Source organism: Metopolophium dirhodum, chromosome 7, assembly GCF_019925205.1.
Source record: "Metopolophium dirhodum isolate CAU chromosome 7, ASM1992520v1, whole genome shotgun sequence".
NCBI classification, from domain to species: Eukaryota; Metazoa; Arthropoda; class Insecta; order Hemiptera; family Aphididae; genus Metopolophium; species Metopolophium dirhodum.
The window spans coordinates 3,532,987-3,597,669 of record NC_083566.1 but is presented as its reverse complement, the minus strand read 5'-3'; the positions used below and the strand labels follow the sequence as shown (position 1 = coordinate 3,597,669).

General features: G+C 29.2%; 3 protein-coding genes across 8 annotated transcripts; 1 reads left to right on the top strand and 2 right to left on the bottom strand.

Annotated features, from left to right (window-relative positions):
* Positions 1–19,616: 19,616 nt before the first annotated feature.
* Positions 19,617–30,743, bottom strand: LOC132948463 (putative transcription factor p65 homolog). 3 transcript variants are annotated; one of them, XM_061018919.1, is made up of 15 exons: positions 27,924–28,059; positions 27,571–27,791; positions 27,269–27,509; positions 27,033–27,173; positions 26,846–26,944; positions 26,650–26,783; positions 26,440–26,536; positions 25,812–25,892; positions 23,843–23,917; positions 23,643–23,780; positions 23,094–23,375; positions 21,240–21,311; positions 21,040–21,177; positions 20,460–20,772; positions 19,617–20,374 (listed from the first exon to the last, which is right to left on the bottom strand). In XM_061018919.1, the coding sequence occupies exons 1-14, from the start codon at positions 27,949–27,951 to the stop codon at positions 20,465–20,467; spliced, it is 2,055 nt and encodes a 684-aa protein (XP_060874902.1). In that variant the 5' UTR covers positions 27,952–28,059; the 3' UTR covers positions 19,617–20,374; positions 20,460–20,464. The 3 variants fall into 3 exon arrangements, with proteins under 3 accessions (XP_060874902.1, XP_060874901.1, XP_060874903.1); XM_061018918.1 differs by having other exon boundaries at positions 19,617–20,772; XM_061018920.1 differs by lacking the exon at positions 27,924–28,059 and adding an exon at positions 30,511–30,743 and having other exon boundaries at positions 19,621–20,772.
* A 6,832-nt stretch (positions 30,744–37,575) lies between these two features.
* Positions 37,576–51,325, bottom strand: LOC132948464 (embryonic polarity protein dorsal-like). Of its 4 annotated transcripts, XR_009665026.1 has the most exons (16): positions 51,025–51,325; positions 49,179–49,399; positions 48,877–49,117; positions 48,641–48,781; positions 48,456–48,512; positions 48,253–48,351; positions 48,057–48,190; positions 47,847–47,943; positions 47,216–47,296; positions 46,441–46,512; positions 46,238–46,378; positions 45,821–45,937; positions 38,552–38,623; positions 38,352–38,489; positions 37,771–38,083; positions 37,576–37,685 (listed from the first exon to the last, which is right to left on the bottom strand). XR_009665026.1 is itself a non-coding variant. In XM_061018921.1 (15 exons), exons 2-15 carry the CDS (start codon positions 49,353–49,355, stop codon positions 37,920–37,922), a joined length of 1,731 nt encoding a protein of 576 aa, XP_060874904.1. In that variant the 5' UTR covers positions 49,356–49,399; positions 51,025–51,325; the 3' UTR covers positions 37,576–37,919. The 4 variants fall into 4 exon arrangements, 3 of the variants coding, with proteins under 3 accessions (XP_060874904.1, XP_060874905.1, XP_060874906.1); XM_061018921.1 differs by having other exon boundaries at positions 37,576–38,083; XM_061018922.1 differs by lacking the exon at positions 45,821–45,937 and having other exon boundaries at positions 37,576–38,083; positions 51,025–51,322.
* Positions 51,326–58,164: 6,839 nt separating this feature from the next.
* Positions 58,165–59,252, top strand: LOC132949533 (uncharacterized). Its single transcript, XM_061020473.1, has 2 exons — positions 58,165–58,983; positions 59,063–59,252. Exons 1-2 carry the CDS (start codon positions 58,479–58,481, stop codon positions 59,077–59,079), a joined length of 522 nt encoding a protein of 173 aa, XP_060876456.1. The 5' UTR covers positions 58,165–58,478; the 3' UTR covers positions 59,080–59,252.
* Positions 59,253–64,683: the final 5,431 nt, after the last annotated feature.

The following is a 64,683-nucleotide window of genomic DNA, read 5'->3' as shown; positions in this document are numbered from 1 at the left end:
GAAGATAATAGATAAGGGTAATGATATATTAATTGATGTTTTTTTCAAAATAGTATTAGATAACAAACCTTCATTATAAGATAAAAAATCTTTACATTTCATAATCATACTACTTATTTCTATAGGGTCAATAGGGCTTAGAAAAATTGATTTTTCAATATGGCAGTTATAATATAATACAGGAATAGTAAACTGTCTTAAAGACTTAATCTGATTTTACTGGGATCGTACACAGTTGGTCGTTGGATGACATAAACACATAAAATAGTGAAATTAATTTCAAAAATCATATTCATTATAAATAGTTTTAATTAGGACATATTATTTATTATCCAGGTATCTAAAAACCACGATTGATATTAAATAGGAGTATTAATTAACGAGATTGCTAGTGATTTGGATCAACACATTTTTCTGACCGTATTTTTCGGTAATACGTCAAGATACTTATATTTCATTATCAGTTTCAAAAATTTTGGTTTTAAATAATATTGTCCCGAACTGCAATACACCAATTTCGTTAATTAATATTCCTATTTAATATTGGTCCTGGTTTTTAGATAAATACCCGAGTAATAATCTCTATTACTATTACTAACAAATAAGATTCCTGTAAATTATTTCGCTCTTTTATAATATCATCCTACTTTTTACGATTTCCAGTAAATATCAGTTCACGACAATATTATATTTCTTTATAATACCATTTCTAAATTATATCATTCTGTTGAAAGAATAAATATCCCGTACAAAAAACAATCCTAAAAAGGTGGGTAAGTGGATGTCGCTCTGCTGTACAGTAGGTTATAAGTGGGTCACTGTAATGGATGGTGTTAAATTTGAATTCAATAATATAATATCATTGTATAAGAAAAACGATTCTGAGCGAAAACGGTCAGTCAGCCTATGATATTACCAAGTATATTTGATGATTTTATTGTGAATAAAGTAATTTATATATAACCTATTTACGTGGAGCATTGTTTTAAATTTTCAATCCTTAGCCATAAAAGTTAAACATTTTATACATTTTTAACTACAAAATAATTAAGAAATTATAAATTTGATAAATGTAGTCAACATTTGAACTTTAAATGATTATAAAAAAAAATAGTGCATACGTATTTTTAATATTTTTTAACTGCTACCATTGTAACAATATATCAGGAGCCATTCAGTGGAATTTTCATTTATATACAGTTATTTGTTTTTGAATAAAAATAAGAAAATCCCTATATGAGAAATTGAGCGAAAATCCAATGTTGTAATAATTTGAACTTCAATCGCTCATAAAAATTGTATTTGACTTTCCGGTAGAAATTTTGTTTTTGATAAAATTAAATAAAGTTATGAAGAATTTTGTATTACATTTCCAAATCTTAGATTTAAAAAGAAATATTTTTATGAAATTCTAACTCAAAATAATTTGCAAAATGTCGTCATCTTGACGTATTTTGACAAAGTTTGAAGTTTAAATGCTTAAAAAAAAAATTGTGACGATGAATTTTTAATATTTTTCTTCTGCCTTTGAAACAATATATTAGGAGCCTTTTATTAAATTTTCAAGTTTTTTATCTATCAGGTAAAATTTTATTGATAAATATAGAAAAAAATATAAAAAAAACGGGAACTGAAAATGTCCGTAATCAGTTTAAAATAAGTCAAAATATTTTAAAACCGTTATGATATATAGAAAATTCAAAATACTAATATAAACATTCAATCAAAATGTCATTTAGTTTCAGTAATTTTTTTTAGAGTTACGCCAAAAACCAAAAATGAATTTGTCTAAAAACATTCGTAAAAAAATCCCGTTTTTCTTTAATTTAACTTTTGTTTTTCGCGGCACTTTAGAAAACTACTGGGAAATTTTTACTTCTGACCCCCCAAAGTGCTAACTAGATTTATTTTCCTATCTTAAAAAATACTGTTGGAGGAAATCGAAGAATTTTCACTGTCCTTAAACGTGGCGACAAAAACAAAACAACAAAAAAAAAGGTGGGTAAGTGGATGTCGCTCTGCTGTACAGTAAGTTACAAGTGGGTCACTGTAATGGATGGTGTTAAATTTGAATTCAATGATATAATATCATTGTATAAGAAAAACGATTCTGAGCGAAAACGGTCAGTCAGCCTATGATATTACCAAGTATATTTGATGATTTTATTGTGAATAAAGTAATTTATATATAACCTATTTACGTGGAGCATTGTTTTAAATTTTCAATCCTTAGCCATAAAAGTTAAACATTTTATACATTTTTAACTACAAAATAATTAATAAATTATAAATTTGATAAATGTTGTCAAAATTTGAACTTTAAATGCTTATAAAATAAAATTGTGCCTATGTATTTTTAATATTTTTCAACTACTATTAGAACGATATATCAGGAGCCTTATATTAAATTTTCACGCTTTTTTACCCAACAAATAAAATGTATTGATATTTAAAGAAAATTGTTACATGAGAAATCGAGTGAATATCAAATGTTGTAAAAATATAAATTTCAGACGCTCATAAAAATTTAATTTAAGTTTCTTGTAGACATTTTTTTTTTTTGATAAAGGTAGACAAACTTATGAGTAATCTTATATTACATTTTTAAATCTTAGATTTAAAATGAACATTTTTTATAAATTCTCAACTCAAAATAATATGCTAATTTTCGTGATTTTTCCGTATTTTGTCAAAATTTGAACTTTAAAGGCTTTTAAATAAAAACTGTGACTAAGGATTTTTAATTTTTTTCATCTGCCTTTGAAACAATAGCCTAGGAGCCATCTATTAAATTTTCAAGCTTTTTTACTCAACAGAAAAAATTTTATTGATATTTATAGAAAAAAAACCTAAAAAAAATGGAAATTGACAATGTTCGTAAACAGCTCAAAATAAATCAAAATATTTGGATAATGTTATGGTGTATAGAAAATGCTAGTATAAACATTCAGTCAAAATGTCATGTACCAACGTTAATTTGTTTTAGAATTACACCAAACACCAAAATTGATTTTCTCAAAAACAGATTTTGCGTAAAAATTCCCGTTTTTCCTTAATTTTTTTTTTGTTTTTCACGTCGCTTTTGAAAACTACTGGGAAATTTTTATTTTTGACCCCCCCCAAAATACCGACTAAATTCATTTTCCTATCAGAAAAGTTACTGTTGAAGAAAATCCAAGCACTTTTACTGTCCTAAAAGGTGATGACAGACACAAAAATAAAAAATTAAAAAATAAATGAAAAAAATAAAAAAAAAACACACATCATCGTAAAATCAATACATTCATCGCTTCGCGCAGAATCTAAAACAATTTGAAAATTCACAAATTAGCTATATTATAATACTTACCTCTAAAATAATTAGTTTTTTTAATAAGACCTAAATGAAACATTTTGTACTTGGCAGTTTATGCTCACTTTAAACGATCAACCAGAAAATAAGGCAAATAATGCAATTATAAACAAATCCAAACCCAGCAATAAAAATGAATTTTTGATTTTAATTACAATCATTATCAATAAAATAAAAACACAAAAATTTTTTACACAGATATTATAATCATATTTAGTTTAATAGGTACCTAATATTATTAAAATATGGCCATCTCATCTAACATCAGTAAACACACAACATGTCTACCAATTTGTTCAGCCTTTTTCACTTTGTTTTGATGAGCAACTAAAGCTTCATTCAGTGGCGTCATTTCAGTTTTTGTGAGGGGGTTTAAAAATGAATGACAACCCCATAATAAAACTGAAAACAAATAAGGTCGATAACAATTATATACCTACAATAACTCTACCTAAATAAACTAGGTTAATCTACCTAACCTAAGCTACTATATGAAGGCCCAAAAGTAGCCCATCCCCGGCCCAATAGTAGCCGGCTAAAGACAATTTGGGGGGGGGGGGAGAAATTCCTACCCTGACTCCCTCATTATGACTCCACTGGCTTCATTGCTAGTATCCAGGGGAACGACCAACACTTTCATACCATTTTTAAATTGTTCGCGGATAAGGATTAATATTTATTTAATGTTTTCCTAAGATGAATATAGGTACTTGCTTTTGCAGAGTAAAAATGTAATGTTAAAGAGAAGCTCTGGTTGGTCTTACTTCTGGTGGGTTATGAATTATGATTTTTAATTTTCTTGTAAAATCTGCTGAAATAATTGTTTGCAGTCGTACTTTTCGGTATCTTGACTGTCAGCATTCTAACTTGTCGATATTTCGATTGTCGGCATTTCATCCATAGAATATTTTGTTTTATATTTTAGATTCTGAGTGGAGCGAGGACAATGATGTTTATTTCTTTTTCTTTTTTATTCTGTAAACACTTTTTCTCCCTCTAAACTTGCTCAAAAGTATCAATTATAGCATCTTTTCTGAAAGGTAATGTTTTTGAGCTGGTACTTTAGAGAGGTCATTTTTCGATTTTCGAAACGCTACTCGAAATAAAAGGCTAATTTAAAAAGGGAAGTGTTCACAATCAAAATTGTTGTTTTTTAATGGTTGCTATGGGTTATATATATATAGATAAAAATAATTGTATGGACGTTGTTGATGTTTTTGGCCATGTCGCCAGGTGTGTATATAAGTAATAATACATAATTTAAATAAATTGTAGTACCAAAAATACAAATCAGAGACTTTATGTTTCAAGCTTATAATTGTGTATACATTTGTGAATTTGTATATATTATTATTATTAATACGGTATACAGTTAGGTTAAATTATTATTATTGGTTTATTATCATACAATTTATACATAATAATATAGGTACTTTAGAAGTTTCAACTGTTTCAAGTACCTACCAATAATATTTTTAAAATATAACACAAAACTAAAATTTTTCTTCTTCGTTTAAATATCTAATTCCGACCAAATTTGAACATAAAATAACTTAAAAAACTGTGGTTTTATATTTTTTAATTTTTTTGGTTACAGAATAATCTACTTACCTGGAAACTTATTTTACATTTTCAATCCTTAGCTATAATAATTGAATATTTTATAAATGTTTAACTACCTACTAAAACATTTTTAAATTTTAAATTTGATAAATTTTATCGAAATTCAAACTTAAAATATTTATAAAAAAATGTGTACGTATGTATATTTAATATTTTTCAATTGCATTGAAATATTAGGGGCCTTGTATTAAATGTTCAAGATTTTCGACCCAACATAACTAAAAAGTTGTTTTCTGTAGGCAAGCAAAAAGATACGACGAAGGGATATAATCTCAAACCTCCCCACACTACCTGAGCACGCCGCACCGTCCAATAGTAAGTAGGTAAATTATTACTAAAATAAAATAAAATTACGATTCTTACAATTACATTTTATATTACTTTATGGTAAATACTTTACTATACTAAAGCTTAGAGCAAAAAACGACATCACTAAAATAAACGAACTACTCAAAAATGTAGCTCAATATATTTGGGGGTTGGGGGGTTTGAAGGTTGTACAAAGTGTAAATTTGTTTGTACAAAATTGTACAAAGTAGTATAATACTTTACGTTTAATTTATGGATTACTAACGTTCGGTTCATTTATTTCCTGGTGAATAATGTGAGCCCAAAAAAACGTTGCTGATATAGCGACAAGTCACCGAATTAAGTGATCGATATACGCATGCGCAACGTGACTTCTCGCATATTTATCCACATATACCTATTGTACCTACTGATAATTATGCGAGTTGTATTGCGCTTACGCAAATCGATCACCTAATTCAGTGACTCGTCGATATAATATAGGCGACAAAATCATACGCTGTATCTACATTCTACATCCATAGTACCTATATGATCCAAGCATGCGGCGACGGTTGAGGTGGGCGATTATAATATTATATAATAGGTACGTTATCATGTACCTATAATTTTTTTTTTGGAATATCCAAAATACGCGATAATCGGACTCAACGGACGAAGATTACAGATTATTGATCATATATAATGTGTATGTTTGACGTCTGTACAACTGTAGTTGACAACAGTCTGTTGTATACCTTATTATACTTTTGTTTTTCGCGGCACTTTAGAAAACTACTGGGAAATTTTTACTTCTGACCCCCCAAAGTGCTAACTAGATTTATTTTCCTATCTTAAAAAATACTGTTGGAGGAAATCGAAGAATTTTCACTGTCCTTAAACGTGGCGACAAAAACAAAACAACAAAAAAAAAGGTGGGTAAGTGGATGTCGCTCTGCTGTACAGTAAGTTACAAGTGGGTCACTGTAATGGATGGTGTTAAATTTGAATTCAATGATATAATATCATTGTATAAGAAAAACGATTCTGAGCGAAAACGGTCAGTCAGCCTATGATATTACCAAGTATATTTGATGATTTTATTGTGAATAAAGTAATTTATATATAACCTATTTACGTGGAGCATTGTTTTAAATTTTCAATCCTTAGCCATAAAAGTTAAACATTTTATACATTTTTAACTACAAAATAATTAAGAAATTATAAATTTGATAAATGTAGTCAACATTTGAACTTTAAATGATTATAAAAAAAAATAGTGCATACGTATTTTTAATATTTTTTAACTGCTACCATTGTAACAATATATCAGGAGCCATTCAGTGGAATTTTCATTTATATACAGTTATTTGTTTTTGAATAAAAATAAGAAAATCCCTATATGAGAAATTGAGCGAAAATCCAATGTTGTAATAATTTGAACTTCAATCGCTCATAAAAATTGTATTTGACTTTCCGGTAGAAATTTTGTTTTTGATAAAATTAAATAAAGTTATGAAGAATTTTGTATTACATTTCCAAATCTTAGATTTAAAAAGAAATATTTTTATGAAATTCTAACTCAAAATAATTTGCAAAATGTCGTCATCTTGACGTATTTTGACAAAGTTTGAAGTTTAAATGCTTAAAAAAAAAATTGTGACGATGAATTTTTAATATTTTTCTTCTGCCTTTGAAACAATATATTAGGAGCCTTTTATTAAATTTTCAAGTTTTTTATCTATCAGGTAAAATTTTATTGATAAATATAGAAAAAAATATAAAAAAAACGGGAACTGAAAATGTCCGTAATCAGTTTAAAATAAGTCAAAATATTTTAAAACCGTTATGATATATAGAAAATTCAAAATACTAATATAAACATTCAATCAAAATGTCATTTAGTTTCAGTAATTTTTTTTAGAGTTACGCCAAAAACCAAAAATGAATTTGTCTAAAAACATTCGTAAAAAAATCCCGTTTTTCTTTAATTTAACTTTTGTTTTTCGCGGCACTTTAGAAAACTACTGGGAAATTTTTACTTCTGACCCCCCAAAGTGCTAACTAGATTTATTTTCCTATCTTAAAAAATACTGTTGGAGGAAATCGAAGAATTTTCACTGTCCTTAAACGTGGCGACAAAAACAAAACAACAAAAAAAAAGGTGGGTAAGTGGATGTCGCTCTGCTGTACAGTAAGTTACAAGTGGGTCACTGTAATGGATGGTGTTAAATTTGAATTCAATGATATAATATCATTGTATAAGAAAAACGATTCTGAGCGAAAACGGTCAGTCAGCCTATGATATTACCAAGTATATTTGATGATTTTATTGTGAATAAAGTAATTTATATATAACCTATTTACGTGGAGCATTGTTTTAAATTTTCAATCCTTAGCCATAAAAGTTAAACATTTTATACATTTTTAACTACAAAATAATTAATAAATTATAAATTTGATAAATGTTGTCAAAATTTGAACTTTAAATGCTTATAAAATAAAATTGTGCCTATGTATTTTTAATATTTTTCAACTACTATTAGAACGATATATCAGGAGCCTTATATTAAATTTTCACGCTTTTTTACCCAACAAATAAAATGTATTGATATTTAAAGAAAATTGTTACATGAGAAATCGAGTGAATATCAAATGTTGTAAAAATATAAATTTCAGACGCTCATAAAAATTTAATTTAAGTTTCTTGTAGACATTTTTTTTTTTTGATAAAGGTAGACAAACTTATGAGTAATCTTATATTACATTTTTAAATCTTAGATTTAAAATGAACATTTTTTATAAATTCTCAACTCAAAATAATATGCTAATTTTCGTGATTTTTCCGTATTTTGTCAAAATTTGAACTTTAAAGGCTTTTAAATAAAAACTGTGACTAAGGATTTTTAATTTTTTTCATCTGCCTTTGAAACAATAGCCTAGGAGCCATCTATTAAATTTTCAAGCTTTTTTACTCAACAGAAAAAATTTTATTGATATTTATAGAAAAAAAACCTAAAAAAAATGGAAATTGACAATGTTCGTAAACAGCTCAAAATAAATCAAAATATTTGGATAATGTTATGGTGTATAGAAAATGCTAGTATAAACATTCAGTCAAAATGTCATGTACCAACGTTAATTTGTTTTAGAATTACACCAAACACCAAAATTGATTTTCTCAAAAACAGATTTTGCGTAAAAATTCCCGTTTTTCCTTAATTTTTTTTTTGTTTTTCACGTCGCTTTTGAAAACTACTGGGAAATTTTTATTTTTGACCCCCCCCAAAATACCGACTAAATTCATTTTCCTATCAGAAAAGTTACTGTTGAAGAAAATCCAAGCACTTTTACTGTCCTAAAAGGTGATGACAGACACAAAAATAAAAAATTAAAAAATAAATGAAAAAAATAAAAAAAAAACACACATCATCGTAAAATCAATACATTCATCGCTTCGCGCAGAATCTAAAACAATTTGAAAATTCACAAATTAGCTATATTATAATACTTACCTCTAAAATAATTAGTTTTTTTAATAAGACCTAAATGAAACATTTTGTACTTGGCAGTTTATGCTCACTTTAAACGATCAACCAGAAAATAAGGCAAATAATGCAATTATAAACAAATCCAAACCCAGCAATAAAAATGAATTTTTGATTTTAATTACAATCATTATCAATAAAATAAAAACACAAAAATTTTTTACACAGATATTATAATCATATTTAGTTTAATAGGTACCTAATATTATTAAAATATGGCCATCTCATCTAACATCAGTAAACACACAACATGTCTACCAATTTGTTCAGCCTTTTTCACTTTGTTTTGATGAGCAACTAAAGCTTCATTCAGTGGCGTCATTTCAGTTTTTGTGAGGGGGTTTAAAAATGAATGACAACCCCATAATAAAACTGAAAACAAATAAGGTCGATAACAATTATATACCTACAATAACTCTACCTAAATAAACTAGGTTAATCTACCTAACCTAAGCTACTATATGAAGGCCCAAAAGTAGCCCATCCCCGGCCCAATAGTAGCCGGCTAAAGACAATTTGGGGGGGGGGAGAAATTCCTACCCTGACTCCCTCATTATGACTCCACTGGCTTCATTGCTAGTATCCAGGGGAACGACCAACACTTTCATACCATTTTTAAATTGTTCGCGGATAAGGATTAATATTTATTTAATGTTTTCCTAAGATGAATATAGGTACTTGCTTTTGCAGAGTAAAAATGTAATGTTAAAGAGAAGCTCTGGTTGGTCTTACTTCTGGTGGGTTATGAATTATGATTTTTAATTTTCTTGTAAAATCTGCTGAAATAATTGTTTGCAGTCGTACTTTTCGGTATCTTGACTGTCAGCATTCTAACTTGTCGATATTTCGATTGTCGGCATTTCATCCATAGAATATTTTGTTTTATATTTTAGATTCTGAGTGGAGCGAGGACAATGATGTTTATTTCTTTTTCTTTTTTATTCTGTAAACACTTTTTCTCCCTCTAAACTTGCTCAAAAGTATCAATTATAGCATCTTTTCTGAAAGGTAATGTTTTTGAGCTGGTACTTTAGAGAGGTCATTTTTCGATTTTCGAAACGCTACTCGAAATAAAAGGCTAATTTAAAAAGGGAAGTGTTCACAATCAAAATTGTTGTTTTTTAATGGTTGCTATGGGTTATATATATATAGATAAAAATAATTGTATGGACGTTGTTGATGTTTTTGGCCATGTCGCCAGGTGTGTATATAAGTAATAATACATAATTTAAATAAATTGTAGTACCAAAAATACAAATCAGAGACTTTATGTTTCAAGCTTATAATTGTGTATACATTTGTGAATTTGTATATATTATTATTATTAATACGGTATACAGTTAGGTTAAATTATTATTATTGGTTTATTATCATACAATTTATACATAATAATATAGGTACTTTAGAAGTTTCAACTGTTTCAAGTACCTACCAATAATATTTTTAAAATATAACACAAAACTAAAATTTTTCTTCTTCGTTTAAATATCTAATTCCGACCAAATTTGAACATAAAATAACTTAAAAAACTGTGGTTTTATATTTTTTAATTTTTTTGGTTACAGAATAATCTACTTACCTGGAAACTTATTTTACATTTTCAATCCTTAGCTATAATAATTGAATATTTTATAAATGTTTAACTACCTACTAAAACATTTTTAAATTTTAAATTTGATAAATTTTATCGAAATTCAAACTTAAAATATTTATAAAAAAATGTGTACGTATGTATATTTAATATTTTTCAATTGCATTGAAATATTAGGGGCCTTGTATTAAATGTTCAAGATTTTCGACCCAACATAACTAAAAAGTTGTTTTCTGTAGGCAAGCAAAAAGATACGACGAAGGGATATAATCTCAAACCTCCCCACACTACCTGAGCACGCCGCACCGTCCAATAGTAAGTAGGTAAATTATTACTAAAATAAAATAAAATTACGATTCTTACAATTACATTTTATATTACTTTATGGTAAATACTTTACTATACTAAAGCTTAGAGCAAAAAACGACATCACTAAAATAAACGAACTACTCAAAAATGTAGCTCAATATATTTGGGGGTTGGGGGGTTTGAAGGTTGTACAAAGTGTAAATTTGTTTGTACAAAATTGTACAAAGTAGTATAATACTTTACGTTTAATTTATGGATTACTAACGTTCGGTTCATTTATTTCCTGGTGAATAATGTGAGCCCAAAAAAACGTTGCTGATATAGCGACAAGTCACCGAATTAAGTGATCGATATACGCATGCGCAACGTGACTTCTCGCATATTTATCCACATATACCTATTGTACCTACTGATAATTATGCGAGTTGTATTGCGCTTACGCAAATCGATCACCTAATTCAGTGACTCGTCGATATAATATAGGCGACAAAATCATACGCTGTATCTACATTCTACATCCATAGTACCTATATGATCCAAGCATGCGGCGACGGTTGAGGTGGGCGATTATAATATTATATAATAGGTACGTTATCATGTACCTATAATTTTTTTTTTGGAATATCCAAAATACGCGATAATCGGACTCAACGGACGAAGATTACAGATTATTGATCATATATAATGTGTATGTTTGACGTCTGTACAACTGTAGTTGACAACAGTCTGTTGTATACCTTATTATACTTTTGTTTTTCGCGGCACTTTAGAAAACTACTGGGAAATTTTTACTTCTGACCCCCCAAAGTGCTAACTAGATTTATTTTCCTATCTTAAAAAATACTGTTGGAGGAAATCGAAGAATTTTCACTGTCCTTAAACGTGGCGACAAAAACAAAACAACAAAAAAAAAGGTGGGTAAGTGGATGTCGCTCTGCTGTACAGTAAGTTACAAGTGGGTCACTGTAATGGATGGTGTTAAATTTGAATTCAATGATATAATATCATTGTATAAGAAAAACGATTCTGAGCGAAAACGGTCAGTCAGCCTATGATATTACCAAGTATATTTGATGATTTTATTGTGAATAAAGTAATTTATATATAACCTATTTACGTGGAGCATTGTTTTAAATTTTCAATCCTTAGCCATAAAAGTTAAACATTTTATACATTTTTAACTACAAAATAATTAATAAATTATAAATTTGATAAATGTTGTCAAAATTTGAACTTTAAATGCTTATAAAATAAAATTGTGCCTATGTATTTTTAATATTTTTCAACTACTATTAGAACGATATATCAGGAGCCTTATATTAAATTTTCACGCTTTTTTACCCAACAAATAAAATGTATTGATATTTAAAGAAAATTGTTACATGAGAAATCGAGTGAATATCAAATGTTGTAAAAATATAAATTTCAGACGCTCATAAAAATTTAATTTAAGTTTCTTGTAGACATTTTTTTTTTTTGATAAAGGTAGACAAACTTATGAGTAATCTTATATTACATTTTTAAATCTTAGATTTAAAATGAACATTTTTTATAAATTCTCAACTCAAAATAATATGCTAATTTTCGTGATTTTTCCGTATTTTGTCAAAATTTGAACTTTAAAGGCTTTTAAATAAAAACTGTGACTAAGGATTTTTAATTTTTTTCATCTGCCTTTGAAACAATAGCCTAGGAGCCATCTATTAAATTTTCAAGCTTTTTTACTCAACAGAAAAAATTTTATTGATATTTATAGAAAAAAAACCTAAAAAAAATGGAAATTGACAATGTTCGTAAACAGCTCAAAATAAATCAAAATATTTGGATAATGTTATGGTGTATAGAAAATGCTAGTATAAACATTCAGTCAAAATGTCATGTACCAACGTTAATTTGTTTTAGAATTACACCAAACACCAAAATTGATTTTCTCAAAAACAGATTTTGCGTAAAAATTCCCGTTTTTCCTTAATTTTTTTTTTGTTTTTCACGTCGCTTTTGAAAACTACTGGGAAATTTTTATTTTTGACCCCCCCCAAAATACCGACTAAATTCATTTTCCTATCAGAAAAGTTACTGTTGAAGAAAATCCAAGCACTTTTACTGTCCTAAAAGGTGATGACAGACACAAAAATAAAAAATTAAAAAATAAATGAAAAAAATAAAAAAAAAACACACATCATCGTAAAATCAATACATTCATCGCTTCGCGCAGAATCTAAAACAATTTGAAAATTCACAAATTAGCTATATTATAATACTTACCTCTAAAATAATTAGTTTTTTTAATAAGACCTAAATGAAACATTTTGTACTTGGCAGTTTATGCTCACTTTAAACGATCAACCAGAAAATAAGGCAAATAATGCAATTATAAACAAATCCAAACCCAGCAATAAAAATGAATTTTTGATTTTAATTACAATCATTATCAATAAAATAAAAACACAAAAATTTTTTACACAGATATTATAATCATATTTAGTTTAATAGGTACCTAATATTATTAAAATATGGCCATCTCATCTAACATCAGTAAACACACAACATGTCTACCAATTTGTTCAGCCTTTTTCACTTTGTTTTGATGAGCAACTAAAGCTTCATTCAGTGGCGTCATTTCAGTTTTTGTGAGGGGGTTTAAAAATGAATGACAACCCCATAATAAAACTGAAAACAAATAAGGTCGATAACAATTATATACCTACAATAACTCTACCTAAATAAACTAGGTAAATCTACCTAACCTAAGCTACTATATGAAGGCCCAAAAGTAGCCCATCCCCGGCCCAATAGTAGCCTGCTAACGACAATTTGGGGGGGGGGGGGAATTCCTACACTGACTCCATCATTATGACTCCACTGGCTTCATTGCTAGTATCCAGGGGAACGACCAACACTTTCATACCATTTTTAAATTGTTCGTGGATAAGGATTAATATTTATTTAATGTTTTCCTAAGATGAATAAAGGTCCTTGCTTTTGCAGAGTAAAAATGTAATGTTAAAGAGAAGCTCTGGTTGGTCTTAGTTCTGGTGGGTTATGAATTATGATTTTTAATTTCCTTGTAAAATCTGCTGAAATAATTGTTTGCAGTCGTACTTTTCGGTATCTTGACTGTCAGCATTCTAACTTGTCGATATTTCATACTTTTCGATATTTCGATTGTCGGCATTTCATCCATAGAATATTTTGTTTTATATTTTAGATGCTGAGCGGAGCGAGGAATGTAATGGTATTACAATGATGTTTATTTCTTTTTCTTTTTTATTCGGTAAACACTTTTTCCCCCCTAAACTTGCTCAAAAGTATCAACTATAGCATCTTTTCTGAAAGGTAATGTTTTTGAGCTGGTACTTTAGAGAGGTCATTTTTCGATTTTCGAAACGCTACTCGAAATAAAAGGCTAATTTAAAAAGGGAAGTGTTCACAATCAAAATTGTTGTTTTTTAATGGTTTCTATGGGTTATATATATAGATAAAAATAATTGTATGGACGTTGTTGATGTTTTTGGCCATGTCGCCAGGTGTATATATAAGTAATAATACATAATTTAAATAAATTGTAGTACCAAAAATACAAATCAGAGACTTTATGTTTCAAGCTTATAATTGTGTATACATTTGTGAATTTGTATATATTATTATTATTAATACGGTATACAGTTAGGTTAAATTATTATTATTGGTTTATTATCATACAATTTATACATAATAATATAGCAATGGCGTATTTAGGGAGGGGCCCATAAGGGCCCGGGCCCTCCCTTTCTTGGCCCGTGTAGTACATATTATAATAGTATAACACAATACTACTCAGTAATCGACACTCGTATTATACTTTAATACTTTATAATGTATGATTAAATAATGATTTGATATGAAAACCAAAATAAAAATAGTAAATTGTTAATTCGCATTATTTTGCGATACCCAGTAAAATATAAATAGCAAAAGATAAAATCGATAATGGATTATCGTATCTAGATTCTAGACTAGACTGTTTCTCTGGAACCGTTCGATACCGCACACGCGTTGCTCAGTTTCAGTTGCTGTTTAATTGCCGATAAAACACAATATAGTGTGATCCTAGTCTAATCGTGTAGTTGTGAATAACGTATTCTTTTACTTGTCAATGCATTGTTTATAAGTTATAACTTAACTATCTACTTGTGTATATATTTTAATATTTGTATAAATTGACAACCGAATTTAAAAATAATATGCATCAAAATAAAAGAACATCGAAGATAACTAATTTTTTTAACTCAACACAAAAAAAAAAATAAAACAGAATCTAACGACGTCGTGGATGACGGACAACAGCACTCACAGTCTGACTCACAGAGACTAATTTCAACGGAAATCAAGAAGGTATTATATTATAAAATAAATAAGCAAGACTGAAGGTATATACGCTATACGTAATGTCGCAATGATACTATTGAGTAGTATTTGAGTAATATGACGTTTAGTTTTTCAAATATTAAAAATCTTAATGTCTCAGAGCTTGCGCTAAAGAAATATTAGAGCTGCACATACTTTTTGTTTTACAGAAGTAAAAAAATTTGATCATTATCATATTATAATCATAATATTAATTATGGAATAGGATGGACATAGCAGTTTTAACAAAAATAAAATAATACAAATTATTGTTTTTATTTTAAAAAGTTTAATAATATGACACCACACATGTATAGAATTATAATAATTATTAAAACACAGTTGTTTTCATCAAATATAAATTTTAAAACTTATAGAAAACCTTGTATTAAATTTTCAATTCTTAGCTATGAATACTAAAAATGTAGGTTTAATTAGTATTGTAATGTAATACGCTTTTGTTTTTATTATTTTAGAAATCAGGACATTTGTATGATATTGCCAATTTTGTGGTCAAACACACTTTACAGTCTTCTGAAATATTTAATTGTTTGAAATTGACTTGGATACCCGACCCAAAGTATGATTTTCCTATACGTGCAGAAGGCAAACATAATGGAAAATTTCAATATAAGTATTTAGAAATATTTCCATGGTTAGCTTATAGTGAGATTAATAAAGGAGCCTATTGCAAATGGTGTGTTGTATTTGCTTTTTCAGGCGGTGGATCAGGCAACCAGATATATTACACAGAAAAAAAAAACTATTTCCCTTGATTATTTATAAATATAATAATTTTATAATTATTTCTTGTAGTCGTTAAAGAATCTAGTAAGAGAGCCGATGACCAAGTATAAGAATGCAATGGCTGATTTAAATGAACATTCTAAAACCAATTATCATATGATCTCTAGTCAAAAGGCAAACGACTTCTTAAAAAACTATGAAAATGGAGACCAAACAGCGGTAAACGTACTTCTCAGCAATCAAAAAAAAGAAATAATTGAACACAATTGTTAGAGACTTATACCTATAATTAAAACTATACTTTTTTGCGCACGTAATAACTTGCCATTACGTGGTCATCGAGAGTCCGGTTTTTTTAAATTTGATAATGTACGTGAAGATTGTTTATCGGGTAATCAAGGAATTTTCCGAGCTTTATTGTCTTTTCGCATGGAATCTGGTGACAGAGACCTTAAGTCTCATTTTGATATTTCTGCTAAAAATTTGATGAAAATTGATCTGCAAGATTTGATGAAAGGTTAAAACAAGTATTGCCACTTCAAGTCTTAATTCCATGTAACTTGCATTTATATAATGATGATTTAATTTTATCAGCTGCATATACATATGAAAATTATCTTCCTCACGCAATATCCAGTTTAAGTGCTGAATTACACATGTGGAGAAATCAATGGAAGGACACAATAAACGTACCACAAACTGCAATTGAAGCAATACAGCACTGCGAAGATCTTTTTCCGAACATTAAAACACTTTTACAGTTGTTCTCCACACTACCGGTTACTTCTGCCACTCCAGAACGCACGTTTTCTACTCTTAAAAGAATAAAAACTTACCTGAGATCAACAATGTCGCAAGAAAGACTAAATGGCTTGGCTTTAACAAACATTAATAAGGAAGAAAATGTAACTGTGGAGGAAATAGCACAAGATTTCATAAAAATCTCCGCCAGGAGAATGCAACTACAAGACTGGTCAAAATAATAGACATTACTTAAATTGTACATGCTTTAATATAAGTACTTTAATTGTCTTAATCTTAATTAAATATAAAATATAATATACTAAAACGTAGGGTTTTGGTGTTATATCTGGTGGGCCCCTCCCTTGAGAGATTTCTGGCTACGCCACTGTAATATAGGTACTTTAGAAGTTTCAACTGTTTCAAGTACCTACGAATAATATTTTTTAAATATAACACAAAACTAAAATTTTTCTTCTTCGTTTAAATATCTAATTCCGAACAAATTTGAACATAAAATAACTTAAAAAACTGTGGTTTTATATTTTTTAATTTTTTTGGTTACAGAATAATCTACTTACCTGGAAACTTATTTTACATTTTCAATCCTTAGCTATAAAAGTTGAATGTTATATAAATGTTTAACTACCTACTAAAGCATTTTTAAATTTTAAATTTGATAAATTTTATCGAAATTCAAACTTAAAATATTTATAAAAAAAATGTGTACGTATGTATTTTTAATATTTTTCAATGGCATTGAAATATTAGAGGGGCCTTGTATTAAATGTTCAAGATTTTCGACCCAACGAATAAAATTAATAATTAATAAAAAGTAATGACTCTAAAACAGCTGTAATAAATAAAAAGTTGTTTTCTGTAGGCAAGCAAAAAGATACGACGAGGGGATATAATCTCAAACCTCCCCACACTACCTGAGCACGCCGCACCGTCCAATAGTAAGTAGGTAAATTATTACTATAATAAAATAAAATTACGATTCTTACAATTACATTTTATATTACTTTATAGTAAATACTTTACTATACTAAAGCTAAGAGCAAAAAACGACATCATTAAAATAAACGAATTACTCAAAAATGTAGCTCAATATATTTGGGGGTTGGGGGGTTTGAAGGTTGTAGAAAGTGTAAATTTGTTTGTACAAAATTGTATAAAGTGGTATAATACTTTACGTTTAATTTATGGATTACTAACGTTCGGTTCATTTATTTCCTGGTGAATAATGTGAGCCCAAAAAAACGTTGCCGATATAGCGACAAGTCACCGAATTAAGTGATCGATATACGCATGCGCAACGTGACTTCTCGCATATTTATCCACATATACCTATTGTACCTAATGATAATTATGCGAGTTGTATTGCGCTTACGCAAATCGATCACCTAATTCGGTGACTAGCCGCTATAATATAGGCGACAAAATCATATGCTGTATCTACATCCATAGTACCTATATGATCCAAGCATGCGGCGACGGTTGAGGTGGGCAATTATAATATTATATAATAGGTACGTTATAATGTACCTATAATTTTTTTTTGGAATATCCAAAATACGCGATAATCGGACTCAACGGACGAAGATTACAGATTATCCTGTATCGTATATAATGTGTATGTTTGACGTCTGTACAACTGTAGTTGACAACAGTCTGTTGTACACCTTGACTGAACTAAAATGATAGAATTGGTTATTTCAGTAAAGGATGCAAATGTTACTTATGTAAACATTGAACGTTGAAAATCACATAATTTAAACAAAGTAAAATAGTGTATAAAGATGATCATGATCTAAAATTACTTAAGAAATTATATTTTATATTTAATAAAATATAGAATTATTAAGAAATTCTATTAAGAGGATGTCAGTGCACTATTTGTTTTCTCTCTCTAGCCCACGCACAACATAGACAAAAAGCATTTGTGCAGAATCGTTTGATCTATGTTTTCAAGTAATCTTAGAGTAAAATCCCTCATTACAAAAAATATAGAGAATAATATTTTTGAGGGAATGACATATCGGTGTCTCTAAAAATTGTTTCAAAACAATTTAAACATAATTTAAATTTACAACATTTTTTTCTTTATTTTGAAAGTTGAATAAAAAGTCAAACAACAATAAAATAGAAAACTGATATGTCATTCCCTCTAAAATGTTATTCCCTATTTTTTGTAATGGGTGATTTTACTCTAAAACTACTTAAAAACATAGAAAAAATGATTCTGCGCAAATGCTTTTTGTGAAAACAAATAGTGCGCTAACATCCTCTTAAAATTTAAATTATACGCGATAACCGCGTATCAAAGAAACACTCAACGGACGAAGATTACAGATTATTGTGTATCGTATATAATGTGTATGTTTGACGTCTGTACAACTGTAGTTGAGGGGGGACGAGGTGGCCGAGCGGTCTAACGCGACGGATTCGGCACAGCCGGTCCGAGTTCGATCCTCGACCACTGGGCGGCATTTTTCTCCGTGCAAGTCACGGTGTCCGGAGAACAAGTGCCGCCATCCCCCCACCCCGGGGCACGGCAGAAACCTACGGGTGCCCCATTAGAAATTCTGCCAAACACAACACACACGTGTACCAACCTACCCAACCTACCAACCTACCCAATATAAAACCTACAGTGCCCTCCCCACACCCAATGGCCTATGTTGTCGCGGGTTACCCAATAAAAAAAAAAAAAAAAACTGTAGTTGACAACAGTAATAATATTATAATAACATTATACTATTATAATTCGTTACTATAATATTACAATAATATTATTAAACAAAAAATTGCTGTCTGGGCTGTTTATCTCAAGGCTTAAAATATCTTATATCTACATAATATGATTTATCACTTTTAGACTATACGAAATATAGATTTTATTTATATAGATTAAATATAGATACAAAATATATAGATTTTAAAAATATATTTTACATATTTCGTTACACTCAGAATCTAATATTTTTTATTAAATTGAATCACATTTTTGAATAATTAGATTAAAACCATTGGTGGCATAATTCTAGATAGCTCCCAAGAGATTTTTTGAAATTTTTTTTAAAAATGTGTGTTTTAGTATGCTTTTTTAATGGTACTTTAAAAAAAAAAGTTGTTCGGACATTTTTTCGATGGTATGGCCTTCTAAAGTTAGCGATTTCACGTTTATACCAATGCGCGGAACACTATACTTTGTAATGCCGCGAGGGGGACTCGACTCTCAGGTTTGGCCGAGGACCCAACGACGAGTGCTACAAAATGTGTAATCACTGCACGTACTCTACGACATAACTTACTCTGTGATCTACTTGAGGTGGTGTTACACAGCAAGTCGGGGGATATTTTCGATTTTCTGAGCGGAGCGACGGCGCCGAGGAGCGCAGCGACGAGTGCCACAAACTGTGTAATCACTGCCTTATTTGAAGTGTCATAACTTCGAAACTTGAAACTTGAAAATCGAGTATTTTGAAGTTTTTTGAACATAACTTCCTTTAGAAGATTAAGCGATTTTTTTTAAAGTACCATTACAAAAACCATACAAAAACACACATTTCACAAAAAAATAAATTCCAAAAAATCACTTGGGAGCTAAACTAGAATTGTTCCGTGAAGTATATTAGGAAACAGGTAAAATAAAAAATATATTAACTCCGGTAACTTTGGATTGGTCAAAATTTTATTTTATATAATATTTTCAACAGACGTCCATTCTTCAATTGCAAACATTTGATTGTTTATTTCCAAAAAAATATGTCAAATGGATAAAATCTGTATAGAAATATTGTAAAAAGAAAAACAGTGTATATTATATATAATATTTTACCTAATCATAAATTAGATATTTTTAACTAACAACAATTAATTACAGTTTGTGTAAAACTCATAGAATTCTTTAAGAGTGTTATCAGCAATTCGATCAAAACTGTCAGACACATTTATATTGTCTTGAGCTTCTATTTTTTGATTGGAATCTCCAAACAAGGTTCTTAAGTCATTATAATCTAAACATGAGGATGAAGTTTCCGTAAGATCAGACTCATTATTGCTTTCTGCTGGGTATGGTAAAGGTGTTTTAGTTGGTGGAGCATAATTATTTTGAGGTGTTGGATCATTATTATTAACTGTAGGACATACATTTGTAATAGTGTACGCACAATTTTGAATTCCTGGTAAATTCCAAAAAAAATAGCATTAGTAAACTGTTATTATTGATAAACTTAAAAAATCAATTATCATACTATGTTTTAAACCTTTTTTCTATTTTATCCTTTATCATAACCATATAAAGTTGTGTATACTTAGCAATACTGTATTAACATTTATTATTATAGGTTATAATGCTAGTTTAATATTAGCTAGTACATAATATTATGTAGTGTTTTTGTTTCATATTCTTAATATTCCAACATCAAATAGAATGAAAATTAGTTTACCTGTAAGTTGTCGATTATTGGTACTTAGTAATGTAGTCGGCCCATACAATGAGGTAGAATTTACGTTTGGGAATTGATTTTCATGTTGAAGAACACTCGAATTAGAATATAAACCACTATAGGGATTAGGACTAGTTTCTGTACAATAAAAATAAGAGTATTAATTGTTGAGTGCAAACATTCTAATATATAATTCGAACCTGGATATTCTGTAATTGGTTCAGAAATTGACAATTTGTCAACCATTCCAACAGTGCAATTAGATGACTGAACTAAAATGATAGATCAGGTTATTTCAGTAAAGCATGCAAATGTTACTTATATAAACATTTAACGTTGAAAATCACATAATTTAAACAAAGTAAAATAGTGTATAAAGATGATCATGATTTATAATTACTTAAGAAATTATATTTTATATTTAACAAAATATAGAATTATTAAGAAATTCTATTAAGAGGATGTCAGGGCACTATTTGTTTTCTCTCTCTAGCCCACGCACAACATAGACAAAAAGCATTTGTGCAGAATCGTTTGATCTATGTTTTCAAGTAATCTTAGAGTAAAATCACTCATTACAAAAAATATAGAGAATAAAATTTTTGAGGAAATGACATATCGATTTCTCTAAAAAATTTTTCAAAACGATTTGAACATAATTTAAAATTTACAACATTTTTTTCTTTATTTTGAAAGTTGAATACAAAGTCAAACAACAATAAAATAGAAAAGCGATATGTCATTCCCTCTAAAATGTTATTCCCTATTTTTTGTAATGGGTGATTTTACTCTAAAACTACTTAAAAACATAGAAAAAATGATTCTGCGCAAATGCTTTTTGTGAAAACAAATATTGCGCTAACATCCTCTTAAAATTTAAATTATACGCGATAATTGCGTATCGAAGAAACACTCAACGGACGAAGATTACAGATTATTGTGTATCGTATATAATGTGTATGTTTGACGTCTGTACAACTGTAGTTGACAACAGTAATAATATTATAATAACATTATACTAATATAATTCGTTACTATAATATTACAATAATATTATTAAACAAAAAATTGCTGTCTGGGCCGTTTATCTCAATGCTTAAAATATCTTATATCTACATAATATGATTTATCACTTTTAGACTATACGAAATATAGATTTTATTTATATAGATTAAATATAGATACAAAATATATAGATTTTAAAAATATATTTTACATATTTCGTTACACTCAGAATCTAATATTTTTTATTAAATTGAATCACATTTTTGAATAATTAGATTAAAACCATTGGTGGCATAATTCTAGATAGCTCCCAAAAGATTTTTTAAATTTTTTTTTTTAAAAATGTGTATTTTAGTATACTTTTTTAATGGTATTTTAAAAAAAAAAGTCGTTCGGACATTTTTTCGATGGTATGGCCTTCTAAAGTTAGCGATTTTACGTTTATACCAATGCGCGGAACACTATACTTTGTAATGCCGCGAGGAATACTCGACTCTCAGGTTTGGCCGAGGACCCAACGACGAGTGCTGCAAAATGTGTAATCACTGCACGTACTCTACGACATAACTTACTCTGTGATCTACTTGAGGTGGTGTTACACAGCAAGTCGGGGGATATTTTCGATTTGCGGAGCGCAGCGACGGCGCCGAGGAGCGCAGCGACGAGTGCCACAAACTATGTAATCACTGCCTTATTTGAAGTGTCATAACTTCGAAACTTGAAACTTGAAAATCGAGTATTTTGAAGTTTTTTGAACATAACTTCCTTTAGAAGATTAAGCGATTTTTTTTAAAGTACCATTACAAAAACTATACAAAAACACACATTTCACAAAAAAATAAATTTCAAAAAATCACTTGGGAGCTAAACTAGAATTGTTCCGTGAAGTATATTAGGAAACAGGTGAAATAAAAAATATATTAACTCCGGTATTTGTATAGAAATATTGTAAAAAGAAAACCAGTGTATATTATATATAATATTTTATCTAATCATAAATTAGATATTTTTAACTAACAACAATTAATTACGGTTTGTGTAAAACTCACAGAATTCTTTAAGAGAGTTATCAGCAATTCGATCAAAACTGTCAGACACATTTATATTGTCTTGGGCTTCTATATTTTGATTGGACTCTCCAAACAAGGTTCTAAAGTCATTATAATCTAAACATGAGAATGAAGTTTCCGTAAGATCAGACTCATTATTGCTTTCTGCTGGGTATGGTAAAGGTGTTGTAGTTGGTGGAGCATAATTATTTTGAGGTGTTGGATCATTATTATTAACTGTAGGACATACATTTGTAATAGTGTACGCAAAATTTTGAATTCCTGGTAAATTCCAAAAAAAATAGCATTAGTAAACTGTTATTATTGATAAACTTAAAAAATCAATTATCATACTATGTTTTAAACCTTTTTTCTATTTTATCCTTTATCATAACCATATAAAGTTTTGTATACTTAGCAATACTGTATTAACATTTATTATTATAGGTTATAATGCTAGTTTAATATTAGCTAGTACATAATATTATGTAGTGTTTTTGTTTCATATTCTTAATATTCCAACATCAGATAGAATGAAAATTAGTTTACCTGTAAGTTGTCGATTATTGGTACTTAGTAATGTAGTCGGCCCATACAATGAGGTAGAATTTACGTTTGGGAATTGATTTTCATTTTGAAGAACACTCGAATTAGGATATAAACCACTATAGGGATTAGGACTAGTTTCTATACAATAAAAACAAGAGTATTAATTTTTGAGTGCAAACATTCTAATATATAATTCGAACCTGGATATTCTGTAATTGGTTCAGAAATTGACAATAATTGGTCAACCATTCCAACAGTGCAATTAGATGACTGAACTAAAATGATAGAATTGGTTATTTCAATAAAGCATGCAATTGTTAGTTATATAAATATTTAACGTTGAAAATCACATAATTTAAACAAAATAAAATAGTGTATAAAGATGATCATGATCTAAAATTACTTAAGAAATTATATTTTATATTTAATAAAATATAGAATTATTAAGAAATTCTATCAAGAGGATGTCAGTGCACTATTTGTTTTCTTTCTGTAGCCCACGCGCAACATAGACAAAAAGCATTTGTGCAGAATCGTTTGATCTATGTTTTCAAGTAATCTTAGAGTAAAATCACTCATTAAAAAAATATAGAGAATAATATTTTTGAGGGAATGACATATCGATTTCTCTAAAAATGTTTTCAAAACGATTTAAACATAATTGAAATGTACAACATTTTTTTCTTTATTTTGAAAGTTGAATACAAAGTCAAACAACAATAAAATAGAAAACCGATATATCATTCCCTCTAAAATGTTATTCCCTATTTTTTGTAATGGGTGATTTTACTCTAAAATTACTTAAAAACATAGAAAAAATGATTCTGCGCAAATGCTTTTTGTGAAAACAAATATTGCGCTAACATCCTCTTAATATTTCAATTATACGCGATAATCGCTTATCGAAGAAACACTCAACGGACGAAGATTACAGATTATCCTGTATCGTATATAATGTGTATGTTTGACGTCTGTACAATTGTAGTTGACAACAGTCTGTTGTACACTTTATTTGGTATTTTAATAATTGTTCTTACTTCGCGAGTTATTTTCCGGTACAAAGCTTAGAAAGTACCACGAGTTGCAAATGGTAATTTTTCATTTAAAACCTACCCTCCCAGGGAACATTTTGTAATGATAATATTATAATAGTATTATAATAACGTTATACTAATATTATTCGTTACTATAATGTTATAATAATATTATTAAAAAAAAAATTGCTGTCTGGGCTGTTTATCTCAAGGCTTAAAATATCTTATATCTACATAATATGATTTATCACTTTTATACTATACGAAATATAGATTTTATTTATATAGATTAAATATAGATACAAAATATATTTTACATATTTCGTTACACTCAGAATCTAATATTTTTTATTAAATTGAATCACATTTTTGAATAATTAGATTAAAACCATTGGTGGAATAATTCTAGATAGCTCCCAAGCGATTTTTTGAATGCATTTTTTGTGAAAACAAATAGTGCACTGACATCCTCTTAAGATATAAATTAGTCTTATATTTACTTTCAAAATATTAAAGATCTTGGATAATATATGATCCTAATTTATTTATACTTGTAAGATGACATTTTTATCAGAACTACATATAAAGGTCAATAAACTGGTATCCGCAAAAAAATTTTTAGGAGCATGAATAGTTATACCTACGTGGTAAATGAGGAATAATATTGGTTTTTAAGGTGGGGATAGGCGACTACAATGTTATGAAGGATTATATATTTTTACATTTATCTAATATAAATTTAGAAAAAAGATTTTTGAAAAAAATAATTTGATTTAAGCATTCTTGTGCTGCATAAATAACATATTATTTAGCAATAGTTGTGTTTTTTAAATAAATAATATCTTCTCCTTATATTTTCACATACTATATATCAATAATCAATTAAACTAAAAATGTTTATATTTACTTAAACATGTAAATAAAATGAAAAAAACACAATATAAGGCTTGTACAGACACACTGTCACATGTTCATTAACTTTATAAATACTAATTTCATGCTAATTAAATTAAACTGACATAAACTCATTGGCCCCGGCACCGAATAGTAACATTTTTTTTTTTAAAAACACATTATATCGCCCAGGGTTGTTTATAATAGCTTATAATATGTAGTTTATAATATTTTTACTCACTAATAGGGTTACTCTGTAATTTATTCAAAAGTTCACTTTCGCTAGATAATTTCTGTCTTTTCCTTTTCAACATGGCCGGATCTATAACGCGCAATAAACAAATCAATAAACATTGCATAAACTTAAACTAATAAAATAGATTTTTGAACATTAACTTGGCTCACAATATTTAACTGCAATATAAAAATGTATACCTATAAACAATATTAGAAAAAAAACATGAAAATTATGATCAAAAACAAATTACACAATTATTTATATAATGAAAAAAAGAAAAATAAGTTGTTAATATGTTAATTTATTAACTATGGACTAGACCTTAATTTACTCTACTCTTATAATTAAATTATGCTCAATAATCTAAGTAATATTTAATTGTTAGTACAAGCAAAATATTTCAATATTTACTGCCAGTCAATAATTAAATTAAATTATCTCAGAACCCTGATATGTTTATTATTTTTGATTTCAACAATTTGTTTAATAAATGTTAAGCAAAATTATGAAAGTTAACTTTTTCTTTCGATTACATTATTTCACAGTTGTAACTGTACCCTCTTCCACAGTGCTATAATACATATATTCGTCAATCTCCGACATAGTCTATCATATTTCTGAAGGGACATACCTGAATAATCCGGAGTGAACGTAAATGGGAGAGCGTCACTACATATGCCATCCGAAGGTCTTTTTAACTGAATCCATACATTAACTGGATTGTCAATCTAAGTTAAAAATTAAAAGGAATAATTATTTATTCGGTGTGTCTAAATTATTAAACCACAACTGTTTTAAATTATACATTCAAAATTACAAAAAATAAATAATTTAAGTTTACCTCTGTTGTTTTATATTTTGGAGTTTTAAACCAAATAGCCACTTGTTTATGTACATCTGAAGCTTTAAAAACACCATAGTCTTCCCAAATGCACTTACCGCCGTTTTCCTCAAAAAATCTTACTTGGATATCATCTAAATAATTAGTATGCACTTCAGTACACATTAAAAAATTATAAAATGTATTTTTATTCTACCTTTTGTTACTTTTTCACATAATAATATGATTTCTTTATCACCTACAACCGAAGCTGCTGCATCACTTAATCTACATATCGATAAATCCGACATCGCTTCTAAAAATAATAAATTCAAGAATATAAAAGTTACTTAAAATAATCACTGTTGGATGCTAATAACTTTTTCAAGTTTAAACAAACTAACTTTTATCATAAATTGGATCTGATACAATTGGTTCAAGAATAATATTTTCTCCTTTGTGTGTACCGCTAATAAAAGCTTGAAAACACAACCTTACTGCATTTAAGTCTATTGAAGTTGGGTTCTCTTTATGTGAAAATCCAACTGTAAAATATATTAAAATACATATACATAATGTTCTATTATAATGTTGTTAACATATTAGAATAGTATTTGGATATATTTAATAATTTATTTACTTTTAAATGGATGTACTTTTATTTCTTCTCGTACTTTGAGTGCCTCGCCAATATCTTTTCTTCTTACACATTGTATTCCCAAATTCTGAAAACTTGCCACCATTGATTCATTATTAATTTCTATAGTACAAATTCCTTTATCGCAATCACGTCCCACAAGGTTATGAGGGTGAGATCTATATGGTCCATCTTTTGTAACACATGATACTACAACAACAGCCCTGCCTTTATAACCTACTATCTGAAAACAAAATCACAACAAATTATTGTAATAAGAAAAAATAATTTATAAGTAACATTACTTGAATTGTAGGGTAGGTTTTATTTTCAGTGCTACTATTAACTCCAGGTATACTTCCGGCTGATCTACCTTCACACTCATATCTAAACCTCAATGCTTTTGAAGCAGGCTGTTCGACGATTTTGATATATGGTGAAGTTGTAGGTCTCCGCCAATTATTTGATGATGGACCGTCCATTTGTTGCACAGTTTTAGTTCTTACGTGCTCTTTAATGACATCAACTAAATATTTTTAATGTAGAGTTAAGTTATGATAATATTTGTAGGAATAATTAAACTATTTTAAGATCTAGTTAAATAAATTTGAAATTCATATTGTGTCTAGAATATCTAATACATTTTTTTTTTAATTACCTTTTGCAAATATTGATGCAATAAGCATATTTTGAAATTATGGAAATCTTAACGCTGGTGTCACGACTATAAAGTGGATGTCTGTGCACAACATAGACAATTGACAAAACGCATTAGAATCGTTTTTTCTATATTTTTAAGTAATCTTAGAGTAAAATCACCCATTACAAAAAAGATATAGAATAATATTTTTGAAGGAATGACATATCAATTTTTCTAAATATTGTTTCAAAACAATTTAAACATAATTTTTTTGTTAATTTTGAAAGTCGAATACAAAGTCAAAAAACAATAATATATAACATCAATATGCCATTCCTACTAAAATTTTATTCTCTATCTTTTTTGTAATGGGTGATTTTACTCTGAGGTAACTTAAGAACATAAAAAACTAAAAAATTATTCTGCGTAAATGCATTTCGTCTATGTTGCGTGTGGGCCAAAGAGAAAAAACAAATAGTGCGCTGACATACTCTTAATGAGAATCATAATTTACACTAACGGTAATGAACAATGTCTTTAAATTGTATTTATAAACATTATATATAGGTACTATGATAAATATGAATATTTTGTTTTTACAAATGAAATAATTTAATTTGATATCAAGTTTGTACAATTATAAAAATCCTAGGTAATCAAATCAAAGTATTTCTAGGTACCTTATACCTACAGATGTTTAATACATTTTCTACCTTTTATATTATACCAAATAAGAAATAAGAAAATTAACAGAAAAATATTATGAATATGAATACTTCGTTCGTCGAGTGTACACGGTGTAAATTTTGGTAAATGGACATTTTCTCCCCGATTGTTTTAGGTCTAGTAGGACATTTCCCCCTTCCCTCCTGATATATTTATATGTTTATTGAACATTTATGTCTATTAACCACTGTTTATTTACCTAACATAATTTGTAGTTATTGAAGAAATATATAAACAAAATTTTTGACAAAAGTTGGTTGCTCAATACACAGTCAAATATTAACCAAATATATCATAAGGCATTAGGTCAAAACACGAATGATATTCACTTGCAAAAGAAAAAAATAAGGAAGTTGCTAAAAACAAGAAAACACCAAAAAAAACTTAACAATTTTTCAAAATTAGTTTGAAGTTTATAAGATAACTATTATTAAATAATATACATAATCATAATATAATAAAATATGCAAAATATTTTAAACATGTTTTTAGAGTTTTTTATAAGTACTAGAAAATAATACTCCACTCTACCAGACTACTATTAAAATTAGGAGCAGAATCATAAAAGTTTTAATTTAATTTAAAGATTATAAGAAGGATGCAAATTTCCAAAGGAGTGACTAAAGTTACATCATATTTGATAATTGATATCTACCTACACGATAAAAAATATTGCAAATTATTAAAATGCAAATGTAATGTATAATTACAGGCTCCAATTTATTATGCCAGCTCGATTAAAAAAAAAACTTATTATATGATTCAATGTTTTTGTAAATAACTTCAATTTAAAAACAAAAAATTGCATTTTAGTTCTTAAGTTTTAAGAGATTTTGTATTTAACAGTATGAATACCAGGCCTTCATATGACAGGAAGCGCGCTCTGGTGACTATAGAACTGTAGTAATATTTTCAATCAAGTAGAGGTCCAGAGTGACGACACCTTGATTAATAGTAAGTTTTATAATCGGTACTTAATCTATTTCTCGGAAGCGTCTATCATCGCCAATAACCGACCCATGGCCGCACAAGACGGTCATTAACTTTTTGGCGTAGTGGGGGTATCGCATTTTCTACCTTTTAATATTATACCAAATAAGAAATAAGAAAATTAACAGAAAAATATTATGAATATGAATACTTCGTTCGTCGAGTGTACACGGTGTAAATTTTGGTAAATGGACATTTTCTCCCCGATTGTTTTAGGTCTAGTAGGACATTTCCCCCTTCCCTCCCGATATATTTTTGATGCGGACATTTTCTCCCCATTTTTTATAAAGTTTATTATTGACTGATAATAATAAATTTAATATTACAAAATTATTTATTATTTAATTTGAAATTATATTTTTTAAATATGATATAAATAATATAAACATTTTTTTTATTTTCATAAATATAATAGATTATAAATGTATAATATGTTAGATCTACTAAACTTCTTGAAACAATACAAATTAAAAAAAAATAAGTATAAATAAAATATAATTAATAAAAATTTCTAAAAATTCTGACATAAAAATGATACATTTGATTACTGATTTTTTTTTTATTTCTAAACACATATTTATTAGCATTTGTTCATTGCTTTTGAATTTGATTCAAGTCATTCAGTTGATCAAAAATATACATCTATAATTTATTATATTTATTAAAATATTTGAAAATATTAGATAATAGGTAAAAAAATAATATTATTAAATAGTCAATTTTTTTAAAAAAAATCGGGGGAAAATGTCTTCATCAACAATATATCGGGGGTGAAATGTCCTACTAGACCTAAAACAGTCCAGTTGGGGGGGATGTCCACGATTCGTAAATTACACACGTAAATACGTAATTCATTAGGTAATATTGGTATTTTAAAAATTCGATTTACCAGTTTTATGCAGCTAAGGGGCATTATTTGTTGCCCGACTCGGAGTAGACGATGCAGTTTTCTATACTCTTGTCGTACTGTCTATATACTCTCTGTCTCTCTGACCAGGTGGTATCGATGGCGACGACGACGCCGTGACTCGTAGGACTTATAATGACAGAGGAACAAGTGCACAACCAGAGAGGTAAAGTGTAAAAATAAAACTTCAGATGTGTGAACCATGTTAATTATATCATGGCGTGAACGAGATACGAGATGAGAAAATAACCAAAACATATAGTTAAAGGAGGGAGAACGTTGCAGGGCAATGAGCATGGAGAGAGAGAGGTCAGGGATACGATATAGAGTAAAATTGAAAAGAAGACGCCGGGGAAATACAGTATTAGTTTCATAGGTCTATGATTATCACACTTTATGTTTTTTCTCTCTTTACTGTCTTCTTTCTTTCTCTTATGATTACCGTGCATTGATGGCAGGGCGGAGTGGAATGCGCGGTCCATTATCTTAAAGTCCTAAGGTCTATGGCAAGGGTCACCAAATGGCGGTCCGCGGATGAATTTTTACCGGCCCGCAGATAAGGAGAAAAGAAGCAATTTAATACGTAAACATGAATTATATTAAAAACAAATTCATATCTCGGACACCAAGACGAGCGCACAACGCTGGCCGCTAGAGCAGACGACGCGCAGGGTGTCAAGACTAGTAGTGGAAATAGTAGGCAGCATACGACAGTGCCACAATCATAGACCTATAAACTTAGTTTATAGCCTAAGAAGTCTATGGCCACAATCATAGGCGCAATTTGGTAGGAGGGGGGCTTAGACCCCTAGTTTTATTTAAGCCCCCTAAGTTTTTAAATGAATTCATTCTTAAATCCACCTGTTAAAAAAATTATGCGGGTCTGTATTGATCTTATAAATTTAGCCCCCCCAAATCAGTTGTCCAAATTGCGCCAATGGCCATAGGCAAGCGCACGGGAGGGCTGGGTGGGCCGCGGCGACCACTGGCATTTTCTTTAATAAATACTTAGATATCTATAGTATACTAGATAGCGAACCTTTATTACATTTTGCATGGAAAAAATGAAGCCAGTTTGAACCTCATAGTTTAGATATCTGTGAATAAATGTAATAAAGTTATTAATATATCAGTTATCATCGACCAAATGATTTATTATTATCAAAGAATACTATCCACTATATAAGCAAGTAGACTATTTTTTTTTTATCACAGTGTGATCTATCAACTACTTTATTTATATACTTACTTTATTTCACGGTTGTAACTTGTAGATAATATTACATACCATTTAGGTTAGTTAAAATAGTAATTACAAATAACGAATATTTTAGACCTAAAAAACAGAATATTCTTATCTACATTAAACTTTTACATATTATACCAAACTAGTAAATAAAATACTATTATAATGAGTGAAAATAAGATCATATAGCAGAAGAATAATCATTAAGGTCATTAAAGTTCACACTTTTTTTAAAAGTTGAATTTTGTCCGGAGTGACCCGTAAAATGGGATGACTTCGGACACGTACCTATTAGATTTCATTAAAAACTGATGTAATAATTATAATGGGTGACTTCGGACAATATAGATATTTAAAAAAAAATGTAATGAATTAAAATAAAAAAACCTCATACATTTATCGCAAATACAACATAATTTATTAAATATTCTAAAAAAAAAATTATTTACTTTTCTATCAACATGTCAACTTAAAATTTATTTTTTACTTTTCTGTTTTTACTTATTGTGTTGTCATTTTTTTATAACTAACACCATCAACGACATTTTAAATAACATTATGACTATAATTCTTATATACGGACGACCTCCTACATTGTTGACATATGATCTGGGCATAGTTGTCCGAAGTCATCACCCACGTTTAGTAATAATTAAGACGATTTAACACTACAGTGTGAAATCAAGTTACTTAACAATTTGCACATATAGGTACCAATTACCATTGATTTTATAGTATATTATAAAATCAATGCAGTTACCAATTAACACAGACAAGTTCACGGGTATAGGTAACCGAAAACCGCAACCAAATATTTCTATTTGCTGTTGTGCTACAGTAGTCAATGTAGTTATGTAATTTAAAAATACAAAAATATAATATTTTGTATTTACCTCCATAACATGTACTATGACACCATTATGTCATCAATAAATATTATTTTCTATGGAGGTTACAATAAATAATAACGTAGAGTACCTATCAGTTTTCAACTTTTATTAAACGTGTATCCTAAAATTATAAGATGACTAAAAAAACATGGTGTTGTCCGAATTCACCCCACATGTCCGAAGTCACCCCCTTTTACGGTAGTTATTAGTACAAGAATCTTTGATTCAGACATTTTTAAGGGGCCCCCCCTGCGGACAAAGTCTGCGCACGCCTATGCCTATGGCCACAATCATAGACAAGTATTTCACAATGTTTCCACTTTCCAGATCCGTGGTAGTCACCAACCGCCGTACCGTAAATAATATTAACAATATTATGTTATTACTCATTAGTCATTAGTCATTATAATATTAAGAGAACGTAACACCCACATGTGTTTTCTCTGTCTTACACACGTTCGATATGGACAAAACAAGTTTACGAAATCTGAGTAGAACTCACTTAATTTTGGTTTTAAAGAAAAAATACCTATTATAAAATTGAATTGTGACAATATTTCTGAGGGTAAGTTGTTGTGTTTTTCCCATTGTATCCAATATAACGTTCATTATACCGCTTAGAAATAGAAACAATTTCAACATTTTTAAATAACCTTTATCTTTTAAAAATTCAAATTTAAAAAAAAACTCTTAAAAAACTGTTATTTGCATTTATTGAGATGTTGGAAATGAATAATTTTATATATAATGTATAATTTTATAAATAATGTATAATACTCTGGATATTTTCCAATAATTTAGGGATGGCCTAGTCCTTCTCCTCAGGCCATGATCGCTAACAAACTTAAGCCTTCCAGAAATTAATCGAGAACTTTTCACACCTGGCTTTACCAGGTCGAAGATATTTTCAGTATAGTTATTAATTATTAATTACCTATGGTCTATGAACAATAATATGACTTACGGCGGGATTAATTCTACAACAACGTGGCAATGCGAAGTCGTGACCGCATAGGCGCAATTTCAACTTGGGAGAGCTGAATATATTAATAGCATGCAGACCATTGCAATATCGCATTTTAAAATTGTATGTTCTAGGTTTTTTTTTGGGGGGGGAGGGGGCACAGCAAAGTTTGAGGGGCTTAGCCCCCCCAATTTGCGCCTATGCGGGAACGACGTGAATAAAGATAATTTAATTGATAAATGATTAAAAATATTAGATTATTAATTATAATTAGTATTACATATCTACTAATAATAACATTATTCTATTCTATGATATCACAATAAAAACACTTCGTCGAACTCCGTGTAAAAAACGGCTAAGTAAAAAAAACTGATCTTTAAGCACTATAAAGAATTGATGTCATAAATGAATGCTAAGTAAATTGAATTAAAGTACATTTATTTTGTTTCAATAATTTATTTACTTGGCGAGAAATTATTTTGCGTACAAATGTCCATTTTAATATTTTAAATTTATTAATGAACTTTTATGCCTTTTCTTTATTTTGTTCACGTTATTTCGTGTGTTGTGTAATTGTATTATAAACTACATACCCACCTACTTACATATATTTTTTTTAAACTGTATTAGACGCGTCAAAAAATATATTTTGGGGATAAATATGGGCCCCGGGATCTTGCCCCCCTTGGCCTCTCCCTTAATCCGGGCTTGGGTCAGTAAAGGAATGCTGTCTATAATTGCTGATTTCCTGATTATAATAATTTTATTTATTCATTTATTGTCATTTCTATAATATCACTTGTAATATACAATATTTAGACTTAAATAAAAACACGGGATAACTAATAAACGATGGACTATATGGAATGTGGGGTGATCCAATGTACATACCATCGATTCAGAAGTATATGTATATTGAGCTACAACATTAGGTATGACCATCTAATTAATTATCCCATATTACTCAACAAATTCACCCTTGCATTTCTTAAATCTATTTATCTATCCACCCCCTTGCAATACAAGACTCTGTGACTATCGTCGTATAATAACGTAATTATAATTTTAGATATATACCACAATAATTTAATTATCACTAGATCATAATCATAAGTATTTATTTAGAATATAAGCATAATGTTAAGTGCTCATTAACTTAAATTGCATTCGATTAGCCGTTGACTGTGTACGACTGCTACGAATGTAGGGATTTTAAGAGCATAGGGATAATAATCACAGTCACAATAGCTAGAATACGGAACTGACATTCCTGTTATACAAATGTCATACGATGCTCTAAATAGGAGCCTCAGACATATAATATTCTATAAAACCCTGCGAATCAAAATACATGTACCTATTGTCGCTGTGATACCGACCGTCGAACACTACCCCGAAGGAATACAAACCAGATGCAGAGTACTATTACAACAGCTGCCACATAAGGTAAGTACATAGAAAGCCATAGAAAATTGAAAATACATTATGATTTAAGGAATAAAATTCAAAATTGTTCATTGCATAGGTAATCACTTTTATGTTCTAAATTATTTGTATGCATGTATTTAAATACTTTCTTTTTATCAAATACAATTATTAATATTATTAAATTTCCTTTTACAAAAAAAATATATGAAAAATGTAAGATTTAATTCATCTAATTATCATACATAATGCTTTCAAAGTATTACAATTAACAAATAATTATTATTAATTATTAATTAAAATATATAGATTTTAAATACAATTCATAATATGTCAATATTTAGTTTAATACTAGTATTCATATTACCTATTTGTTACCAAAATGCATTTATTTTGAATATTTTTTTATAAGCATTTATTACTCAGTTGTACCTATCACCATTGATTTTATAATATATTATAGTATTTATAGTATATTATAAAACCAATGCTATTACCTATATATTATTATATATTAACCGAGATCCTGGGGATAGAAACATATCTATATGCTAAATGTTTGATAGATTTATATGGTCATCCTAGATCAGTGCTTTTTTACTTTAGACTTAAAGCGTTTATGGAAGAAGTTTAAATACTTACATTTTAATACTATTATTAATATTTTTCAAAAGTATATTAAAACATTAAATTACTATAAGTTTTAATAATTTATCTGTGTGAAATAGTACATGTAATTTTAGTATATACCTAATCCTAGAAAAAACAATTAATAATTTTGATTAAGGGGGCCTTGACAGTTTTACATTAAATTTAGGGAGCCTTTGGACAAAAAAATTTGAGAAGCATTGTACTAGATTATACTGTAAAATATCTAAATATATATAACTAGGTGTCCTGGTAAACAATCATGTTTGTAATGTTGCATTGCAATTTAAAAACTTCATATACATTTTTCACTAGGTCTAGTAGGACATTTCCCCCTTCCCTCCCGATATATTTTTGATGCGGACATTTTCTCCCCATTTTTTATAAAGTTTATTATTGACTGATAATAATGAATTTAATATTACAAAATTATTTATTATTTAATTTGAAATTATATTTTTTAAATATGATATAAATCATATAAACATTTTTTTTTATTTTCATAAATATAATAGATTATAAATGTATAATATGTTAGATCTACTAAACTACTTGAAACAATACAAATTAAAAAAAAAATAAGAATAAATAAAATATAATTAATAAAAATTTCTAAAAATTCCGACATAAAAATGATACATTTGATCACTGATTTTTTTTTTATTTCTAAACACATATTTATTAGCCTTTGTTCATTGCTTTTGAATTTGATTCAAGTAATTCAGTTGATTAATAATATACATCTAAAATTTATTATATTTATTAAAATATTTGAAAATATTAGATAGTAGGTAAAAAAATAATATTATTAAATAGTCAATTTTTTAAAAAAAAATGGGGGGAAAATGTCTTCATCAACAATATATCGGGGGTGAAATGTCCTACTAGACCGAAAACAGTCCAGTTGGGGGGGATGTCCACGATTCGTAAATTACACACGTAAATACGTAATTCATTAGGTAATATTGGTATTTTAAAAATTCGATTTACCAGTGTTAGGGATAGGGATAACAATAAGCGATTATAATATTATATAATAGGTACGTTATCACGTACCTATAATTTTTTTTTGGAATATCCAAAATACGCGATAATCGGACTCAACGGACGAAGATTACAGATTATCCTGTATCGTATATAATGTGTATGTTTGACAACTGTACAATTGTAGTTGACATTTGACAACAGTCTGCTGTACACCTAATTTGGTATTTTAATAATTGTGCTTACTTCGCGAGATATTTTCCGGTACAAGGCTTAGAAAGTACCATGAGTTGCAAATGGTAATTTTTCATTTAAAACCTACCCTCCCAGGGAAAATTTTGTAATGATAATATTATAATAGTTAATTCTAGATAGCTCCCAAGAGATTTTTTTAAATTTTTTTTTAGTATTTTTAGTAATTTTTTTTTAGTTATATTTTTTAGTTTTAGTATGCTTTTTTAATGGTACTAGTAACGACTTGTTCGGACATTTTTTCGATGGTACGGCCTTCTAAAGTTAGCGATTTTACGTTTATACCAATGCGCGGAACACTAGGTATACTTTGTAATGCCGCAAGGCGGACTCGACTCTCAGGTTTGGCCGAGGACCCAACGACAAGTGCTGCAAACTGTGTAATCACTGCCTTATTTGAAGTGTCATAACTTCGAAACTTGAAACTTGAAAATCGAGTATTTTGAAGTTTTTTGAACATAACTTCCTTTAGAAGATTAAGCGATTTTTTTTAAAGTACCATTACAAAAACCATACAAAAACACACATTTCACAAAAAAATAAATTCCAAAAAATCACTTGGGAGCTAAACTAGAATTGTTCCGTGAAGTATATTAGGAAACAGGTAAAATAAAAAATATATTAACTCCGGTAACTTTGGATTGGTCAAAATTTTATTTTATATAATATTTTCAACAGACGTCCATTCTTCAATTGCAAACATTTGATTGTTTATTTCCAAAAAAATATGTCAAATGGATAAAATCTGTATAGAAATATTGTAAAAAGAAAAACAGTGTATATTATATATAATATTTTACCTAATCATAAATTAGATATTTTTAACTAACAACAATTAATTACAGTTTGTGTAAAACTCATAGAATTCTTTAAGAGTGTTATCAGCAATTCGATCAAAACTGTCAGACACATTTATATTGTCTTGAGCTTCTATTTTTTGATTGGAATCTCCAAACAAGGTTCTTAAGTCATTATAATCTTAACATGAGAATGAAGTTTCCGTAAGATCAGACTCATTATTGCTTTCTGCTGAGTATGGTAAAGGTGTTGTAGTTGGTGGAGCATAATTATTTTGAGGTGTTGGATCATTATTATTAACTGTAGGACATACATTTGTAATAGTGTACGCAAAATTTTGAATTCCTGGTAAATTCCAAAAAAAAATAGCATTAGTAAACTGTTATTATTGATAAACTTAAAAAATCAATTATCATACTATGTTTTAAACCTTTTTTCTATTTTATCCTTTATCATAACTATATAAAGTTTTGTATACTTAGCAATACTGTATTAACATTTATTATTATATGTTATAATGCTAGTTTAATATTAGCTAGTACATAATATTATGTAGTGTTTTTGTTTCATATTCTTAATATTCCAACATCAGATAGAATGAAAATTAGTTTACCTGTAAGTTGTCGATTATTGGTATTTAGTAATGTAGTCGGCCCGTACAATGAGGTAGAATTTACGTTTGGGAATTGATTTTCATGTTGAAGAACACTCGAATTAGGATATAAACCACTATAGGGATTAGGACTAGTTTCTATACAATAAAAATAAGAGTATTAATTTTTGAGTGCAAACATTCTAATATATAATTCGAACCTGGATATTCTGTAATTGGTTCAGAAATTGACAATTTGTCAACCATTTCAACAATGCAATTAGATGACTGAACTAAAATGATAGAATTGGTTATTTCAGTAAAGCATGCAAATGTTACTTATGTAAACATTTAACGTTGAAAATCACATAATTAAAACAAAGTAAAATAGTGTATAAAGATGATCATGATCTAAAATTACTTAAGAAATTATATTTTATATTTAATAAAATATAGAATTATTAAGAAATTCTATTAAGAGGATGTTAGGGCACTATTTGTTTTCTCTCTCTAGCCCACGCGCAACATAGACAAAAAGCATTTGTGCAGAATCGTTTGATCTATGTTTTCAAGTAATCTTAGAGTAAATTCACTCCTTAAAAAAATATAGAGAATAATATTTTTGAGGGAATGACATTTCGATTTCTCTAAAAATGTTTTCAAAACAATTTTAACATAATTGAAATTTACAACATTTTTTTCTTTATTTTGAAAATCGAATACAATGTCAAACAACAATAAAATATAAAACCGATATGTCATTCCCTCTAAAATGTTATTCCCTATTTTTTGTAATGGGTGATTTTACTCTAAAACTACTTAAAAACATAGAAAAAATGATTCTGCGCAAATGCTTTTTGTGAAAACAAATAGTGCGCTAACATCCTCTTAAAATTTAAATTATACGCGATAACCGCGTATCAAAGAAACACTCAACGGACGAAGATTACAGATTATTGTGTATCGTATATAATGTGTATGTTTGACGTCTGTACAACTGTAGTTGACAACAGTAATAATATTATAATAACATTATACTAATATAATTCGTTACTATAATATTACAATAATATTATTAAACAAAAAATTGCTGTCTGGGCCGTTTATCTCAAGGCTTAAAATATCTTATATCTACATAATATGATTTATCACTTTTAGACTATACGAAATATAGATTTTATTTATATAGATTAAATATAGATACAAAATATATAGATTTTAAAAATATATTTTACATATTTCGTTACACTCAGAATCTAATATTTTTTATTAAATTGAATCACATTTTTGAATAATTAGATTAAAACCATTGGTGGCATAATTCTAGATAGCTCCCAAAAGATTTTTTAAATTTTTTTTTTTAAAAATGTGTATTTTAGTATACTTTTTTAATGGTATTTTAAAAAAAAAAGTCGTTCGGACATTTTTTCGATGGTATGGCCTTCTAAAGTTAGCGATTTTACGTTTATACCAATGCGCGGAACACTATACTTTGTAATGCCGCGAGGAATACTCGACTCTCAGGTTTGGCCGAGGACCCAACGACGAGTGCTGCAAAATGTGTAATCACTGCACGTACTCTACGACATAACTTACTCTGTGATCTACTTGAGGTGGTGTTACACAGCAAGTCGGGGGATATTTTCGATTTGCGGAGCGCAGCGACGGCGCCGAGGAGCGCAGCGACGAGTGCCACAAACTATGTAATCACTGCCTTATTTGAAGTGTCATAACTTCGAAACTTGAAACTTGAAAATCGAGTATTTTGAAGTTTTTTGAACATAACTTTTTATATCGTCGATTATTAACACGACAAACGATTAAACTCGCTCCCGTGCTTTTTACTTATTACTCCGGTAAATATTGACAGTTTTTTGTGTTCTTTATCTTGATCTATTCTAAAAAGTGCGCTTTCAGACCGGTGTCGTTTTTGAGTCGGTCTGACCAATACCCTCCCCTCAAGAGCAACTATTAGTGCTTCCAGCTTATTCACGGCCGCTGTAGAAACGTGAGTTCAATCTTATTTTTATCGGTACAAATCTCGAAAACCCGTGTCAGTCGTTATCGCGTTATCTGAGAGATTAGACCCGCGCACTGACCCGGGCATTATACACTGTGTGCGTTTTATAGTTGAAACAACATTTATAAATATAAATATAAACATATACATCGTGATGCAGTGATCGTTAGTTGTCCGCTCATCAACCCGCACATCTCATCAGCCCGTCTTCTTACCTGCAGCTTTGGTTGCCTACCTTATCTTACAAGGCGTATTCATTTAAATGAATCAGAGCTCACCCTCAAGGATCTCCACCCGATCAACCACTGCTGGCAATATTGCTTCTGTAATGTCTGGCAAGTCTTCTAAACCAGCCTCTTCTTCTTCCGATCTGCTGACCCTTGTTGTTTTTAACAACACTATGGCTGAACATCAAAAAACACAAAAAGAAACCCTGGCCCAATGCAAACGCTTGTGTGAATCTCAAAATGCTCAATTTTCTGAGCTCAATGAAAACTTAGGTCGTCTTTCCTCTCAGGTTGTTGAATTAAAATCTGAGAACGACAAACTCCAAAAAATCATCTCTAGTCTCAGCAATCGAGTCCAAGATCTTGAATCTGCAAACAGTAGTCATCTTATCTCCTCGGCTGACACCTTTCCTAGCATTTTCCATGAGATCACGGAACGTGAGCGCTGTTCTCGAAATGTCATTATTCGTGGTGCTCAAGAATTTTCTTCTTCTGTATTAGAAGATAGAGTCTCTAATGACGTCCTAAAAATAACCGAGGCTATCAAACCGTACTTTCCCGAATTACCATCAGACTTTAAAGCAATAAGGCTAGGTAAACCCAGTGATCGAGGTCCCCGACCACTCAAGGTTTTCTTCCAGTCCAAAGAAATAGCCCAGAAACTTGTCTCAGACTATAATACTAATATCAGATCTTCTCATACTGACAATATGCGCCATCCCATTTCGGTTACTCGTGATCGCACTCCCAGTGAGCGTGAAGCAATTCGTCGCGTATACACTGATTTGGAAAATCGTAAAAAGAACGGTGATTCTGACTTAGTAATCAAATACAGAGATGGACTCCCCTATATTGTACCGGCCCGCAGATCATCCCAAGACAGACGCCATCAAACATCGAACTCGGCCTTTACCCAATCAAAAAACTAACAGTACTCGACTGTTCGCTGCCTAGGCAAGCACTCCGTCGCCTCAACAAAACTGTAAAAAATGACTCATGCTACTACTCCTGCTTAACTGATCCACTCTGCAATTGTATGTATAACATTAAACTTCGTTCTTCAAATTGCTCACGCTGCTACACTGCTGAAATAACTCTAGATTCTTTCTTGCTAGACTTCACTAACCTTAAAGCCTCATTTTGTAAACCTAATAATTTTTCTAATATTTGTAATAATAACTTTTGTGATAATGCCCTTAATTGTAACCTTAAAATATTCTATCAAAATATTCGTGGTCTAAGAACAAAATTAGTTAGCCTCAGATGTTCTTTCCCCATGTTTCACTTTTATGATATCATTATTCTCACAGAAACCTGGCTGACTCCTGACATAAGTGACAGCGAACTTGGTTTCGCTGGCTTTCAAGTAATAAGACTTGATAGAAACCATAATAACAGCACTTCTACCCGAGGTGGCGGAGTTCTTATTGCTATCAAGGATACCCGTTCCTTTCAACCTATTTCACTAACTGTATCTAATGTTGAACAAGTATTTGTAATATTGTCCCTAAACTCTGGCCACTTATTGGTAGGAGGTGTATACTTACCCCCTCGATCCCCCCTTTCTGTAGTTGAATCCCATACCACTTCTGTTGAACACATCATTTCCTCTTATAAACCAAATTCCCTAGTCATATGTGGTGATTACAATCTCCCTAATATCAACTGGTCTTCTGATGAATTAGGATTAATCGGGACTAATGATCCCAGTATAATTTCCACAACTATTATTGATTCTTTTTCTTACCTTAATTTTTTCCAGCATAATTTCTTTCGCAATAATCATAGCAGTATCTTAGATCTTGTCTTTTCCAACTGCAATAGAATTACAGTCAATTTAGCAACGGAATATTTGGTTATTCCTGATCCTTACCACCCACCTCTTCACGTGGTCCTTCCTTCACAATCTGACAAATCAGTAGTTAATACTCATACTTATAAAGATTTTAAGGCTGCAAACTACCCTGCCATAACGCAATTTATTAACTCCTTTAATTGGGAGTTAACATTTTCACAGTACACAATCGAAGATGCAGCCTCTGTTTTTAATGAAGCCCTACTTCATGCTATCGATCTGTTTGTTCCCACAAAAATATTTAAATTGCCAAAATTCCCTGCGTGGACATCTCCCTCTCTCAAAAATCTTATTTTGGAGAAAAAGCGAGCTCACGCACTCTATAAGTGCTCGAGGTCCCCCTATGACTACTCAGCTTTTTCCGAACTTCGTGCTAAATGCAAGCGCCAATCTAAAATAGACTACCAGTCTTATATAAAAAATACCGAAAACTCGTTCAATCGCAATCCCTCACTATTCTGGAAATCTATTAAAAATCTAAACCAGAAAAACACTATACCCGCCACACTATTTTGGAACAATGATAAGGTTGATACTCCTCTTGGTTCGGCTAACCTATTCTCTAAGTACTTTTATTCTATGTATAACAACTCTATTTCTCCACCCGTCAATATTTCTAATATTAATACTATTCCATATGAACTTCCTTCTAATTGTCACTTCTCCCTCAACGATGTACAACTTGCACTCAACTCTTTAAAAAACACCAATTCTAATGGCCCTGACGGGATTTCAGCACGTTTACTTTTTAATTGTCAAGATTCTATTGTTTATCCTTTATTCATACTCTTTAGGCTATCTCTTGATGAGGGTATCTTTCCAGCTGCTTGGAAAACATGTTCTGTCACCCCTGTTTTTAAATCTGGAGATCCCTCGCTCGTTTCTAATTACAGACCTATTTCCATCCTACCACACATTTCTAAACTATTTGAGTCCATCGTCTACTCCTCAATCAAAAGAAGTCTTAACCATATTCTAATGGATGAGCAGCATGGTTTCCGTAGTGGGAAATCTACTGTCACTTGCAGCCTATCTTTCACATCATATATTTTAAAAAGCTTTGAATCTGATTGTCAAGTTGATGCTGTGTTCACGGACTTTAATAAAGCCTTCGACACTGTCATTCATAGCCGCCTTATCTCTGAATTGGATTCACTTGGTATCGGTAATCCTTTACTCTCATGGCTCCAATCTTATTTAAGTCAAAGAAAGCAATTCGTAAGAGTTCACGGCGTTGACTCTGACTTATTTATTACTCCCTCTGGGGTCCCCCAAGGAGGGCATCTCAGTCCTCTTCTGTTCATTCTTTTCGTTAACTCAATTAACAGGTACATTTCATCCTCTAAAGTTCTTCTGTTTGCCGACGATATTAAATTTTTCTCAAAAATTACATCTCCGTCTGACAGTCTTCAACTTCAATCAGATCTCAATACTTTCTCTCTCTGGGCCCAGCGTATTGGCCTAACGCTCAACCTCAACAAGTGTCATGTTATGTCTTTTCATAGAAAACGTACTTGCATAATACATCCTTATTCCCTTAATGGCTCTACTCTCAAACGTGTATCCACTGTCAAAGATCTTGGGTTCTATCTCACTCCTTCTCTTTCCTTTGAACACCATATTGATGTTACGGTTGGTAGAGCGTTAAAAACTCTGGGGTTCTTAAAGCGCAACACTAGCCTTTTCACGTCCGCTACTTGTCTTCGCTCCCTCTATTTTTCCCTTGTCCGCTCTGTCTTAGAATATGGGTCAGTTGTATGGTACCCATATCTAGCCAAGGACCAATTACGTTTAGAGCGTGTCCAAAACCGCTTCCTTTCCTACGCCGCCTTTATACTCAATATTGCTCACCCACCCCATGATTACCTACCAGTTAGAACTTCCTTAAATATCCCTACTCTCGCATCTCGTCGTGTCGATGCTGACCTCTCATTCATCACCTCCCTCCTCAACGGCTCAATAGATGCCCCTAACCTTCTGTCCTCAATCTCTTTCCGCGTTCCTGTGCATTTCACTAGAAATCACTCTTTATACCTTGTCTCCTCTCACCGTACTAACTACTCCTCTAATAATCCATTAGATAGAATGCTCCGCCTACTTAATAGCTCCTGATCTTTGGCTGACTATATTATTGTTTATCTCTACTGAATGTTTTTGTCTTTAGTTTATTTTACCTTAGCATGTACTCTTCTAGCTGAACGCTGTTTAGTATAAGTTTAAACTTAAGTCTATAATTATAACTATATTTTCCATGTATTTTATTTCATTATTATCACTTCATGTTAATCTACTAATTGTACAATGTATCTATAAATTGCCGCTTGGCGTTAAATAAATAAATAAATAAATAACTTCCTTTAGAAGATTAAGCGATTTTTTTTAAAGTACTGTAGCGAGCTGTGACTGTTTAACCATTTATTTAAAAATAACACCATATAGCCAGTAGATCACAGTGTAGATCAAAGTAATCGTATTTAGTACGCGCCGCGTAATATTTACATTAATAGTAATAATAATAGCAGCTGCGCTGCGTGTGTAGTAGAACAAACGAATATCGAGCGCGTGACCATGAAAGGCGTGCGTCAATCAATATATGACTACTTATATAAATAACTCGCATAAAATGTCCATATAAATCGTGAGTGATATGGAATAAAGCACCGCACGTGTACAATAATAACATATATATGTGTTCAACTTCCTGCCGGGTGCAAGCGCGTGACGAGGCCGCGAGATGACCATATACGGTTATCCAGAATAAGTAGGGACAGGGACAGACCCATCGAGGAGAGCTGATGGACAAGCGTTCATCAGACGAGCAACCTACGAGCTTAGGAACAGTCATCACTAACTATTGTCACATCTCGCTAGCTTCATTCGTATATTTCGACTTAGAGTAATTTTTATATAATCAATCACAGTTGAATAAGTTAAATAAATCAAACATATTATACTAAAAACTCAAGATCTACATTTTTTCCATCATCCTTCAATCCTATTGACCGGGGCACGTTACAGTACCATTACAAAAACCATACAAAAACACACATTTCCAAAAAAAATAAATTTCGAAAAATCACTTGGGAGCTAAACTAGAATTGTTCCGTGAAGTATATTAGGAAACAGGTAAAATAAAAAATATATTAACTCCGGTAACTTTGGATTGGTCAAAATTTGATTTTATATATTATTTTCAACAGACGTCCATTCTTCAATTGCAAACATTTGATTGTTTATTTACAAAAAAAGATGTCAAATGGATAAAGTTTGTATAGAAATATTGTAAAAAGAAAAACAGTGTATATTATATATAATATTTTACCTAACAAAATCATAAATTAGATATTTTTAACTAACAACAATTAATTACGGTTTGTGTAAAACTCACAGAATTCTTTAAGAGTGTTATCAGCAATTCGATCAAAACTGTCAGACACATTTATATTGTCTTGGGCATCTATTTCTTGATTGGACTCTCCAAACAAGGTTCTTAAATCATTATAATCTAAATATGAGAATGAAGTTTCCATAAGATCAGACTCATTATTGCTTTCTGCTGGGTATGGTTAAGGTGTTATAGTTGGTGGAGCATAATTATTTTGAGGTGTTGGATCATTATTATTAACTGTAGGACTTTTTTCTATTTTATCCTTTATCATAATCATATAAAGTTTTGTATACTTATTTACATTTATTATTATATGTTATAATGCTAGTTTAATATTAGCTAGTACATAATATTATGTAGTATTTTTGTTTCATATTCTTAATATTCCAACATCAGATAGAATGAAAATTAGTTTACCTGTATGTTGTCGATTATTGGTATTCAGTAATGTAGTAGTCGGCCCATACAATGAGGTAGAATTTACGTTTGGGAATTGATTTTCATGTTGAAGAACACTCGAATTAGGATATAAACCACTATAGGGATTAGAACTAGTTTCTATATAATAAAAATAAGAGTATTAATTTTTGAGTGCAAACATTCTAATATATAATTCGAACCTGGTTCTTCTGTAATTGGTTCAGAAATTGACAATTTGTCAACCATTCCAACAATGCAATTAGATGACTGAACTAAAATGATAGAATTGGTTATTTCAGTAAAGCATGCAAATGTTACTTATGTAAATATTTAACGTTATAAATCACATAATTTAAACAAAATAAAATAGTGTATGAAGATGATCATGATCTAAAATTACTTAAGAAATTATATTTTATATTTAATAAAAAATAGAATTATTAAAAAATTCTATTAAGAGGATGTCAGTGAACTATTTGTTTTTCTCACTCTAGCCCACGCCCAACATAGACAAAAAGCATTTGCACAGAATCCACTGCGCAGGATTATATATTTTTACATTTATCTAATATAAATTTGGAAAAAAGATTTTGAAAAAAATAATTTGATTTAAGCATTCTTGTGCTGCATAAAGAACATATTATTTAGCAATAGTCGTGTTTTTTTTAAAATAAATAATATATTCTCCTTATATTTTCACATACTACATATCAATTAAACTAAAAATGTTATATATAATGTTATATATTTACTTGAACATGTAAAGAAGATGAAAAAAATACAATATTAGGCTTGTACAGACACACTGTCACATGTTCATTTACTTTATAAATACTAATATCATGCTAATTAAATTAAACTGACATAAACGCATTGACACCGGCACCGAATAGTAACATTTTTTTAAAAAATCCCCTTACATCGCCCAGGGTTGTTTATTAAAGCTTATAAGTAATTTATATTATTTTTACTCACTAATAGAGGTACTCTGTAATTTATTCAAAAGTTCACTTTCGCTAGATAATTTCTGTCTTTTCCTTTTCAACATGGGTGGATCTATAACGCGCAATAAACAAATCAATAAACATTGTATAAACTTAAACTAATAAAATAGATTTTTGAACATTAACTTGGCTCACAATATTTAACTGCAATTAATAAAAAAATGTATACCCATAAACAATATTAGAAAAAAAAAATGAAAATTATGATCAAAAACAAATTACACAATTATTTATATAATGAAAAAAGGAAAATAAGTTGTTAATATGTTAATTTATTAACTATGGACTAGACCTTAATTTACTCTACTCTTATAATTAAATTATGCTCAATAATCTAAGTAATATTTAATTGTTAGTACAAGCAAAATATTTCAATATTTACTGCCAGTCAATAATTAAATTAAATTATCTCAGAACCCTGATATGTTTATTATTTTTGATTTCAACAATTTGTTTAATAAATGTTAAGCAAAATTATGAAAGTTAACTTTTTCTTTCGATTACATTATTTCACAGTTGTAACTGTACCCTCTTCCACAGTGCTATAATACATATATTCGTCAATCTCCGACATAGTCTATCATATTTCTGAGGGGACATACCTGAATAATCCGGAGTGAACGTAAATGGGAGAGCGTTACTACACATGCCATCCGAAGGTCTTTCTAAATGAATCCATACATTAACTGGATTGTCAATCTAAATTAAAAATGAAAAGGCATAATTATTTATTCGGTGTGTCTAAATTATTAAACCACAACTGTTTTGAATTATACATTCAAAATTACAAAAAATAAATATTTTAAGTTTACCTCTGTTGTTTTATATTTTGGAGTCTTAAACCAAATAGCCACTTGTTTATGTACATCTGAAGCTTTAAAAACACCATAGTCTTCCCAAATGCACTTACCGTCGTTTTCCTCAAAAAATCTTACTTGGATATCATCTAAATAATTAGCATGCACTTCAGTACACATTAAAAAATTATAAAATATATTTTTATTCTACCTTTTGTTACTTTTTCACATAATAATATGATTTCTTTATCACCTACAACCGAAGCTGCTGCATCACTTAATCTACATATCGATAGATCCGACATCGCTTCTAAAAATAATAAATTCAAGAATATAAAAAGTTACTTAACAATTTGCACATATAGGTACCAATTACCATTGATTTTATATTATATTATAAAATCATGCAATTACCAATTAACACAGACAAGTTCACGGGTATAGGTAACCGAAAACCGCAATCAAATATTTCTAAAAATAAAAAAAAAACACACATCATTGTAAAATCAATACATTCATCGCTTCGCTCAGAATCTAAAAGTTACTTAAAATAATCACTGTTGGATGCTAATAACTTTATTAAGTTTAAACAAACTAACTTTTATCATAAATTGTATCTGATACAATTGGTTCAAGAATACTATATTCTCCTTTGCGTGTACCGCTAATAAAAGCTTGAAAACACAACCTTACTGCATTTAAGTCTATTGAAGTTGGGTTCTCTTTATGTGAAAATCCAGCTGTAAAATATTTTAAAATACATATACATAATGTTCTATTATAACGTTGTTAACATATTAGAGTAGTATTTGGATATATTTAATAATTTACTTACTTCTAAATGGATCTACTCTTATTTCTTCTCGTAATTCGAGTGCTTTGACAATATCTTTTCTTCTTACACATTGTATTCCCAATTTTTTAAAACTTGCCACCATTGATTCATTATTAATTTCTTTAATACAAATTCCTTTATTGCAATCACGTCCCACAAGGTTATGAGGGTGAGATATATATGGTATATCTTTTGTAACACATGATACTACAACATCAACCCTGCCTTTATAACCTACTATCTGAAAACAAAATCACAATATATTATTTTAATAAGAAAAAATAATTTATTAGTAATATTACTTGAATTGTAGGGTAGGTTTTATTTTCAGTGGTACTATTAACTCCAGGTATACTTCCGGCTGATCTACCTTCACACTCATATCTAAACTTTAATGCTTTTGAAGCAGGCTGTTCGACGATTTTGATATATGGTGAAGTTGTAGGTCTTCGCAAATTATTTGATGATGGACCGTCCATTTGTTGCACACTTTTAGTTCTTACGTGCTCTTCAATGACATCAACTAAATAATTTTAATGTAGAGTTAAGTTATGTAATAATACAGTGGCGTATACATAACTTTTGTATGGGGGGGGATCAGTTGCAAACAAATTATTATGGAACAAAAATACCTAAACCTAGGTATGTGCACATTTAAATACCTAATAAATGATAAAACATATAAATTCAATACATTTTATTTTAAATTCTACAAGTAGTTATATGTAGTTATGACTTGTTCGTACAACTGACATAATATTTGTGGTTGTTTTTTGTTTTTAGATAATAATATTTATTATTTAAGCTATTTTTAGCTATTTTTATATTTCTTTTTCTAATGTATAGGAAAATGTACCTATTATTATACGCACGGACATGCGGGCGTCGTCTCCGCCGCGTTGATATCGGTGACGGTGGCGACTGGCGACGGCCCGTGGGCCGTGGCTGGTCTGCCACATATTATTATCTTATAATAATTTATTATACTTGTATATATAATATACATATTATCAAATATCACATAATACGATTATATGAATATGAAATAAATATATGATTACTGATTAATATTAAGTAAATTATTTTTAATTAATTGTTGAATGTGTTAAAATAAAAATTTACAAAAAATCCTTGCCATTTTTTTTTCCTTGTAATTTCCTTACATTAAGTCATTAAGAACACTATTTTATAAAATTTAAAAAAAGGCCTATTGGGGGGGGATCTGACCCTCACATCCCCCCCCTTGTATACGCCCCTGTAATAATAGTTAAGTAATATGTTTAGAAATAAATAAACTATTTTAAGATCTAGTTAAATAAATTTGAAATACATACTGTGTCTAGAATATCTAATAAATTTTTTTTTTAATATTGCCTTTTGCAAATATTGATACAATAAGAATATTTTGAAATTATGGAAATCTTAACGCTGCTGTCACGACTATAAAGTGGATGTCAGCACACTATTTGTTTTCTCTCACTGACCTGTGCAAAACATAGACAAAACGCATTTGCGTAGAATCGTTTTTTCTATATTTTTAAGTAATCTTAGAGTAAAATCACCCATTACAAAAAAGATATAGAATAATATTTTTTTACATTTCATTGTTTTTACAAATGAAATAATTTAATTTGATATCAAGTTTGTACAATTATAAAAATCCTAGGTAATCAAATCAAAATATTTCTAGGTACCTTATACCTACAGATGTTTAATACATTTTCTACCTTTTAATATTATACCAAATAAGAAATAAGAAAATTAACAGAAAAATATTATGAATATGAATACTTCGTTCGTCGAGTGTACACGGTGTAAATTTTGGTAAATGGACATTTTCTCCCCGATTGTTTTAGGTCTAGTAGGACATTTCCCCCTTCCCTCCCGATATATTTTTGATGCGGACATTTTCTCCCCATTTTTTATAAAGTTTATTATTGACTGATAATAATAAATTTAATATTACAAAATTATTTATTATTTAATTTGAAATTATATTTTTTAAATATGATATAAATAATATAAACATTTTTTTTATTTTCATAAAAATAATAGATTATAAATGTATAATATGTTAGATCTACTAAACTTAAATACGTAAATACGTAATTCATTAGGTAATATTGGTATTTTAAAAATTCGATTTACCAGTGTTATGCAGCTAAGGGGCATTATTTGTTGCCCGACTCGGAGTAGACGATGCGGTTTTCTATACTCTTGTCGTATATACTCTCTTTCTCTCTGACCAGGTGGTATCGATGGCGACGACGACGCCGTGACTCGTAGGACTTATAATGACAGAGGAACAAGTGCACAACCAGAGAGGTAAAGTGTAAAAATTAAACTTCAGATGTGTGAACCATGTTAATTATATCATGGTGTGAACGAGATACGAGACGAGAAAAAAACCAAAACATATAGTTAAAGGAGGGAGAACGTTGGAAGGGCAATGAGCATAGAGAGAGAGGTCATGGGTACGATATAGAGTAAAATTGAAAAGAAGACGCCTGGGAAATACAGTATTAGTTTTATAGGTCTATGATTATCACACTTTATATTTTTTCTCTCTTTTCTCTCTTCTTTCTTTCTCTTATGATTCCCGTGCATTGTTGGTAGGGCGGAGTGGAATGCGCGGTCCATTATCTTAAAGTCCCAAGGTCTATGGCAGGGGTCACCAAATGGCGGCCCGCGGATGAATTTTGACCGGCCCGCAGATAAGGAGAAAAGAAGCAATTTAATACGTAAACATGAATTATATTAAAAACAAATTCATATAATAACAAATATTTTAGACCTAAAAAACAGAATATTCTTATTTAGTAGGTATCTACATTAAACTTTTACATATTATACCTAACTAGTAAATAAAATACTATTATAATGAGTGAAAAGAAGATCATATAGCAGAAGAATAATCATTAAGGTCATTAAAGTTCACACTTTTTTTAAAAGTTGAATTTTGTCCGGAGTGACCCGTAAAATGGGATGACTTCGGACACGTACCTATTAGATTTCATTAAAAACTGATGTTATAATTATAATGGGTGACTTCGGACAATATAGATATTTAAAAAAAAATGTAATGAATTAAAATAAAAAAAGGTGGGCAAGTGGATGTCGCTCTGCTGTACTGTAGGTTACAAGTGGGTCACTGTATAATGGATGGTATTAAATTTGAATTCAATGATATATCATTGTATAAGAAAAACGATTCTGAGTGGAGACGATATGTCAGTCTAGGTATAAGACATATTATACACTTATCTATGGTATTAAAAAGAAAAATGACCTATAATAAATTCCAAATTAATCATATCACAATATCCATTAGGTACATATAACGCGTTATACATCAACAATAAACCGTGATACTATCATCATAATATATCGATGAAAATATTACAAATTAGAAGTTTCAAGTGCCCACGAATAATATTATACAATCACAACAAAATAACTAAAATAGTTATTCTAGGTTTTTATGTAATTTCGTCCAAATTTGAACTTAAAATGACTATACAAATAAACTGTGCTTGTGTATTTTTTAGATTTTTTGGTAACCGAATTATCTATTTACATGGAATCTTGTTTTAAATTTTCAATCCTTAGCTATAAAAACTGAACATTTTATAATTTATTAATTACAATGGTTGATAATTTTCGAGATTTTGATAAATTCTGTCCAAATTTGATCTTTAAATGCTTATAAAAAAAAACTGTGCCTATGTATTTTCAATATTTTTCAACTGCTATTGTAAAAATATATCAGGAGTCTTGTATTAAATTTTTACACTTTTTGGCCCAACAGATAAAACTTTATTGATATTTATAGAAAAAAAAACTAAAAAAATTGAAAACTGAAAATGCCCGTAAACAGCTCAAAAAGTGTCAAAATATTTTCAAAATTGTATGGTGTATAGGAAATGCTAATATAAACATTCAGTGAAATTTTCATGTATCTACAGTTATTCGTTTTTGAATTACAAGAAAATAAGGAAATCGGTACATGAGAAATCGAGTGAATATCTAATGTTGTAAAAATATGAATTTAAAACGCTCATAAAAATTTAATTTGACTTTCTTGTAGAAATTTTTTTTTTGATAAAGTTAGACAAACTTATGAGGAATCTTGTATTAGATTTTAAAATCTTAGATTTAAAAAGAAAATTTTTTATGAATTTCTAACTCAAAATAATTTGCAAATTTTCGTGATTTTTCCGTATTTTTTCAAGATTTGAACTTTAAACGTGTATAAAAAAAAACTGTGACTAAGGATTTTTAATTTTTTTCATCTGCCTTTGAAACAATAACCTAGGAGCCTTCTATTAAATTTTCAAGCTTTTTTACCCAACAAATAAAATTTTATTGATATTTATAGAAAAAAAATTTAAAAAAACTGAAAACTGACAATGTCCGTAAACAGTTCAAAAAAAGTCAAATTATTTTCAAAATTGTATTGTGTATAGAAAATGCAAATATAAACAACCAGTGAAAATTTCATGCATCTACGGTCATTTGTTTTAGAGTTACACCAATAACCAAAATCGATTTTGTTAAAAATCGATTTTGCGTAAAAATTCCCGTTTTTCCTTAATTTTTCTTTTGTTTTTCACATCGCTTTTGAAAACTACTGGGAAATTAAAATTTTGACCTCCCCAATGCACCAACGATATTCACTTTCCCATCGAACAAGATACTGAAGTCGAAAATCGAAGCATTATTTAGACTACTTATCGTGTACACAGACACAAAAATAAAAAAATAAAAAAAAAAATAAAAAAAAGGTGGATAAGTGGATGTCGCTCTGCTCTACAGTAGGTTACAAGTGGGTCACTGTAATGGATGGTGTTAAATTTGAATTCAATGATATAATATCATTGTATAAGAAAAACGATTCTGAGCGAAAACGGTCAGTCAGCCTATGATATTACCAAGTATATTTGATGATATTATTGTGAATAAAGTAATTTATATATAACCTATTTACGTGGAGCCTTGTTTTAAATTTTAAATCCTTAGCCATAAAAGTTAAACATTTTATACATTTTTAACCACAAAATAATTAATAAATTATAAATTTGATAAATGTTGTCAAAATTTGAACTTTAAATGCTTATAAAAAAAAATTGTGCCTATGTATTTTTAATATTTTTCAACTGCTATTAGAACGATATATCAGGAGCCTTATATTAAATTTTCACGCTTTTTTACCCAACAAATAAAAATTTATTGTTATTTATAGAAAAAAAAACTAAAAAAATTGAAAACTGACAATGTCCGTAAACAGCTCAAAAAGAGTCAAAATATTTTCAACATTTTATGGTGTATAGAAAATGCTAATATGAACATTCAGTGAAATTTTCAAGTATCTACAGTCATTTGTTTTTTAATTACAATAAAATAAGAAAATTGTTACATGAGAAATCGAGTAAATATCAAATGTTGTAAAATATAAATTTCAGACGCTCATAAAAATTTAATTTAAGTTTCTTCTAGACATTTTTTTTTTTGATAAAGGTAGACAAACTTATGAGTAATCTTATATTACATTTTCAAATCTTAGATTTAAAAAGAAAAATTTTTATGAATTTCAACTCAAAATAATTTGCTATTTTTCGTGATTTTTCCGTATTTTGTCAAAATTTGAACTTTAAATGCTTATAATTAAAAACTGTGACTAAGAATTTTTAATTTTTTTCACCTGCCTTTGAAACAATAACCTAGGAGCCTTCTATTAAATTTTCAAGCTTTTTTACTCAACAGATAAAATTTTATTGATATTTATAGAAAAAAAAACTAAAAAAATTGAAAACTGACAATGGCCGTAAACAGCTCAAAAAGAGTCAAAATATTTTCAAAATTGTATTGTGTATAGAAAATGCAAATATAAACAACCAGTGAAAATTTCATGCATCTACGGTCATTTGTTTTAGAGTTACACCAATAACCAAAATCGATTTTGTTAAAAATCGATTTTGCGTAAAAATTCCCGTTTTTCCTTAATTTTTCTTTTGTTTTTCACATCGCTTTTGAAAACTACTGGGAAATTAAAATTTTGACCTCCCCAATGCACCAACGATATTCACTTTCCCATCGAACAAGATACTGAAGTCGAAAATCGAAGCATTATTTCGACTACTTATCGTGTACACAGACACAAAAATAAAAAAATAAAAAAAAAATAAAAAAAAAAATAAAAAAAATAAAAAAAAAAACACACATCATTGTAAAATCAATACATTCATCGTTTCACTCAGAATCTAAAAAAAACACACATCATTGTAAAATCAATACATTCATCGTTTCACTCAGAATCTAAAACCTCATACATTTATCGCAAATACAACATAATTTATTAAATATTCTAAAAAAAAAATTATTTACTTTTCTATCAACATGTCTTGATGTCTACATGTTATCACTGTACTTATTGTGTTGTTATTTTTTTATAACTAACACCATCAACGACATTTTAAATAACATATTATGACTATAATTCTTATATACCGACGACCTCCTACATTGTTGACATACGATCTGAGCATAGTTGTCCGAAGTCATCACCCACGTTTGGTCATAATTAAGACGATTTAACACTACAGTGTGAAATCAAGTTACTTAACAATTTGCACATATAGGTACCAATTACCATTGATTTTATAGTATATTATAAAATCAATGCAATTACCAATTAACACAGACAAGTTCACGGGTATAGGTAACCGAAAACCGCAATCAAATATTTCTATTTGCTGTTGTGCTACAGTAGTCAATGTAGTTATGTAATTTAAAAATACAAAAATATAATATTTTGTATTTACCTCCATAACATGTACTATGACACCATTATGTCATCAATAAATATTATTTTCTATGGAGGTTACAATAAATATAAACGTAGAGTACCTATCAGTTTTCAACTTTTATTAAACGTGTATCCTAAAATTATAAGATGACTAAAAAAACATGGTGTTGTCCGAATTCACCCCACATGTCCGAAGTCACCCCCTTTTACGGTAGTTATTAGTACAAGAATCTTTGATTCAGACATTTTTAAGGGGCCCCCCCTGCGGACAAAGTCTGCGCACGCCTATGTCTATGGCCACAATCATAGACAAGTATTTCACAATGTTTCCACTTTCCAGATCCGTGGTAGTCACCAACCGCCGTACCGTAAATAATATTAACAATATTATGTTATTACTCATTAGTCATTAGTCATTATAATATTAAGAGAACGTAACACCCGCATGTGTTTTCTCTGTCTTACACACGTTCGATATGGACAAAACAAGTTTACGAAATCTGAGTAGAACTCACTTAATTTTGGTTTTAAAGAAAAAATACCTATTATAAAATTGAATTGTGACAATATTTCTGAGGGTAAGTTGTTGTGTTTTTCCCATTGTATCCAATATAACGTTCATTATACCGCTTAGAAATAGAAACAATTTCAACATTTTTAAATAACCTTTATCTTTTAAAAATTCAAATTTAAAAAAAAACTCTTAAAAAACTGTTATTTGCATTTATTGAGATGTTGGAAATGAATAATTTTATATATAATGTATAATTTTATAAATAATGTATAATACTCTGGATATTTTCCAATAATTTAGGGATGGCCTAGTCCTTCTCCTCAGGCCATGATCGCTAACAAACTTAAGCCTTCCAGAAATTAATCGAGAACTTTTCACACCTGGCTTTACCAGGTCGAAGATATTTTCAGTATAGTTATTAATTATTAATTACCTATGGTCTATGAACAATAATATGACTTACGGCGGGATTAATTCTACAACAACGTGGCAATGTGAAGTCGTGAACGCATAGGCGCAATTTCAACTTGGGAGAGCTGAATATATTAATAGCAAGCAGACCATTGCAATATCGCATTTTAAAATTGTATGTTCTAGGTTTTTTTTTGGGGGGGGAGGGGGCACAGCAAAGTTTGAGGGGCTTAGCCCCCCCCCAATTTGCGCCTATGCGGGAACGACGTGAATAAAGATAATTTAATTGATAAATGATTAAAAATATTAGATTATTAATTATAATTAGTATTACATATCTACTAATAATAACATTATTCAATTCTATGATATCACAACAAAAACACTTCGTCGAACTCCGTGTAAAAAACGGCTAAGTAAAAAAAAAACTGATCTTTAAGCACTATAAAGATTTGATGTCATAAATGAATGCTAAGTAAATTGAATTAAAGTACATTTATTTTGTTTCAATAATTTATTTACTTGGCGAGAAATTATTTAGCGTAGAAATGTCCATTTTAATATTTTAAATTTATTAATGAACTTTTATGCCTTTTCTTTATTTTGTTCACGTTATTTCGTGTGTTGTGTAATTGTATTATAAACTACATACCCACCTACTTACATATATTTTTTTTTTAAACTGTATTTGACGCGTTAAAAAATATATTTTGGGGATAAATATGGGCCCCGGGATCTTGCCCCGCTTGGCCTCTCCCTTAATCCGGGCTTGGGTCAGTAAAGGAATGCTGTCTATAATTGCCGATTTCCTGATTATAATAATTTTATTTATTCATTTATTGTCATTTCTATAATATCACTTGTAATATACAATATTTAGACTTAAATAAAAACACGGGATAACTAATAAACGATAAATATGGAATGTGGGGTGATCCAATATTTTCAACATTTTATGGTGTATAGAAAATGCTAATATAAACATTCAGTGAAATTTTCAAGTATCTACAGTCATTCGTTTTTTAATTACAATAAAATAAGAAAATTGTTACATGAGAAATCGAGTAAATATCAAATGTTGTAAAAATATAAATTTCAGACGCTCATAATAATTTAATTTAAGTTTCTTCTAGACATTTTTTTTTTGATAAAGGTAGACAAACTTATGAGTAATCTTATATTTAGGGCTCGGGACTTCTAGGAGATTGCATGTTTTTAAATAATCATCAAAAACATAGCTAAATAATATAGAAATTTGTTTCATTGCAATACAAGTTTATATTTAAAATTTATAGTTGCATATTTTGCATATTTGACCATTTTTCATTTATAAGTGCATATTTGACCATTTTTCATTTTATAAGTGCATATTTGACAATTATTTATATGAAGGAGTAAAAGTCGATCGGCGATTACTATAAATTATAAATGTATTATTACTTATCGGTACACCCCACGCGTGATTCCCGATAATGATACCAAATATGTGTTACCTTATCATAACAATAACATTTTATAGACTATATTATGACTATTTGTAGATAGAGGTAGGCCGTAGGCCGTGAATAGTAAACGTTTAAGGCCGGTAAAGCAATTCAAAATTTGTATACTAAAGTAATACATGTTACTTGTCTAGCACACGGACTTCACCGTGTTGCTGAAGAAATAAGAAACCAGTATAAAAACGTCGATCAACTCGTATCCAATGTAAAAAAATCATTTCTTAAGGCGCCGTCACGTATTCAAATATTAAAATCTGTTGCACCTGATATTCCATTACCTCCGCAGCCTATTTTGACCAGGTGGGGTACATGGATAGATGCGGCTTCATACTATTGCAATAATTTTAAAATAATTGAACGCATAATTGATATGCTTGATGAAAACAATGCAGAATCTATCAAGAAATGTAAACAAATTTTAAAATCAAATAATTTAGAAGCAAATTTAATTTTTATTATGTCAAATTATGGATTTATATCTTCATCTATCACTCGACTTGAAATCCAAGGCGTGGCACTAACTGAATCCATTAAAATAATTAAAACTGCAAAAGAACATTTACATTCTGCAAATATTCAAGGATCTGCACAAGCTAAAGCAATTGATGACAAAATTAAAAAGGTTTTGGAGAAAAATGTTGGATTTGATCAACTACAAAAAATATCAAACATTTTAAATGGACAAAATGAATCAATGGACGGTTTGCCTGCAGATATTAGTAGTAGTGGCTTACCATTTTTTAAGTTTGCGCCAATAAGTTCCGTAGACGTGGAACGTTCCTTTTCTAAATATAAAAATATTTTGGCTGATAACAGGCGGTCATTTAAATTTCCCAACTTAAGAATGTATCTTATAGTCCAATGTAATGCTCAAGGTAATTAGTGCTATGTAAAAATATAAAAATGTATTCAATTTAAATTGTTTTTAAAAAAATTTAAAATTTTTTGTTTTAGATAAAAACTCAACATAAGATGAAAACAAAACTGAAAAAAAGAATACAATTATCTCAGATCATCATATATATCATAAAATCTAAAAATAGTACTATTATTTATTACTAATTTAATTTTTTTATTTAATTAATTATAATGTTTTACAAATATAATTTTTTTTAAATGCATATTTTAAAAGCATATTTTTTGATTCTTTATGGCATAAATGCATGCATATTTTAAGGTTTTTAAGGGCATGAAGTCCCTAGCCCTACGAGTTATATTACATTTTCAAATCTTAGATTTAAAAAGAAAAATTTTTATGAATTCTCATCAAAATAATTTGCTATTTTTCGTGATTTTTCAGTATTTTGCAAAATTTGAACTTTAAATGCTTATAAATAAAAACTGTGACTAAGGATTTTTAATTTTTTTCATCTGCCTTTGAAACAATAACCTAGGAGCCTTCTATTAAATTTTCAAGCTTTTTTACTCAACAGATAAAATTTCATTGATATTTATAGAAAAAAAACTAAAAAAATTGAAAACTGACAATGGCCGTAAACAGCTCAAAAAGAGTCAAAATATTTTGTAAATTTTATGGTGTATAGAAAATGCTAAAATAAACATTCAGTCAAAATTTCATGTCCCTACGGTCATTTGTTTTAGAGTTACACCAAAAACCAAAATCGATTTTCTCGAAAACAGATTTTGCGTAAAAATTCCCGTTTTTCCTTAATTTTTCTTTTGTTTTTCACGTCGCTTGTGAAAACTACTGGGAAATTTTTACTTTTGACCCCCCAAAGTACCGACTAAATTCATTTTCCTATCAGAAAAGTTACTGTTGAAGAAAATCCAAGCACTTTTACTGTCCTAAAAGGTGATGACAGACACAAAAATAAAAAGGTGGATAAGTGGATGTCGCTCTGCTGTACGGTAGGTTACAAGTGGGTCACTGTAATGGATGGTGTTCAATTTGAATTCAATGATATAATATCATTGTATAAGAAAAACGATTCTGAGCGAAAACGGTCAGTCATTCTATGATATTACCAAGTATATTTGATAATATTATTGTGAATAAAGTAATTTATATATAACCTATTTACGTGGAGCCTTGTTTTAAATTTTCAATCCTTAGCCATAAAAATTATAAATTTTTAACTACAAAATAAATAATAAATTATAAATTTGATAAATGTTGTCAAAATTTGAACTTTAAATGCTTATAAAAAAAAATTGTGCATATGTATTATTAATATTTTTCAATGCTATTAGAACGATATATCAGGAGTAATTGTATTTGTTGTGTAATTGTATTATAAACTACATACCCACCTACTTACATATATTTTTTTTTTAAACTGTATTTGACGCGTTAAAAAATATATTTTGGGGATAAATATGGGCCCCGGGATCTTGCCCCGCTTGGCCTCTCCCTTAATCCGGGCTTGGGCCAGTAAAGGAATGCTGAAAAACAGGGGATAACTAATAAACGATGGACTATATGGAATGTGGGGTGATCCAATGTACATACCATCGATTCAGAAGTATATGTATATTGAGCTACAACATTATAGGTATGACCATCTAATTAATTATCCCATATTACTCAACAAATTCACCCTTGCATTTCTTAAATCTATTTATCTATCCACCCCCTTGCAATACAAGACTCTGTGACTATCGTCGTATAATAACGTAATTATAATTTTAGATATATACCACAATAATTTAATTATCACTAGATCATAATCATAAGTATTTATTTAGAATATAAGCATAATGTTAAGTGCTCATTAACTTAAATTGCATTCGATTAGCCGTTGACTGTGTACGACTGCTACGAATGTAGGGATTTTAAGAGCATAGGGATAATAATCACAGTCACAATAGCTAGAATACGGAACTGACATTCCTGTTATACAAATGTCATACGATGCTCTAAATAGGAGCCTCAGACATATAATATTCTATAAAACCCTGCGAATCAAAATACATGTACCTATTGTCGCTGTGATACCGACCGTCGAACACTACCCCGAAGGAATACAAACCAGATGCAGAGTACTATTACAACAGCTGCCACATAAGGTAAGTACATAGAAAGCCATAGAAAATTGAAAATATATTATGATTTAAGGAATAAAATTCAAAATTGTTCATTGCATAGGTAATCACTTTTATGTTCTAAATTATTTGTATGCATGTATTTAAATACTTTCTTTTTATCAAATACAATTATTAATATTATTAAATTTCCTTTTACAAAAAAAATATATGAAAAATGTAAGATTTAATTCATCTAATTATCATACATAATGCTTTCAAAGTATTACAATTAACAAATAATTATTATTAATTATTAATTAAAATATATAGATTTTAAATTCAATTCATAATATGTCAATATTTAGTTTAATACTAGTATTCATATTACCTATTTGTTACCAAAATGCATTTATTTTGAATATTTTTTTATAAGCATTTATTACTCAGTTGTACCTATCACCATTGATTTTATAATATATTATAGTATTTATAGTATATTATAAAACCAATGCTATTACCTATATATTATTATATATTAACCGAGATCCTGGGGATAGAAACATATCTATATGCTAAATGTTTGATAGATTTATATGGTCATCCTAGATCAGTGCTTTTTTACTTTAGACTTAAAGCGTTTATGGAAAAAGTTTAAATACTTACATTTTAATACTATTATTAATATTTTTCAAAAGTATATTAAAACATTAAATTACTATCAGTTTTAATAATTTATCTGTGTGAAATAGTACATGTAATTTTAGTATATACCTAATCCTAGAAAAAACAATTAATAATTTTGATTAAGGGGGCCTTGACAGTTTTACATTAAATTTAGAGAGCCTTTGGACAAAAAAATTTGAGAAGCATTGTACTAGATTATACTGTAAAATATCTAAATATATATAACTAGCTGTCCTGGTAAACAATCATGTTTGTAATGTTGCATTTCAATTTAAAAACTTCATATACATTTTTCACCGTTTATTTTTCTAACATAATTTGTAGTTATTGAAGAAATATATAAACAAAATTGTTGACAGAGGTTGGTTGCTCAATACACAGTCAAATATTAACCAAATATATCATAAGGCATTAGGTCAAAACAAGAATGATATTCACTTGCAAAAGAAAAAAATAAGGAAGTTGCTAAAAACAAGAAAACACCAAAAAAAAGGTGGATAAGTGGATGTCGCTCTGCTGTACAGTAGGTGACAAGTGGCTGTAATGGATAGTGTTAAATTTGAATTCAATGATATAATATCATTGTATAAGAAAAACGATTCTGAGCGAAAACGGTCAGTCAGCCTATGATATTACCAAGTATATTTGATGATTTTATTGTGAATAAAGTAATTTATATATAACCTATTTACGTGGAGCATTGTTTTAAATTTTCAATCCTTAGCCATAAAAGTTAAACATTTTATACATTTTTAACTACAAAATAATTAATAAATTATAAATTTGATAAATGTTGTCAAAATTTGAACTTTAAATGCTTATAAAAAAAAATAGTGAATACGTATTTTTAATATTTTTTAACTGCTACCATTGTAACAATATATCAGGAGCCTTGTATAATTATTTCACATTTTTTAGCCCAACAAATAAAATTTTATTGATTTTTATAGAAATAAAACTAAAAAACTTGAAATTTGAAATTGTCAACATGAGTCAAAATATTTCAAAATTTTAAAAACAAGAAAACACCAAAAAAAAGGTGTAAAAAAAATGGAAATTGACAATGTCCGTAAACAGCTCAAAATAAGTCAAAATATTTGGTTAATGTTATGGTGTATATAAAATGCTAGTATAAACATTCAGTCAAAATGTCATGTACCTACGTTAATTTATTTTAGAATTACATCAAAAACCAAAATCGATTTTCTCAAAAACAGATTTTGCGTAAAAATTCCCGTTTTTCCTTAATTTTTCTTTTGTTTTTCACGTCGCTTTTGAAAACTACTGGGAAATTTGACCCCCCAAATTACCAACTAGATTCACTTTCCTATCAGAAAAGTTACCGTTGAAGAAAATCCAAGCACTTTTACTGTCCTAAAAGGTGATGACACACAAAAATTAAAAAATTAAAATAAAAAAAAAAAAAAAAAACACACATCATTGTAAAATCAATACATTCATCGCTTCGCTCAGAATCTAAAACTTAAAAATTTTTCAAAATTAGTTTGAAGTTTATAAGATAACTATTATTAAATAATATACCATGGACGGGTTTTGTGAGAAGGTGGTCAAATCAGATTTTATAATTTTTCGGGTTATAGGTGCATTTTGTAGGGACGCCGCGTCTAATGGTAGAACTGTAATTTCTGCTATATGAATAGTTTTTAAGTAATAGCCATATGCGTAGACGGACAAGTCTAAATCTAAAATAATTTTTTGTCACGCCTGCACCGAAAGTTTGGTTTTCCACCACGGTTGAAGCGTTCGAAAGCGTCCTTTTTCCGTCCAGCCGGCGGTAAAGTGGAAATCCCCAAAGTGCCGGGCGGAAAAGAGGAAATCCCCAAAAGTGCCGGCCGCCGGGCGCGTATCCCCTGCACAACCAGAAACTAAAATGTATACCTACCACGGTCCTTACAAAACATAAACTTTTGGTTACATCTTAAATGTATAGTGTAACCTCCTTGCATGACGCATAAACATTTAAACATATTTAATTTGCACTGTTCCTAGATAAGTGCGTCGAACGATGCGTTAGTAAGTTTATTTCACGCAATTTGTATAATAATCTTATCAGTTACAATAATAAAATATACAAAGTGAAAATTGTAATTTTGAATTAAAATAAAATGTCTTCCATGAAATTGTTTTTGTAGAATATAGTCTATAATTGTTGCATAGATCCCTGCATAACTTTTTCCATGAACGCAGGGGCGTGACAATAAATAGTATGTGTGGCTCACTTCCCGCCCTTGCCACACAATATACTATTTTGTGAGAAACTGGACAAGTCAATGTTTATAATATACCATGTTTTGTGTTGCTTGGTTATTATTTTGTTTTAATATTTTGATTTTATACAATAGTATTGCGTTATGATAAAATTGTTTTACTTACTAACTCAATCATTTTCGTTGTAAAATAAAGTAATGTACAAGAATTCGTTAGCTGAAGATTTACCATTTATGACTTTAAACATGACTCGAAGAATTCCAAACCCTACATTTACCGTATCTACAACTTATAGTGGTCCACTACCCATTACTCAAGAAAAAATATTTATCTCATGACCTTATTAAGTTTTATCCCAGATGTTTATCATGATTTTTATAAGAGCTTAAAAACATCCAATGATGTATGTGATCCTTTGATTTCAGAAAATGAGAGTGATTAACAATATATTTTAATCAGGTTTATAGTTTTTATTACAATTAACAGTTGTGCAATAAGGTTAATTATATTTTACTGTTATACTTATTAAAAAAAATTATTATTAGATATGTAAATAATAAAGTCATAATTTTATTAATAAAGAGGTACCTATCCCAGTTAACATAAGTTCCTATGTTTATAATATTTTAATGTGCAATTATTATTCTTATGTTGTTACACAACACTACACACATTTT

Bases quoted from the DNA above. Each gene is read 5' to 3' on its own strand.
- LOC132948463 (XM_061018918.1), bottom strand. From the start codon at position 27,951: ATGCTTATTGCATCAATATTTGCAAAAG. The intron at 27,174-27,268 runs GTAAATAAATTA...TATATTTTACAG, and splicing joins AAAAGTACATCCATTTAAAA to TTGGATTTTCACATAAAGAG. The intron at 25,893-26,439 runs GTATGTCCCTTC...TGCGCGTTATAG, and splicing joins GTTCACTCCGGATTATTCAG to ATCCGGCCATGTTGAAAAGG.
- LOC132948464 (XM_061018921.1), bottom strand. From the start codon at position 49,355: ATGGACGGTCCATCATCAAATAATTTGCGAAGACCTACAACTTCACCA. The intron at 48,513-48,640 runs GTTAGTTTGTTT...TTTTATTTTTAG, and splicing joins AGATACAATTTATGATAAAA to AAATATTTGATTGCGGTTTT. The intron at 46,513-47,215 runs GTGAGTAAAAAT...CTATCATTTTAG, and splicing joins ATTACAGAGTACCTCTATTA to TTCAGTCATCTAATTGCATT.
- LOC132949533 (XM_061020473.1), top strand. From the start codon at position 58,479: ATGCTTGATGAAAACAATGCAGAATCTATCAAGAAATGTAAACAAATT.